The sequence below is a fragment of the Hibiscus syriacus genome, unplaced genomic scaffold, assembly GCF_006381635.1.
Source record: "Hibiscus syriacus cultivar Baekdansim isolate YM2019G1 unplaced genomic scaffold, ASM638163v2 tig00000778_pilon, whole genome shotgun sequence".
NCBI lineage: Eukaryota > Viridiplantae > Streptophyta > Magnoliopsida > Malvales > Malvaceae > Hibiscus > Hibiscus syriacus.
The window spans coordinates 790,147-861,363 of NW_024061825.1; the positions used below are offsets into that span (position 1 = coordinate 790,147).

The 71,217-nt window shown below is 34.5% G+C and overlaps 7 protein-coding genes and 2 pseudogenes across 9 annotated transcripts in view; 3 read left to right on the plus strand and 6 right to left on the minus strand.

Annotated features, from left to right (window-relative positions):
* LOC120218696 (putative receptor like protein 25) overlaps window positions 1-1,251 on the minus strand; it is a 4,271-nt gene extending 3,020 nt beyond the window's left edge. Inside the window, exons 1-2 of the mRNA XM_039215598.1 lie at window positions 437-1,251; window positions 210-336 (exon numbers count right to left, since the gene is read on the minus strand). Coding sequence (XP_039071529.1) covers window positions 210-336; window positions 437-1,251 — 942 coding nt within the window. The remainder of the gene's footprint in view (window positions 1-209; window positions 337-436) is intronic.
* LOC120219349 (receptor-like protein 9DC1) lies at window positions 267-3,349 on the minus strand. 2 transcript variants are annotated; one of them, XR_005525295.1, is made up of 5 exons: window positions 2,238-3,349; window positions 1,334-1,616; window positions 1,251-1,299; window positions 382-782; window positions 267-289 (listed from the first exon to the last, which is right to left on the minus strand). XR_005525295.1 is itself a non-coding variant. In XM_039216172.1 (4 exons), exons 1-3 carry the CDS (start codon window positions 3,328-3,330, stop codon window positions 1,254-1,256), a joined length of 1,422 nt encoding a protein of 473 aa, XP_039072103.1. In that variant the 5' UTR covers window positions 3,331-3,349; the 3' UTR covers window positions 370-782; window positions 1,251-1,253. The 2 variants fall into 2 exon arrangements, 1 of the variants encoding a protein (XP_039072103.1); XM_039216172.1 differs by lacking the exon at window positions 267-289 and having other exon boundaries at window positions 370-782.
* A 6,641-nt stretch (window positions 3,350-9,990) lies between these two features.
* Window positions 9,991-21,791, minus strand: LOC120114162 (DNA repair protein RAD50). The gene is made up of 27 exons (XM_039135159.1): window positions 21,471-21,791; window positions 21,287-21,373; window positions 20,861-21,028; window positions 20,557-20,732; window positions 19,577-19,691; window positions 18,457-18,685; window positions 18,145-18,323; window positions 17,883-18,053; window positions 17,540-17,644; window positions 17,346-17,453; window positions 17,026-17,237; window positions 16,821-16,913; window positions 15,754-15,881; window positions 14,939-15,053; window positions 14,696-14,825; window positions 14,240-14,449; window positions 13,096-13,307; window positions 12,755-12,956; window positions 12,252-12,421; window positions 11,852-12,176; window positions 11,374-11,499; window positions 11,234-11,286; window positions 10,872-11,022; window positions 10,727-10,789; window positions 10,485-10,618; window positions 10,272-10,400; window positions 9,991-10,174 (listed from the first exon to the last, which is right to left on the minus strand). Exons 1-27 carry the CDS (start codon window positions 21,591-21,593, stop codon window positions 10,135-10,137), a joined length of 3,954 nt encoding a protein of 1,317 aa, XP_038991090.1. The 5' UTR covers window positions 21,594-21,791; the 3' UTR covers window positions 9,991-10,134.
* A 16,957-nt stretch (window positions 21,792-38,748) lies between these two features.
* LOC120114173 (nipped-B-like protein B) lies at window positions 38,749-43,802 on the plus strand. The gene is made up of 4 exons (XM_039135168.1): window positions 38,749-38,947; window positions 39,264-40,200; window positions 41,544-42,609; window positions 42,849-43,802. The coding sequence occupies exons 2-4, from the start codon at window positions 40,123-40,125 to the stop codon at window positions 43,319-43,321; spliced, it is 1,617 nt and encodes a 538-aa protein (XP_038991099.1). The 5' UTR covers window positions 38,749-38,947; window positions 39,264-40,122; the 3' UTR covers window positions 43,322-43,802.
* An 898-nt stretch (window positions 43,803-44,700) lies between these two features.
* On the minus strand, window positions 44,701-47,236 carry LOC120114185 (chaperone protein dnaJ 20, chloroplastic-like). The gene is made up of 2 exons (XM_039135176.1): window positions 46,703-47,236; window positions 44,701-45,047 (listed from the first exon to the last, which is right to left on the minus strand). Exons 1-2 carry the CDS (start codon window positions 47,120-47,122, stop codon window positions 44,910-44,912), a joined length of 558 nt encoding a protein of 185 aa, XP_038991107.1. The 5' UTR covers window positions 47,123-47,236; the 3' UTR covers window positions 44,701-44,909.
* Window positions 47,237-50,459: 3,223 nt separating this feature from the next.
* Window positions 50,460-51,565, minus strand: LOC120114205. Of its 2 annotated transcripts, none has more exons than XM_039135184.1 (3): window positions 51,294-51,565; window positions 50,927-51,001; window positions 50,460-50,760 (listed from the first exon to the last, which is right to left on the minus strand). In XM_039135184.1, exons 1-3 carry the CDS (start codon window positions 51,448-51,450, stop codon window positions 50,663-50,665), a joined length of 330 nt encoding a protein of 109 aa, XP_038991115.1. In that variant the 5' UTR covers window positions 51,451-51,565; the 3' UTR covers window positions 50,460-50,662. The 2 variants fall into 2 exon arrangements, with proteins under 2 accessions (XP_038991115.1, XP_038991119.1); XM_039135188.1 differs by having other exon boundaries at window positions 50,460-50,755; window positions 51,294-51,560.
* On the minus strand, window positions 51,566-55,994 carry LOC120114196 (annotated as a pseudogene).
* Window positions 55,995-60,311: 4,317 nt separating this feature from the next.
* LOC120114216 lies at window positions 60,312-65,132 on the plus strand (annotated as a pseudogene).
* Window positions 65,133-67,663: 2,531 nt separating this feature from the next.
* LOC120218704 (receptor-like protein 9DC1) lies at window positions 67,664-69,600 on the plus strand. The gene has a single exon (XM_039215609.1). It carries the CDS (start codon window positions 67,675-67,677, stop codon window positions 69,598-69,600), a length of 1,926 nt encoding a protein of 641 aa, XP_039071540.1. The 5' UTR covers window positions 67,664-67,674.
* Window positions 69,601-71,217: the final 1,617 nt, after the last annotated feature.

Below are 71,217 nucleotides of genomic sequence, written 5' to 3' on the forward strand. Positions count from 1 at the left end.
GGCAGTTTAAACTCAAAGAACTATGAAGTGAACACGGAAAAAAGACAGCTTTTGCAAACAAGAAAATGGAAAAGAAACCCTGAAAATAAAACAACACACATCGTCTCACAAACGTAGCTGATGCACATAAAACCTAGTTTACAAGAACAGAAACTGATACGATCAAATTAAACGATGCAACGTATCTTCCAACAACACAGAAAATGAACCCAGAAAACAAGCTCTTTCTGGCCAAATCTTTCCAGCAGCAAGCAACGGTGCATCTTCCCCCCATCTTCAGTTCCAACCGCTATATATGAACAATTGGCAGTGAAAAGAATAAGCATAATTTCTAGACTACAAAATCAACGAGAAAGTAATAGATAGTTAAAAAAAACGCACCTTGGAATTTTTCATTCAGTGGATGTTTGTTTTTCCTTGAATTCTACGAACCCACCTTGTAACAATCCTTTGCAGATCTCTGTCCACGATTCTCACCAACCACCATGGCCTTCCGGTGGTGAACACAATGTAGGCTGTGCTTATTCCTACCACTACTCCACTTCCGTATCCCATCATTACAAGTTTCCAAAACAAACTCACTGCTGAACCACCATCTTCCTTCGACTTCGGTGCAGGCGGCTTCGGTCCCGGGACATTGCCGCATTGCTTTGTCACGGGGAAGCCACACAATCCCAAGTTTCCGGTGTAGGAATCATTCTCAAAGGTGTTGAATTGTTTTCCATTGGGGATGTGTCCCACGAGATTGTTGTGCGACAAGTTTAACACTTCAAGAAACGTCAGGTCTGTCAACTGGGATGGAATCTCACCGCTGAGCTTGTTTGATGAAAGATCCAACGATTGAAGTGCTACTAATTTCCCCAACGACGGTGGGATATGACCGATGAATCCATTGTGAGACAGGTTGAGCACTTGAGTTTCACAAAGCTCTCCAATTGAGTTGGGGATTTCTCCAACGAATCGATTGTTTGAAAAATCAATGGCAGTGTAAAACTCCAGAGCTCTTACTAACTGTAGCTCCATCTCTAATTTTTTTGACGTTAGATTCACAGAAGCCACACCATCTTCCATGCGTGAAAAATACACCTCCTTGTTTGTTGCATGCTTGAGAGCATCCAGATTTTGGAAGAAAATCGAAGGCAACGGACCCGTTAAATCATTGCTAGATAGATCAACAATCTTCAATGATTCAAAAGATGGTTTAACATGTTCTGAAACGTTCAAGGGACCATGAAAACCGTTGGATCGCATGATTAAAACTTGCAGCATTGGAAGAACACCCAACCAGTGGGGAAAGGTGTCGCTTAGCTTATTATTTGCAACATCTAAAAATGTCAAGGCAGTACATTTGATCAAGGATCGTGGCAATGACCCTTCCAATTGGTTGTCGTTAAGGGAAAGAACTTGCAAATCGTTTTCATGAACGCAAAAGTCAGGGATTTTGCCGGTCAAGCTATTCGTTTGTAGGTTTATGGTTGAGATGTAAGAGCTTGAATTTCCGACACAAGCCGGAATGGTTCCTGTCAAGTAATTTCTAGACAAGTCAAGAACATAAAGTGAACTCAAATTACAAATTGGAGGGATTTCTCCTGTCAATTTGTTTTCAGAAATCGATAGTATTTCCAATGAGGATGGCAGATCAAAGGGAAGATGGCCTTGGAGTTGGTTGGAACGTAGATCGAGGATTTCAAGATTCTTCCCTCGAAATTGCTCGAAACCAGTCAACAAGTTGTGAGAAAGATTTAAAAAGCGCAATCGTTCCCAACCCTCTGTTTCCCACTTTAAAATTGAACCTTGAATTTTGTTATTGGAGAGATCAAGTTGTGTCAAGCTTGTTGCTGATCGTAAAACATTCGGGAACCGCTCAACGTTGCAAGAGGACATGGATAAAGTTCGGAGCTTTTGAAAAGTAGAGTTAACACCGTTGTCACAACTCCATGATAGCAACTTGTTATTTGAAAGATCAAGCTCTTCGAGACTTTTCAGTTTGGATAGCTCATCTAACTTGATGACACCACTGAAATTATTTGATGAAAGATCAAGATCGACAAGATTTACAAGACCAAAGAAGAAACTTGGTATTTCACCTTGTATGTCATTATGATCCAAATAAACATGTTGGACTGAATTAGGCTCTTGAATCTGATCGGGAAGAGCGGTGAACCGATTTTGGCTGAGGTCTAAAAATGGCAGAGTGAAAAGCCAAGATGGAATTGCAGCACTGAGCAAGTTATCATGTAATCCCAAATCTTCTAGACGCTGAAGGCCGCTGACATGAGTCGGAAGGGGACCTTGTATCCTATTCGATGATAAATCTAAAGAAGTTAGGTGTGTGAGGTTGAACAAAGACGAGGGAAGTTCACCACTAAAATTACAATTAGAGAAATCCATAAAAGTAAGTCTGCGGAGGTTTCCAAAAGCATCTGGAATTTGGCTTTCGAAATGGTTGAATTCGAAAATCAAAGAGGTGATTTTTGTGAGGTTACCAAGAGATGCAGGAATTGAGCCTCTAAACTGATTAAACGAAAGGTCCAACAACCACAGAGGACTAATCCAATTGGACTTGGGGAGATAACCCGTCAAAGAGTTACCACCAAGATCAAGATACTCTAGGTACCCAAGCTGGAATATTTCAATAGGGAATTCCCCTTGTAACTGACAACCATGGAGATCCAGTTGCTTTAGAGATGAAGAAATGTTTAAAAAGGATGTAGGAACAACAACATCGGACATGTCTACATCCACAAGGGCAAGATTCTCTAATTTAGACAAGTTCCGCGTAAGCATACCGAAACTGTGGTCATCAAATTTCAAGTAATTATTCCAGGAATGATCAAGTGAAATCAGTTTCGATAGAGAAGTAATATCCGATGCAGCTAAATATAAGAAGTAATTACCAGAAAGATTAAGATGTGTTAGACTCACTAACTGGCTCAACCCAGACGAACCCAAAGAACCATCGAGACTGTTGTAGGCGAGGTTGAGTCGTTGGAGTCCTTGGAGGCGGAAGAGAGTGGTGTTTGGAGAAAGAGAGCCAACAAGCTTAGAGCAACTAAGGTCCAGGCTAATCACCTGACCAGTTGCCTTATTACAGGTGACACCATACCATGTGCAACAATCTGTGCTTTCATTCCAAGACTTTGTTTTGGGATAAGAAGTGCCATCACATGATTCAGAATGATCATCAATGGACAAAGTGTTTTTGAATCGGATTAAAGCCGAGCTGTCAGCTGGTGGACACAAAGGAGTTGGATAAAGAGAAGAGGAAGACAAACCAAGAGAAGAATGGACAAGGGAAAGAAAGAACAGTAAGAGAATAAACTTTCCCATGCGATCTATTAGAAGATGGGTTGAGAGATGCTATATGAGGGTGGATTCCTGGGGGGATATATTTATATCCTTTCATGTTAACTGTCACGTAAATAATTAGGGTAAACTATGTATTTAATACCTAAACAATCAATTTTAGTCTGTTTAAGTATCTACACTTTCAAAATTTTCAAAATCATACATAATGTTTAGTTTTTATTTCATTTTAGTATCCTACCGTTAAAAACTTAACAGACGGGTTGATGAGACATAGCTCCGGTGGACAGAAGATCAATCCAAACGGTGGATCACGAGAGAATGACGAGTCGATCAACATAGTTCAATTTCAGGCCCATCGAACGGTTGTCGACGAAGATCAAATGATGAAGAAATCGAAGAGTCTATCATCAATTTGAGGAGATTGAGGTATTTTCCGGTGAAACAGAGATCAGAATCACGTTCAAGGGGTCGAAAAGATACGGGCTAAAAAGTTTGGACTTAATCGGTTGATGAACGCAACGGTCGACTACTGTAGACGCAACGACCAGTGAGCCCGTCCGTTATGTTTTTAACGACATGGTACTAAAATAAAACAAAAACTAAACATGAAATATGACTTTGAAAAAATTAAAATATTAGATACTAAAATGAATAAAAACTGATCGTTTAGATACTAAATACATAATTTATCTTAAATACTTTATTATCGGTAAGTTTCGGATTTACGTCCTTAATAGACACTAATGGAAAAGTGTGGTATCACTTCATTAAGTCTTCGTCAACCATACTGACATAAAGATGGACTTGAAATATACGTTACAAAATTAAAATTAATTCTTTTAAGCCCCTAAACTTTAACTATTTAATCATTTTAACTCTCAATTTTTTATATTTATTCTTTTTAATTCAAAATATTTTTCCAATTTAACTAAAAGTAACAGAATAATAATTTTGTTAAGTCGATGCCAACTATTTTATTTATCTTAAAATGTTGACTTTAGTTATTTTCTATTTTGCCACTTCATATAAAATTTTAAAAATAATTATTTTTGAACTCTTTATAATATATATATATATATTATGATTCTATTTAAATTTTATACATTAATATAAATTTTAATATATTTGTACTAAAACAGTATGAAAGGAACATAAAAAATTAATTTCAATCTGCTAATTTCAAATTTAATCGAGATTTGATATAATTATTATATGTCGTGAGACTTAAAAAAAGTACATAATATAATTTTGGGTAAAGAACGTAGCTAGTCCCCTGATTATAGGGTACTGATTTATTAAATCCTTCGAATATTAAAAGTTACAAAATGATCCTTCAACTATAGAGTGTTTCTTTGTTGAGCCATTCAACTATTAAAAGTTACAAAATGATCACCTGACTATTAATTATATTCCAAGCTCGTTCTTTTTCGTTAAAATTTGAATGATATTCTAAACTGATATGATCCCGGTTATGTGTTCCGAGTCATATACGATGTTGCCCGATCGTGATTCTAGTAAGAACTTCGCAGTGCTTTGATTGAAGACTGAAAATGTACAAACAATGTTATAAGAAGGGAAATATGTATATATAAATATGTGTATGAAAGTAATGGAAATGATAGAATGAAGTTGAAGTGGATTGTAAATGAAAGAAGTGTGGTGGTGATAGTGGTTGAATGGATGTAATGAAAATGGTGAAGGATGTTTGCGGTTGGCGTGGAGAATGATAGTAATTCATTGAATGGATTGTGACCCACTAGCTATAGTAGAGCTAGGAACCAACGCTATAACAAGATGAAATGGATGAAGGCTTCAAGACCGACAAGAAACCGATAGAGTTCTAATCCAAGAACTAAATGAAAGCAATCTTTCAAAGTATTTTCATAAATCAAATTGTGTCTCTACAAATGATCCCAAAGGTGCCTATTTATAGTATTTCTAAGAAGAATATGAAAAGACTCAAAAGATGATAACATTCTCATCAATTTAGCAATAAAATGCACTTGAATGCTATGTCTTCTTATCTTCAAAGTTGAATGAATATTATAGATCATTTTGGGGATGAATCTAAACAATTTGAAGCTGAATTTGGCCTTAATTTCGTCCAAGGGGTGGAAGACTCTTGGGCTGCCTTGCTTTGCTTGCAAATGGAAGAAAAGAGGTTAAATGAAGTCATAGGATGAATGTGGACATCCTACATGTCCAAATCAGCTTGTCTCTCCTTTTTAGTTGTGTTTTGATCTTCGATGGACACATTTGTGAACAAGAATGTCGTTCGATCATTCGCTCCAATTTCTTTGAGATTGGGTCGAGATGCTTTTGAAACAAACTCCTTATCTCTTGTGTCGTGGCTTGCATTTGCAAGTTTGGTGCACCACCATCATTTTGGGCATCACCTCCTGAAATATGAGAATTGTCTCTAGAAGTACGAGACATGATTAGTAATAAAAAATGAAAAATAGACCTCACCAATACACTCCAAGGAAAGTATCTCCTCTCGTGTTTCACTCGGGATGGCTTTTACCCTTAATGCACACTCTTGACTTTTACCGCTCTTGCTTTCCTTTAAAGTTCTTGTGGAACTCCCTCGAGGTTTACAAGGTGTCTCGTAGACTTCGGCTAAAAGAATTGGGGCTTGGTTGGAAAAATGATGTGAGTAAAGAAAGAATTGGCTACAAGAAAGAACGAAGATGAGAATAGGCAATGAAATCGTAAAAATAAATAAAAGAAACGATGAAACGAATACGAAACCTTCTTAATTATTTTTTTCAAAGATGACAAAGATTGCTCTCGCCCTCTTTAAATTTTTTCTTTTATTTCATTTTTTTAGATTTTTTTAGATTTTTTTATTTTTTTACTAACCCGGGAGAGAGAAAATGAAATGATACGCTTACTGAATCAGCTAGCTCTGATACCAAATGATATGATCCCGGTTATGTGTTCCGAGTCATATACGATGTTGCCCGATCGTGATTCTAGTAAGAACTTCGCAGTGCTTTGATTGAAGACTGAAAATATACAAACAATGTTATAAGAAGGGAAATATGTATATATAAATATGTGTATGAAAGTAATGGAAATGATAGAATGAAGTTGAAGTGGATTGTAAATGAAAGAAGTGTGGTGGTGATAGTGGTTGAATGGATGTAATGAAAATGGTGAAGGATGTTTGCGGTTGGCGTGGAGAATGATAGTAATTCAAAGGATGGATTGTGACCCTCTAACTATATATGAGTTAGGAACCAACAATATAATAAAGATGGAATCGAAGTGATAGAGGGTGGAACGTGACCCACTAGCTATAGTAGAGCTAGGAACCAACGCTATAACAAGATGAAATGGATGAAGGCTTCAAGACCGACAAGAAACCGATAGAGTTCTAATCCAAGAACTAAAATGAAAGCAATCTTTCAAAGTATTTTCATAAATCAAATTGTGTCTCTACAAATGATCCCAAAGGTGCCTATTTATAGTATTTCTAAGAAGAATATGAAAAGACTCAAAAGATGATAACATTCTCATCAATTTAGCAATAAAATGCACTTGAATGCTATGTCTTCTTATCTTCAAAGTTGAATGAATATTATAGATCATTTTGGGGATGAATCTAAACAATTTGAAGCTGAATTTGGCCTTAATTTCGTCCAAGGGGTGGAAGACTCTTGGGCTGCCTTGCTTTGCTTGCAAATGGAAGAAAAGAGGTTAAATGAAGTCATAGGATGAATGTGGACATCCTACATGTCCAAATCAGCTTGTCTCTTCAAATTCCTTGCTTGTTTTATCACTTAATTTGGTGGTTAAATGAAATAATAACAACCTTCATTGCTTGTTCCCTTGAAGAATATGATCAGCCTTCAAAAGATGATAAAGGCCTTGAATACTAAGTTTTGAATGATGGTTATTGCATGTCCCCTTGCTTGAACATGAATGGCCTTCAATGAGTGATAACATCAACCTTGAATTCCTTGAATTGGTGAATTAATATGGCCATCAATTGCTTGTCTCTTGTTAGAAGATGAAAGGACTCTTCCTTAGCTCAAACTCATCCAAATCATCCTTGTATAAAATTCCCGTAATGAAAATTCCAGCCTGCACTGTCTTCAGTAAATCAATCATATCTCAAGCTCCCGATATCGGATTGAGGTGATTCAAAAGGCATTGGAAAGCTAAGAGATAGAGAAATAATTTCCAATTGATTTTTGGACCCAAAAACTTCTGTATCGAATCCAGAATTAGAATACATTCTGACTGATATTCTTGCATCTGTTGAGACTGTTCAACTTCCCTTTTGCACCTAAACACAAAGATAAACTTTATTCAATCAACTAAATGCATGAATGAAGTAGTTTATTAAATAAATAGATGCATAAATGAACTACTTCCCTAAATGAAATACATGCTTAAATGCAATACATGCTTTAATGAACAACATACTTATTAAATGCAATGAATGTCATGCAACTAATAAAACTCATGCAAATTCATGCAATGGATGATATCATATGATAAGAATATCCTAAGAGGTAAATAAAAACATATGATAAAATATAGTGCATAAATGAGAAGGTATAGGATGAAGTAAGGTAGAACTCCCTTTGAATCAGCCTTGGTGAAATTCAATGATTTAATCAGATCAAGACAAAAGTTAGGTCTGATTGGGATCACATCATAAACTGAACATTAACTTGTTGACTGCAATATAATAAAATTTGATCATAAAATCTCAAATTACTATCATATCTCAGTCATCATATTAACATCCAACTTAAAATAATTACTAATTTTTTAATGGAAAAGGACGAGTCTGAAACATAATGAATATTCGGGTGATCATTTTGTAACTTTTAATAGTAGAGAGACTTAATAAAGCAATACCCTCTAATCAAGGGATCATTTGCGTTCTTTTCCCTATAATTTTTCTTTTGACCGTAAAGCATATAACTTTTAAGTCTTCTCAAAATATATGGAAGAAAAATAGTGAAGTCATGGTCTTTGTTCCCATTTATTTGTTGCAATTACTCTTTATGAAGGGAAATGCCTCATGATTGACTAAAAGAAAAAGAGAGACTAAAATTATGTATTTTATTTAAAATTAAAATTGTATACTTTTTAGTGAAGCATGTAAATTCTTTTTAATCTAATAAAATATTTAAATTATAATTTATAATTATTTAAAATTTTAATGTTATTTTCATTGTCACACTGACATAATATAATAAAAATATCATTTGATATTACTAAAAAGAGTCGTATGATAAAAATTTGAATTTTTTTAATAAATTCAGAAAAAGAACTAAAATTTTGTTCATAATCTAAAAATTGAAATTTTATGGTTTTTTATTGTTTTATGTGAGTCATGTTAGTCTACTTTTGTTAGTTTTCATCATTTTTCATGACGGGTGGTCAAACTGAAATCAAAACGTAAAATAAGTGTGATTTAAAAAAATTGAGATACTAAAATAAAACCGTGTGAATAGTTAGATTACTAAATACGTAATTTACCGAAAGATATAATATGAGTATGATTGCACCATGTAAGCCATGCATCATCTTGGAGTGTAAACCAAGAAACAAAACACACTAGAAGAAATTTTATTCTTACAATAAAATTATTTATCGCTAAAAATATTAAATGTGTCACGATATATTTATCTCGACGAATTTTAACGAAATTTCTTATGGTAACAGTTAAAGTAAATTGCTTCATTTGGATAATTAATTGATGAACCAGATGCAACAAACAAAACTGAAGCTGCATCAATGGCAACTTTTATGATTTTATCTCCCACACAGCCCCAATACCTTGTTCCAAACCCATATGCTCTTCTTGATTTTTCTTGAATGATAGACCATACCATTCACATTTCCCCCAGAACTTTCCCACCACCCAAACAAAACTCCTACCACAAATCATGTGATAAATTGCAGTAAAAAGAAACGACTAAACCATCCGAATGCACGGTTTTCGACATCGAAGATCGAACACTCTCTCGAGCTCAGTCCTCAGTACCTATAATGAGGATGCTTGTATGGACCCTCAATCGGGACACTAATGTAGTCAGCTTGATCCTTGGTGAGCTTGGTGAGTTTAGCTCCAAGCTTCCCTAGGTGAAGTACCGCGACTTTCTCGTCGAGGTGCTTCGGCAATACGTAGACCTTCTTCCCATATTTGCCGGTCGCCTTCTCCTTCCACAGCTCAAGCTGAACATATCCTTGTTCGTATTCGTTTAAGAAATCTAATCAATTGTTTACTTTATAAAAAATTTAAAATATAAATTCTTTGTTCTCACTAAATATCATAAATATAAATATTAGACTAACAAATTAATTAATCTTAATTTGAGTAATAATTCTCAAATTTGATTCGGATACTAAATGGATACAAATTTTAAAAGTAGATTTACGATTTCGAATGAGGCGATGGGAAGATTAAGGTCAAATGAGAACTTAGTTTTGGGTGATTATCTTTAATATGCATCTCAATCATAGCCATTGTTTGCCTTAATACTCAAGTAATCTGTTTAACCCTAACTGCAATTTTATTATTTTTCGAATTATGAAACGGGTTAACGGGTCAGTTTGGACCCGGTTGATTCGAGTTTAGGTAAGAACTTTTGGATATAACAAACAACAAACAAACACAACACTTAACATTCACGATTTTTGTGACAATTCTCTCTATTCTTCAATGAATTGTGCTACTGCATTTATAAACTTTACACGCGTAACAAACAAGTCTCACTTCGGTTTCTGGAGGCAGCATCCGTCGCATGCTGCCTCAATCTCGGCACTCGGTGATGTATCGGAAAAACCCGTTGAAAGAATTCAATCAAAGATTTCCTGGGCTTCAATTATACTATGCTGACTGAAAAAATGAGAGCCGGAAATGATCTTAATCAGATGCTACAGAGAAAAATGAGTAAAGAAACTTCAAAAAAAAGTAAATAAATGATAAGCCTTACAGATCATCTTTGGTGACCCGATAATATCTCTCTGCATGTTGCCGTTGACCGATCAGTTGAGCAAAACGTTCGTCGTGAGTGATTACTATGAGCTGAAAATTCTCCTGGCCCTTTCTGTCCTCCATGATTCTGGACAAAGAGGAAAGGAATGATTGATTAAAAGCCGCTACTACTTCGAATAAATACGAGAAGGATAGACAGAAGTGCTCGTACCTAAGGAGAGCTGCTGCCAGACTCTCGGCATTCGGGCCATCCAAATTTGTGGTTGGTTCGTCTAGTGCTAAGATTCCACAGTTGAGGCAAAACGTCTCGGCTAAAGCCAACCGTATGATTAGAGAAGCAAGGACCTGAAACAAACAGTATGTTCCATGCAGTTTCATTTCCTCGTCGATGGTAGATAAAGTAATCAACAGAGTACTACTCATTTTCCCATACCACATTCGGTGATCACTCACCTTTTGACCTGCACTACATCGTCCTCTCATTTCAAGCTCCGCATCACCAGTTTGCATAAGAACCTGTTTTGAGGGGGGGGGGGGAATAAGTGATGACAAATGAAATTTAGAGGGGGAAAAACAAAAAATAGATAGAAGGCCTTACCTTATAGCTGTAAGAACGAGCTCCAGCACCTTGAGAATCCGAATGAATGCTAATATAATCTATATCTTGCCCTCTGTATGTTTGCTGCCACAATTCTCTTATAATTTTGTTTATTTCCTCCATTTTCATAGAATGGAAGCGCATGAGTGCTCTACAAAGGTTTCGAAAAGAAAACATGGTTATTTAAAAACGAGAAGTCAATAACAGATTTTGTATTTATACTTAACGGATGATTCACAGTTCTCTAGCCTGTTAGCAATTAAAGGACCATTCTATAACAGTTTCGGAAAGAATTCATAATCTAAATTGCTAGATGAGCATGAAATTTAAAAGAAGACCTGAAAAATGGGTAAATCACATACTTGTCAAGTGCATTGTAGTATCTGTCCAGGTCCTTGTTTGCCATCTCAGTTGTCTGCCACAGCCACAAAGCATGCAGGTTAATAACATAATAAAACAAGTAATAACAGTAAAATCCTGCATAAATTAAAATAGTTTCTACCTTAAGCTGGATTAGCTGATCAAAGTACCGCTTGTCAATGTCCTTGTATTGCGCTTGTTTAAGATCAGCCTTGTCCTTCGAAATATTATTCTGGTAAACGGAAATTGTTCCTCGGCATCTGTTGAGCTGTAGTGAAAGAGAAGCATCTTACAACTCTTAGACAGATACATTGAACACCTTTTAAAAAGAGCTTAATAATAATAGACAGAATGGTGAAGCAAACACATACATACAAAACTTAATATTAAAAAGGCTCAACACGTGAGCGGCAATAACGCATGAAGAGACACACAACAAAAAAGCACTACCCATCTTCCACACATTGAATCAATATGGGGTATGGGTAAAAGAACTGTAGGTCCATATCAACCCAACAAGGAGAAAATGATGGCCCGCTAGTGATAGACAAGAGGCTATCTGTGAATGAACATAATTGAAAAGGTTAACATGCAGAGATGCCAGTAAGAATCATACATACCTCTGAAAGAAGTCGCTCCCTTTCTTCAGAGACTTTTCGGAGTTCACCTTCAAATTTGGAAATACCTCCAATCTCCATTATTCTCTCTTGCAGTAACTCAATTTCATGAGTAAGCACATCTACATCAGCTTTTATTTTCCTGTAATTCAAGTTATCCTCAATATTACGTCTTAGTTGATCTTGATTACGCATCAAGTCTTTGCTTTTGTTTAGCTCAGCCAATGTTTCCTGTTTCTTAGCATCACAGCTGAGAAGTTGAGATTCCATCAAAGACTTCTGTTCTTGCAGTTCCTTTAGTTTCTCCCCCTTCTTTAAATCATAATACCTGTAGGCAAAAAACTTCCATTAGAATTCAATGGCACTTACGAGAAAACTTAAATTCCATGGTTCAGAAATATACGCTTTAATCTTTCTGTTAATTTCATAGAGTTCTTCAGCTTCATGCCGATATGAGCGTCGAAGTTCCTGCTGCTGCTCATATTCCTCGTCGAGTTTTACTTTCAAGCAATCATAGTCATTCAATAATGATTCCTTCTCCTTAACTGCCGAGTTGAGAGCCTGTGCTAAATGCTGAAAGGTCCAAGAACAATGCATTAAAAGAAAGGTTGAAAGTAAATCACATTAGCAACTTAAAAGTAAAGGGTTTATAAACAGAACCAATTATCACATTAAGAAGTATCATGGCTAATAATTTTAGAGATACATTAGCATGGCATCAGTCAAGGTATAAATTATTTCAACTTGATTGAAGAGACCGAGTACACACAACATAATAGTAGACTAGCAGCCAATCAGAGAGAAAATCTGTTAATATCTTATGAGAGCAAGCATACAGATACTAGCACAGAATATAATTCCAAGTTAAAGTAAACAATTAGATTAGTATCTTATCAGATTACCAACCTTCTCCTCAAGATCAAGTTGGCGTCTCTCCTCAGACATGTTCTCTATCTCTTCTTCTGCCTTTTTAAAATCACGCAATGTGTTAGCGACCTCCACTTTTTTCTCCCTTGCATCATGCCAACGCACCTGAATGCTTTGCAAATCCTTCTCCATGTACCTCTGTTCTGCTCTTAAGTCCTCCACAGCATTATATAAAGCATCCCTGATTGCAAAGAGAAGAAAAGTTGTTAAATACCGATGAGAAAATCAATATTATCTCTACAAAACTTTTATGCTTAAAACAGATGATTACAAGCTTATCAACTCCCTATATTTGGGTTGGATAAAAAAATGGCAGCTACCTTCTGCTTTGCAAATTGTTTAGCTCCAATTGGATCTCTTCCACAGTTCTAGAACCACCTTGCCCTCCAATGTCAAACTTACATTCCAAATGTTCAACTTCTGCTATCAAACCCCGAATTTCTTGAAAGAGCCTGTCAGCAGTTTCAACAGGTCCCATCAAAGTCTCAATAGCATCTTTGTCTGTCTTTACTTGGGCTAAAACACTTAACACCTATAAGAACAACAACAATAGTTGAAAAATAATGCATTGCTAAAACTAAATAATCATCATAAAAGGTTCTTTGATATTTTTAAATTTATACCATAACAAACATAGTCGGTAATTATTTTAAAATGCAAATTCAATAATTGCTTCTTTGGCGACTGGCATATACATACTGAAACTTAGGGAACATAGGAAAGAGAAAAAAATCAAGGCGTGATGAAAGAAGAATACTCTTTTAGATTGAAAGGCCGATTTAAAAAGCTTCATCTGAACTACATTTTCACTGGGATGAAAATCATCATACCTTCACAGGCAATTATAACAACTTTCATAGTTTAGACTTACATCATCTCATCCCTTCTTGTTCTATCCCAAAGTGAATATAGCAACTTCTAATGATAAGGACTAACAAATAATTATGAATGGTCTTCAGATAAAGTTGCTAATTATTTTAACTAGGGAAACTAGATAATCTAATCCTAAAAGAATTATTTCCCACTAAGTTATTTTTCATGAGGAAACATAGTACACTGAGGAAAATGTCTTCTGTAAGTTTTTTCAGAAATATATTACTGACCTCAGAAATACTTGGAATCAAGCCTGGTTGCACTAGTAGGACCACAGATCATATGCTTACAAATAAACAATTACAAATCACATCAATACAGCATCTAAAATGGGAAATTAATCTCCAAGGAATTTTATTGTGTTCTTTTTTCCTGCTCAGGACATATTTCTCTTCGCAACATGCCAGGAATAAAAATGTGCATAACCAGTATGACAATCCACAACAATCACGTGTAATGCTACCTCACCCTCCCAATAAAACATAGGCTGAACAGACAATGTTGATATATAGCCATTCTTTTATTTTTATCTTTAACAATAAATCGTAACAGTACTCATATAAAATCATATCTAGTGAAACAGATGCATACATCATAATGAGCTTGAGACTTTTGATCCAGCTCTTCAGTTAGTTCGTGCAAAGTTTTCTCAGCAAGAGGAATTGTCTCCTTTACAGTTTTATTATATTCCTCATAAACCATTCGAAGCTTGTCCAACTGCTGAAAGTAAGACTCGGCATTTGATGATTCCACAGCCAACACTTTCATATGTTCAGCTGAACTAGCTGCCTTGACTCTTTGCTGTAGTTTACAAGAAAATAAAACAGAATTTAGACCTTTATGCTAACCGAACCAATAGATTTTGATATCAGGGAATGCCCCTGAAAGTTAACTGAAAAATACTAAGAGGTCAGAGAGCGGTAAGGCTCTGGAAGTCCCAAGTGCAGATATCCTTATCCCCAATGTACACAAGTTTACCAATAAATACATAAGAAAGAGAAGATCAACGAAAAGCTTCAAGAGAACCTATAAATCACAATTCACAACCTTCTTAACAAATTCATCTTCTTCTTCAGCAGAAAAAGGACGCTCACAGCAGGGGCAAATATGATGAGCACGGGCAACTCTTTCAAATGGATCAAACATTTGCCTCATGCCATCTGCAATGTTGTATTTGCTGGAGGAAATGATCCAGTTATATTTCAAGCATGGCTAAAATAAATGGAACACTGAAAATGAATATATCCGTACATAACAGAATATTGCCTCTAAAAAGTCAAGAGCAAGAACCTTTTATGGACATCTTTTTTCTCCTGTGCAGTCTCCAGGACTTTTAGGTAGGAATCAATGGTAAAAGATTGTTTCTCCAAAGAATTTAGTCTGGCTTCAAGAAATCTCTTCCTAGCTGAATTTAAGTGACAAAAGAAAACACAAGAAAAACTAATATGAGTAAATTGATCTTAAGCTCTTTTGAAGCCAAAAGCTATGATCGTGGACTCTTTTAGCAGTAATCAACTCCTGATTTAGGGAGGATGGCATCACAGGAATATTTATTAAATTACTTAATTTTTGGTAGATTTTCAGTTTCCAAATTTCCAGGAATGGACCTTAGTCACTTCCCTAAGGCTTATCTTTCTATAGTGAATTTTCCTACTTGAACAATGTATAGCTTATAAAACTTCGGTGTGCTCCTAACCATAACAATTTTAAGAATCCAAGCCCAAGCATGACAAGTTTGAATTCACTTGATATTACCCCAAGGATCTTATTACTATTTTTCGTAAGTGCAAAATTTGCTATAGACTATTTCCTCATTCTCTCCCAACTGCTACACTGTATGTTAAACTGATGATACTGTCAAGAGTGATACTCATATACTTGTCACATCATATTTTGCAGCTACTTTTTTCCTTCAATTCCAACTATGCTTTGAGATAAAAGCACAATTCATTTAAACCCTAAGTTAACTACCAGATTTAACATGAATGTTAAATCTCCACTGTAGTTAACCTGCATATTAGAATCCTCAACACTATATAAAAATTACAAGAAGAACATAGGAACCATTAAGCACTATGAATATAAAAGGCATGAGAGCTACTTACAGTCCATTTCTTTCTTATATTTGGATAGGTTATTATTAATATCATCTATTTTCATCTGCAACATATTTACTTCCTTCTCAGCTTCACTGGATTTTGTGCTCAAGTCATCATACTCCATTTGAACAGCCCTGCGGTGGGAATTGCTCAAATTTTAGACAAAATTACGTACAAGTATGAGAAAGAAATATTAAAGTTACAAGTACCTAAATATACGATGCCAAAGAATAGTTTATATGACAGGAACTTAAAGTATTGAAAACAGTAATAAGTTTCAATAGAAACCAAATTAGAATATTTCAGAACAAATTGAAGCCAAATTCCCCAAGGAAAACCGATGATTACAAATATCACCTAAATATGTTAGCAGAAGAAACTAAATGATGATATTATAAAGACACATCTTTCAACTGATTGATTGTTGAGCCAATGCCTAGGCATCAAGTCATCCCTCCTTATTTAACCCACTTTTTCTAATTAAAAAGAAAAAACAATCCAATTGTAATACCATGTAAATATATCCATATATAGCATAAGTGCAAATAATTATATATGGCATACATTAACGACTTTATGATGAATTTATCATGCACACATTTGTTCAATATTATGTCCATGTTTGACTTTGCATGAAATTGTATTAATTTTTTTTTTACCTAAATGATGTTTTTCCTTATTTCAATTTATCTTCGTGTCAAAATCTTACCCAAAAAATAACTATATACTCATTAATTTATAAGCAATATACAATATATATATATTAGTGTATCAGGGAAGTTCTGTCTAAAAATCAGAATCAAATGAATGACCCATTGAAATAATGGAAGTGGATATAGTCATTCCATTTTAGTGTGATACTATTGATCTCGTTGAAGTAAGATCATCACCAGCTAGTGTTACCAAGGTAATAACAACTTATCACGGGAGAGAACTCTATAACCCTGGTTATCACTCTTGATAATCATTAATACCAACAGCACCCTCTATCCACACCCCTTCTCCAAAAATAAAAATCCTTTATAATAGCATGGCATGTTGAAGAATGAGTCAAGTAGTTTTGTTCAACTAACCTTAAAGCCTGGGTAACTTCCCTTTTCAGATCTTTGTCAGGAGGAACCCTCCCTTTTAGCACTACTCTAATCCTGTCTTTGTACTCTTCAATTCTTGAAAACAATAATAAAGCCATCAGCTTCAACACAAAAATAAATAGAAGGAAAAGGCCCCAAAACAAATTATAATGAGGCTGATGAAAATTGAAAGGTAAAGCAGATTTACATCTTTTTTTGCTGTTTCTTCTTATCCTCCAATTCTCTCTTTTTTATAGATAGCTCCATTCTCTCTTTGGCATCATTAGCAGCAAGGTTTCTCTCATGACCAAGTACCTTAATCTTTTGATCTATGGCAAACACCTCCTGCTGCTTTTGTTGTATGATTTCATCGTGGTTTCGTTCATCAAGTTGTTTTTTCTTTCTGTCCATCTCAACTTGCTGCCAACAACAAAAGAAAGGATCATTAATTTCCATTTTGTTAATCAAGATTCATTAGGAAGAGAATTTTGGATCCCAAGCAATGCCATTGAGCAGGGCTATACTTACCATATTCTTTTCTCTTTCATCAAGGAGAGAAAGATTGACATCCGAAATTTGAATTTCAAGAGAATCACGATTACTTTTTGTCTCTTCCAAACGTTTCAAAACAGAACACTGAAATGTATCACATGTAAATGCTCAAAAAAAAGAGGATAAAGGTAGCTGGTAATTAAGTTACATAAGTTTTCTCAAAGACAGACTTTGATTTCTGATTTTGCCTTCTTCTGAGCCTCAGCAATGTTGCAACGCTCACTGGCACCCAGGTAGCAATCCCATGCAGTCTTTAGCTTCAGGTCATTTGATTGCTGAAATTATGGGAAGTGATGTTCAGAATAACACTGATATCAAAGCCATATTGACATTTGTGAAAGGATAATCTCAGAAGTTAAAATGCATTGATAAATAATATGGTGTGCATTATACAAAAATTGATCTCTGTATGTTGCGCATCATACAAAATTTGATCTTTGTAACAGAGAAATAATAACTGCACACATATAGGTAGAAAGAAGATGGATTAGTTCATAAAAACACAAAAATCACCTTTTTCTCATCCAAATCTTTATTGAGCTCCATTAACCTCGCTTCTATTTGGCTCATGAGGTTCAAAGCAACTTCATCACTAAAGGGGCTATTAGGAGTAGATCCTAAATTGAGTCGTGCAAACAATCGTTCAATGGCAGAATCTCTGTCTTTTTTTGACATCACAAGGGTCTGCAAAAGAAAAGGAGTTAAACATAAAAAATTCACAAAATAAGATGCTCATGATTTACTTTTTAAAAGATCTCCTGTCTTTTTGTAACACCTCAGCATCCCTTTGAAGCTTGCCAATCTCCTCAGTACACTTATTTAATTTACGCCGATAAGCAGAGCTCTCTTCATCCAAATCCTGCTGGTTACGCCCCATTTTCTGAATTTTATTATCCAATAACATAATCCTCTCATCAAACTTGGTTTTCCATTCCATCAACTCTTCATCAGTATCTAACAAGTAACAACGCAATACAAGAAATAATACATAACAAATCAGTGATTCCTTAAATGCAGGATTTACATAGCTCCCTCAGAGACAAAAAGATAAAATAAGAATCCCGCTTCAACTATTGAATTGACAAACCTTCATTTTCCTCAGCAAGAGCTGCATATTGTCTTTGCTGTTCCTTGAACAAAGTGCTCCTTTCGGCAGTCTTTGTTGATTTTTGGTCCTCTAGCTTCCGCAGATCCTTCAGGGTTAACTCGGCATTATGAATCTTAGCATCCAGGTCATCAATGTTTTTCTCCAAGACTTGCATTTGGCTTTTCAATGATTCTGTTTTTTCTTGGTTCTGGGAAATGCTTTCTCGAAGCTGTATGAAGAACCATATCAAGAAAATTGTTTTCAAATTGAGGTTCATAAGATGTTGAATGTTACGGTAATAATAAACTCTAAACCCTACTGTTAATTGTATGGATTGGCGTCCCTCAAACATACAGCTATTAGATTAGCTCCAAAATTTGCAATAACTACGTTTTCCCCTCAACTTTACTGGCCTTCCCAACAACAGAAAGGTTCACCCACTTCTACATAGATTATTGTTCTACACATTCATGAGACACATTCAAGAAGAGAAATCTAGGTTTCAGAAACACAAGAGGAAAGTGTAATGTCAACATATTTATTTGCATTCTCACCAGGATAGAACTTTAGCTTCAGCACAGTTAAAACAGAGAGAGAGAGAGAGAGAACTAGAATGCTAAAACAATAGGCAAACATGCATGAAGATGCAGGGTTATAAAATCAAGAATGCCAGCCAAAAAGCCTAAATCTAAACATTAAAAACAGAAAACCTTTTCTGCAAACCAGAACCTAACATACACTGAGATCGTCTTCAATCAGATTCCTTCTTTTTTATCCCTCTTCCGGAATTTCTAGTAGATTATATCACTTGAGGACAAAGATCCTTTGTGTTTTCACTAAAATAAAATCGAACCCTTGACACCCCTACAGTTTTTGTTAACAAATTTGAACAGCATCATTAGAAACCAGTAAAACACAATGACTTGTTGGATGATAGAACAGTGCAAGTCTTTTATGTGGCTTATGCCATGTAGACCACAAGAGCTTTATAATCCTATTTACAACAACAGAGGAACAACACTAATTCAGAATAAATCATAAACAAATATTAAATTTGAGGAAGTAGAAACAAGATTAAAATCAATGAAAAAGAAAATAAACAAAAGAACAATACATCCACCTTATATGCAGCATCTTTCAAGGTCTGTAAGTGCTCCAGTTTTAGCTTGTAAGACTTTATCTCTTGAGCCTGATCCTTGTGAAGTTTTTTTATGACCTCCAAAGCTTTTGTATATCTGTTAACAGGCAGTCATTAGCAAAAGAATATCCTAAAACAATCAAGATGAGCAAATTGACCTTTTTTTGTGGATAAAATAAATCAGAAAATTGAATATCATAGTGAGAAACTGTACAAGTGCTTCACGAAAGTAAAACAAAACCATGCAAGGAATCCACCATGCTTTACTAAAAGCTAGTAGGTGTAAGAGACATTAAACAATATCCATATTTGATGTTTCAAGCATATAAACACTTGATCCTACAAAATAGAAAAATAAAAATAAATGTGAAGATTATGAGTCAATCCTTCAAAGATTGTGCATTTTCCTTAGAATATTAGATGAAAAATCTCAACTTGCAGCCAAGAGTTCAAGTAGAAAAGTACAATGTTAGTAAGAGTTCTTGCTTCAGAATGCTTCTGATAGACTTCCTTAGCAAACCTTTCCAAGAACCATTTTCGAACTTGAATGAATCATAAAATGAGCTGAAATCCATATGATTCAAGCCTAACCTTTCTCTTCTATGGTTATTGCTATTTATAGGCATTGAAACTTTCAACCAACTAAAACAAGAAGGCTTTTGAAATAAGTATATAAGCGATTTACAGACCGCATGCAGGAAGTATATTACTTTCTAGGACCACGAATATATAAAGAGAGTACAAGAGATGAGACAAAACAACTCTTTGATTCTTGGCTTATAACTTGGAGGCAAAAAATGTGAATACAATGACTTTTGAAAAGAATGGTGTTTCTGAACACATAAAAAAATTCAAAAACATGGCAGCACCCATAGTTGCACAAACAACGGGTAAATGGTAGTACACAACTAATTTCAATATTGCGAGGGAATGGTTTTGTTATAGGGGAAAAAACAGCATACCTAGTAGCTGAGAATATATCATCAAACTTCTTTTTCAAAGTCGAAGGATCTTGTAAAGGCCAATTGGCCTCATCTTGGTGAACAAAAATCACATTCTCTAGGATAGCTTTTGAGACACCCATCAAAGCTGGGATTTCTCGGTCCATGTCAGCACATCTGTAGCTGAGGCAAACTTTCTGCAGTTAACAAACAAACAAGAAAAATTAAAAGGACAACCAGAGGATTCATGCAAATTAATGTAATCTGCACAAGGAGATTGATTAAAGCAACAAGTAGGATCGGCCAAAAGAATGTTTTATATAACCTCTCCAGTGTGAGGATTTAGCGTCTGAAGAACACTCTCGATTGCTTTATACTCCATCTTAGAAGCCTTCTGTGTCAATTGGAATGACCTTATACAGACCACATCTTTTCCCGCTGCTGTCTTAAACCGGAGCTTAATTTGACCTTTTGTCTCCGTCTCCCCTGCAACCTACACACAAGTATACACACCCCTATAATAAATTATCCCATCCAAGTATTTAAATTACAAGTTTAAAATGCTAAACATAGTTTCCTCATACTCAATTTGATTTCTACATGTTCTTCCATTACTTACATTTCATTTCCTAAAAGATGCACAAAGCAAAATCAAACTCCACTGTAGATGAGCATATCGCTGATGCTTAACATAATGGAACATATTTCTTAGCATGAAAACCAAATTTTTAATCCAAGTGAAGAAGGGTACCTTAGGATCATGAATGAAACTATGGCCGGACCTTGCATTTGGAGGCAACTCCCCGGTGCAAGAAAGCTTCAAACACTCTATAATCGTCTGCAACCCCCACCCACCAAAAACCATAGAACCCATTGAAGAGAAGTGTACAAAAAAACAATATATTAAAACGAAAAAGGAAGTGAGGAATGATTACAGTTTTGCCAGCGCCATTGTGTCCAACGATTAGGGTTAGGGGTTTAAAGAAGGCGATGACATTTTTGTTTTCCGGATCGAAGCTCCGGATTCCTTTTATGAGCATTTTATCCACCGTGCTCATCTTCTCTGTTCGGGGTTTATCAAATTCTGGGTTTGTGGTTTAGTTCACTGACGATTAAACAAGCTCGTGAAAGCTGCTAAAAAGAAAGGAAGGTTCACGCAAAACAAAACATGGGTTATGATTATAGCGGGAAGGTTTACTTAAGCAGAAGAGAATACTAGAAATAAATAGTCCGAATCATTGTAGGGATTGAAAGGAAGCAAAATAAGAGGGAAATGGGGAAGGTGGATTCATTATTTTTTACTGTTCTTAAGAAGCTGGTGGAAAGACCGGACCGGACCGGGTTTATTTGAATATATTCTAGGGTAAACTTCCCTCAAGGTCACTAAACTATTTAATAATACTATTTTTACCAATCAACTAAATATTTTATCAATTAAGTCACTAAATTATCAATTTGGTTTCAATCAAACCACTAACAGTTAGGGGTGTCCATTAATCAGTTAAAACTGATCAAACCACCGAACCAAAAAAATTTTGGTTAATCAGTCAATTAGTTTTATATTCGATCGATTAACGATTAATAATTTTTTTAAGGTTTGATTATTAGTTAATTAGATTCAAAATCGATTAATTAACAAAAAAAATTAAATATTTAATATATTATTTATACTATTTATATATTACTTAGCTTTTGGAGTGTTAAAATTTCGATTTTAATCGAATTAACCTACTAAATCAACCGAATTAACTGAAAATATTAAATATTAAATATATTGTATATATTATTTAAAATTCTGGTTAATTCAATTAACTGACGAATTAATCAAACTTTGTTCGATTCGATTAAAAAAATTTTGAAAATTTTCGATTTGATTCATGGTTAAAGGTGAAAAATTTTCAATTAATGATTTTTGACCAATTCGATTTTGTTAGTTAACCGAACCAATCAGTTGGACACCCCTATTGATACATTGTGTCCTCATTATTTTCACATTTTATAAATATAATTAAGAAATATAAACAAGAAATATCATTTATAACTACATTGTATCTAACATCACTCGATGTATCAATCGAGAAAGGGTCATATGGGCCCAATGGGGGCTTCACTTAGGCCTTGTCCCCTTCCTAGGTTACTAGCGTGTTGCCTAAGAACAAAACCCGAAATATTTATATTTTGGAACTCGATGCGTTCGGGAAGTTTTTCCGTACGGCCGCTTAATTTAAAGTTAAAAAATGCAACTGAAAATGTTTAAAGAAATATAATATTTTCGTGCAATTTAAAATGTTAATCTTTTAACATTTTCGGTTGAGTATAACTTAAAATGTTAGAAAAATTAAAATTTTCGATTTGAACTTATAATATTTTCGGTTATCAATTGAAAAATTATGGAGAGGATGTGCAATCGGAGAATATTAAAAATATAACATTTCAAGTTATGCTCAACCAGAAACTTTATACTTTTTTAATATTTTCGATTACGTCTTTCCTTAAACTTAAACTAGACTATAGTCCCTCGCATAGCTTTAAAAATACATAAAATTATATTTGTATTAATTATGCACATAAAATTTTCAAAATATATTTATATTAGTTATGTATGTGTATAATTTTTTTAAAGTGATTTAATATATATGTGTTATGTTCATTCATTACTTATTTTATTAAAATAAAATAAATATAAATCATAAAAAAATGAAAATAAAGAGTTTAAATTAAACAACAATAAACAATGCTAAATGAAATGTCTAAAATATTTTCTTATTATCAATAATAGTTGATTTATAGGATAAGACGTTAAATATTTTAAATAAGAGTTAAAATTTAAATTAATAAATTTTTTAAATAATAAGGATTTATTATTTTTTAAAATTAAGATAAATTTGAAGTAAAACAGAACAATTTAATATGTGATCAAAATAGAAATAAAACGGAATAATAAGTGTGATTTTAAAGAGGAAAAAATAGTGAGTGACCATAACATAAACTCGAAAATAGGTGAGTGACCAAATCAGGTAGTTTACCCAAAGATTTAACGATGTAGGACTCTTAAACACTATTGCTTGCTCTCGTTGGTTCCAGAACCCTAGACATGCACAAAGTCGGATAAAAAATTGATCCGGTTTGGATAAAAATCGATCCAATTTTTTTACCTAGACAAAAAATCAGATTTAAAAAAATCGGTTCGGATCCTAACCAGTTTGGAGGGTCGGATGGTGTAATCGGTTTAGGTTTTTAAAAAACTGGTTTTTAAAAAAAATCGGATATAAAAAAACCGGTGGTGGTAAAATGGTGATTTTTTTAGAAAAAAACGGTCACAAATGTAACATCTCAATTTAGGGGCTAAATTTTAAGAAATTATAAAATGGTGAATTTAATTGATATTTTGAAAGAAACGGTGGATTAAATTGTAAAGTTTTAAAGTTGACAAACCGTTTTATAAAGTGTAGAAAATTCAGTGGCTAAACTCAAGGTTTACCCATTTTTATTATGAGATGAATTATAAACCCCCTCTCTAGGTTCTCATTTTTCTAGTTTTTCCTTCTCCAACAACCCTCCTTTCAACTCCGATCTACTCGTCGTCCGACCTCCGATCGACAAGCCGAAACCACCATCGTGTTCGTTGTCTACCGAGGAACAAAACCCCTCAAACGTTTCGTCGTGAATCATCGCCGTTCGTCGTTAATTTGAGTCGGAAGTATTGTCGGTAATAACTCGATTTCAGTTGGTTTTTCATCGATTCACGACGATCCGATGATCCGTTTACGACACCTCCCGCACCATCGTGTTCCTTGCATCGTTCCGAGTCCGCCGGTGTCATCCTTGGTCTCCGTCAACGGCGGCGCGTGAGGAGGTGAAGCGGTCAAAGTTTCTGATTTGTTGAAATCGAGCTCTCCGCCGTTCAAAATTGTGAACTGAGCTTTGTAAGTATCTCGAAATCGCTCAAAATATTTTTTAGTAATTTTTCTGGGAATTTAGCACTGTTCACGCACCGCCACTGCGTGTGGAGAAGAAAAAAATGACCGATTTGACCGGTTTTGGAGCTATTTTGACCGGTTTCGACCTGACCCGTTTACCCGACCCGTTAACCATTGACCGGTATTGACAAAAGTTGACCAAAACTTTGACTGGCTTTGATCGGACATTAAACGACCTTTGACTTTGACCGAGTATACCTATCCTGACATTTTTCGACGTTCCAAATCCAATTCCGCTGTCCGTTTTTCGAAATTTGAACTCGAATACCTTGAAATTTCCAGTCAAACCCGTTGACTTTGATTTTGACCGAAATTTCCAAATTTTCGAAAAGTCATATTTTATGCTTTCGACGTCTTGAATCTGAATCTGAAGTCCGTTTCGCCAAATTCGAACCCGATAAGCTGTTTTTCACTGATTTATCACCCGATTCGATCCGTTTATCGCAATTAAGCTCCGTTTTTTTATATAATTTATGTTGATATGTATCTGAGGAATTATTGGAAGTTGAATTGAAGATCAAAGGCATTCCAATGGAATTTTTATGGTCGATCAATATTGCACGAAAATCGAGGTAATACTTTACTACCTCTTTATGCTTTATGGTCGATAACTGAATTCGGATCGAATGATTAATATAAGAGATTGAGGGAATGTTAGAATTAAATTACAAGTTGTGTGATTTATGATAAAGAAATCAATCATAGATTTGTAACTTATATTTTAAAGGTTAAATGTTAAAGGTACTTGGATGGGAAATTATGAGAATACTCTGGTAGGGTAAAATTACGAAAATACCCTTATGTTTGAGGATAACAAGGATTGTCCCTAAAAGTTGGTTAATAACTCTGAAAAGACATATTGATCCGATATAATTACAGATGTGCATAAGAAATGCTAGTTTTGCTTAGAAAATTTGGATAATTGATTTTTAACCCTAAAAAGGTTTGTATAAGATATTATAAGTCTGTTAAGGAATCATTTCGAGATCAAAGAATGTTCAAGAAAGCAATTAACCATTGGATCTCTAAAGTATAATTATTTTCGTTAAGAGTTAATACCAAAATTATCTGATTAAAAAATTACAAAAATACCCTTGAGAGGTAAAAATAGTCCAAGTTGACTCTGAATGAGGAAGTAACATGAGAATTTGTTTTAAACCGATAAATTACTGATTTGATTGTTGAGATCTAATTTTTGTATGGAAAATTCTGATAATCTGTTAGTAATATTTGAGAAGGCCTTTAACTTGGAAATCTCTGACTTGAGTAAGTACGTGAAGAATAATAATTTATCGATGGTGATATTTTGTCAGAATAGTTCAAAGGGACTGACATAAATGATAAGTTTGAATTAAATAATAAGACCGAACGGAAGGAAATGATTGAAATATTCTAGAATTGTAAAATGGCCAAAATACCTTTTGAATGGAAATGACTCAAGAATGTCACCAAGCTCAGGAATGAATGGATATACTCAAGCTTTGAAATGAATAGAAAAACGTTGAGCACCAAAATGACCAAAATGACCTAGAATAAGTAAATGTCTTGGATTAATTAAGAAATCCAAATAAACATGGATGTTGTGCTACCAGTAAAAGTTGTGGAACGCAGCTTAAGTGATCAACCAACGTTAGTGCTATATCATTACCTGAATGATATAAGTACCACTCGAATGTTTGTTCATCTTCTCAAATTTGGATCGATGATAATTTTGGAAGTACTTGGCTCAGCTCAACTCTAGAGCGCATACAATATTAATAAGTGGGTATTCGTTAGTCAAATCAACCACGAATACCAGAATGACTTTATTATATGAATAAATTGAACTGAAATGAAGTACAACGTGTATTTGAAATTCAGAAACGTCTGAATTATTCTGGAAAACTTTAAAGTAATCGGGATAGACTTGCTTACTAAATGAACTAAGTAACATCAATGACTGAGGATTAAATAGGTGATTAGATGAGTTTGGAAACACTGTTGAACTTACATGATGAATTGTCCTTATGGGTTATGAGCCATGGATCAAGTACGTCCATATTTCCTGATATTGTTGAAACGTGGAAATGAAATAAAGACCGTTGGAAGATTTATTCAGTGATGGCTATGGGGATGATCTATGGATCTGCATTATGGTATTAAAGAGTGAATACACTGGAATGATAATGAATTGACTTGTTGACATGCATCAGTTTGGGAGTTGAATAACTTGAGTTGTTTGATAATATGATCGATAGTCGTAGATTGTAAATGACTTGAATCTTCGATTCTATATTTTCATCTAAAATCACTTCGGTCATGTTGGAAAACGCAAGTAACGCAGAAGGAAAAGATTCTGAATACCTCATTTGGTTCAATTGGGCTGAAATTCTATGAATTCAAAGTATATTCCTGAATACCCCTGATTGTTTGGGTAATGGAATCACTCGCAGTAAATCTGAATTTAGAATTATTATGTATAAAGGTTCCTGAACGTTTTCCTGATGCATATAGAAACTTAGTGGAATTCTAAAAGTATCAATCTTAAATGTCTGATTGGATCGGTTAGAAATCGATTCTCTTCAATAAGATCTTATTATTGGGATCCGATCAAATTGCACAAGTTCATGTTATCCATATTGAAAACTACAAAATGCATCTGAAAAATAATTGGATTCTCTAGTGTGTTCCTTATATTTTGAAAAATTGTTTTATTGTTTTAACATGTGGTACACTGAAATCTATGGTTACTGTTTTATGGATGCACCGACTTAACGGTGATGGCTTATGGATTTGTATCATTGTACAAATCTGTACAAAAACTCCCAACGGCTAGTTTTTAAAACCTCAGACCGGATTTTTTTTGGATAAAAACTGGTTTTTTATTCGGGTTTTTTCAAATCGGTTTTAATCCGGTAAAAAAATCGATCGTCCAATTTTTTCCCAAACCGGTTATATTATCCATTTTTAAATATCCGATCCGGTTTTAAAAAAACCGATTTTTCCCAAATCCAGTTTCAGATATTTTTTACACAAAATCGGATATTAGAATTTTTTATACACCTCTCCAAAACCCCTAAACCTCCCAAACTATATATCATCCTTGTTACCCACATGTTTTAGTGACATGAACACCTTACGTTTAATGCAGGGATGGGGTATTTTGTAACTAAAATCAAAGAAAAGATAAAAGTTTAAATTAAATTAAAATAAGTTAAGGATTTAACTAGATAGCTACTTTTTTGAATTAATCATTTACGTTCGATTTATTGATTAATTTAAATTGAGTATTGTAAAGGCGGTGGAGACCATTCAAATCCAGTTTGCTTTATTCGCAAATATCAGGGTTCAAAACCCTGACCTTACTTAAGAAATATGGTGTCTCACCCTACTAAACAAACTGATTGTTGGTAAAATAAATATATGCATTTTAATTTTTATCAAATTTAAATATTATCAGACATTATTAAGAATTTAGTATTCTGCATGAACCAAATTATTTTCGTGATTGAAGGAATGATTATTATTTCTAGAGGTCTCAAGTTCAAGCACCAGAGACCGTAGGGTATTTGAGCGTTCATTATTGTTGAGTTAATCGATCGACGGAATAGGAACAAGAGGGGGGTGAATTGGTAATTAAAAAATTTCGTGGAAGCTTTTGCAGAAAAATTGAAAGTAATTGCACAGCGATTTACAGTGGTTCGACTTTCTCAAACAAAGTCTACGTCCACTACCTTAGCTATCCACACTAAGGATTTTCCAACAAATTCACTAATTTGTTCTTTCTTTTGAGGCCAAAGAGATAACCTTACAAAATCCCTCAAGAGTATACCCCAACTCTTGAGAACATTCTTTTTCCCAAAGAGAAGATTACAAATTTGCAAACTTACAAGAAAACCTCACAAGGTAAGATGTTTGCACAATTCTAGAACAAGAAAAGAACACTCAAAGATAATTACAAATGAGCACAAATTGTGTTCTTGAAAGCAAAATGAATATTGAAAGGAAAATTGGCTTGATTTGCACTAACTTGGTGTTTGATGCTTTCTCTCTTGTTTCTCTATAATTTCTTGTTGATCAAGGGCTTCAGAACTTGTTTAAATATACCTTGAATCTCTTCTGAACGTTGGGGATGATTAGTGAAGATCATATAGCCGTTTTAGTGTGAAAACAATTAATAAAACAGTTTGGAGCGTGGGGGGAATCGGTACCCCCTATGGGGAATCAGTTCTCTAAGTGTAAAATTCAAATATTTCGACCGTTGAACAGGGGGGAATCGATACCCCCTATGGGGGAATCGGTTCCCTCCGAGCATTCTGGAAATCTCGGAGCCAAACCATTCAGGGGGAATCGGTACCCCCTTGGGGGGGAATCGGTTCCCTTTGAGCAATCTGGAATTTTTGGCTTTGAAATGGTTCGAAATACTTTGAAAGATTATTTTGAAATTGTTTTAAGATTAAAACTTAATTTTACACTTAAGTAAGGATTAAAATGATTTTTGAAATATTTTGAGTAATGTTTTGATATTCGAATAATTATATCGAATATACTTAGAAAATCATTTTGGAAAATCTTAAAATTCATTTAACTTAATTTGTTATATCGAAATATCAAAATGTTTTCAACAATCTCCCCCTTTTTGATATAACAAAACATTTTAGTAATTTTAAGATTTTGAAATTACTCCCCCTTACTTTAACACTTCTCCTATTTATCATTTTAAAAAACACACTTAAAACACACTTCTCCTCCTTTTTGTTAAATCAAAAAGATTCAAATAAACGTGAAAAATATTAAGCCAATTGATTAGGTATATGTATGCATAAGCTGCTAAGATCACAATTAAGAGAAACGTTAGCCATTAGTTCCGTAATCAATATTCATAAATAATGTGATATGGTAAAATTGGTCATATTACTAATAATGATGTAAATGATGCAAAAATAAATAAAGCACACTAAACATATAAGTTCAAACCATCCATAAATCCAAACAAATTCACAATCCTCAAATTCAAACATCCCAAAATATTCAAAATGTTAAAACAATAAGTTTGGAAAACAAAGTAAAACATTTAATCATATATCCAGATTAGGAGGAGGAAAACGAGCTCGCATAGCGGCCATTTCGTTAGTGAGGTCATTAATACGTGCGTTGGTTGCTTCATTATTTGCACGCATTTCCCGAAGAATTTCTAATTGTTGAGCTCCCATTGTGGATAAATGGGACTCTATAGAAATAAAGCGTGAATCCATGGTCGCATATCGGTAATCAAATGTCTCCATAAAAGATTGAAAATATGGAGGCATTTGAGTCGATTGTTGTGCTTGCTCTTCGAGCTGCTCCTCGGCCTGCTCAGGTTCAGCTTCAGCTTCATCGATGTCTCGCATTAGTTGCTCAAGCTCGAGATCTTCGTCAGCTTCGGGTGGAGCTTGTGAAGAACTAGCTCCCGGAGTAGTTGCAAAAGATCAAACCCATTCCCCGGTTTCCTTATCCTTAATCCATCCCGCTCTCGTTAAGGAAAGAAGGTTAATTTGTTTCTTAAGAGGAAAAACGGCATCTAGACCGACTCTAAGCCCAGCTTTGGAAAACAGATTACTCAAAATACAACCGTAAACGAAGAGATGAACATAGTTTTTTATTATGAACAAGATTTACAGTTTCAACAATTTCAGCAAAAATAATCTGAGGTAGGTTGATTTTAATATTGTTTTCGAAACAATGTAACCACCAAAGATCTAAGGCTCTAAGAGTAGAATAACGACCTCCAGATGGTCGAAACCACCAAGAAATCATTAGATGAAGAAAACGTTCATGAAGGTCTAGGACACTTGCACTATCCCTTCTTTTATAACGAGATCCTAAAACCTGTTTTTCATTTGAAATCCCTCCATTATCTAATCCGAATGTATTGGCTATGTAAGCCGAGTCAATATATAAGAATTGTCCTAGAAGGTAGGAACGAATTCCTATGGTTTCGGTTTCAGTTTGGTCTTTAACACAAACGGCATTAGAATAGAAAATACGAACAAGTTGATGGTAAACGATGGGTTCAAGGTCAAAGAGTTTATCAAATTTCCACTCTTGTAAAAGAGGAAGATATTTAAAATTGATAGCTAACATAGCTTGACGAGAAGGAATACGTTCTTCCCGGATTTTGTAAGAGTCGAAATATTGATAATACCAAAAACGATGATTTCTAGGACCAGGATGATTGAAACACGAATTTTGGATAGTCAAATTAGGATCAATAGGATTAGGATTAGAAATTGGAATAGGTGGAGGATTTGGAGGTGGATTTGGTTGTCGGTGTGAACGACTAGATGAAGACCTAGCACGTTTAGGATTAGACATGGTGAAGGAAATCGGAATAGATTGGATAACCTGCAATTTTAAAATCAAATGTATGCAATTTAATTAATCCCAAAACTCAATTGAGTCCTCAATATTTCAAGGTTCTCTAAATCAATCCTAATGGGCAAAGTTTTTGAAAAACTTTTGAAAAATATGGTTTTGAGAAATAATATATGTATAGTTTTCATAACAACAACATAATTTAATCAAAACACAATGATTTGAAAAACAACAAATTTTTTTTTTAATTTCGAAAATTTAAAAATTTTGAAAAATTCTTGTGTTTTTGATGAAATTAGTTGTAACATCTAGTTTCTAATCACTAAACAATCAATGTCCGATCACTATTTCAACCTAGAACTAATTAAAACTAATCCTATGTTCAAAAACAATGAAGTAGAGAGTTTAGAAAAATTTACCTTGAAAGATGAAGATTGAGGGGATTTAGATGTTGTTTGCACGATTTTAATGATGATTGCAAGTTTCGGAGATGATATTTGAAGTGATTTCCGATTAAAATCAATGATTTGAGGCAAGAATGGAGATTTGAGTGTTTGAGGGAGAGAAACGGTGGAATAGGTTTTGGGGTTTTGGGTGTTCTTGCCCGATTTTAACAGAACCCCAGGGGGTATTGATTCCCCTGTGGGGAGAATCGGTTCCCCTTCAAAGGGGGAATCGGTTGCCTCATGGGGGGATCGATTCCCTATGCACCAAAATGCTAAAATTCGACTTTTAAGCACATAAAATGCTAAATTAATCTTCTATAGTGGTATAGGCAACTCATATATTGAAAAATAATTATGTTCAAACAATTAAATTAATCTTTAAACATTATTTGAACATAAAATTAATTTTCACTAAGAATCATAAACTCCCCCTAACTAATAGCAAGAATGCAATCAAAAATTATTATTATAAGCATTTTTCAGTATTTATTAAAAGTGCTAAATTATTTTAAACACTAAGTGAAGATAGGTTAGTTAAACCTAATTCTCTTCTAAGTGTCCAAAACTTTTCCTTGTCTAAGGGTTTTGTAAAGATATCCTCTAATTGATGCAAAGTATCAACATATTCTAGAACTACATCTTCCTTAGTGACATGGTCTCTAATTAAGTGATGTCTTATTTCAATGTGCTTAGTTCTAGAGTGTTGGATGGGATTTTTAGTGAGACAAATAGCATTAGTATTGTCACACTTGATAGGAATGGTACCTACTTCAATTCCATAATCAAAAAGTTGTTGTTTCATCCATAAAACTTGTGCACAACAACTACCGGCTGAAATGTATTACGCTTCAGTGGTAGATAATGCAACACAATTTTGCTTATTTGAAAACCAAGAAATCAGCATATTTCCAAGGAATTGACAATTACCGGAGGTGCTTTTCCTATCTAATTTGCATCCTCCATAATCTGCATCAGAAAAAGCATGCAAGCTAAAGCTAGAGTCTCTAGGATACCAAAGTCCTAAACTAGGAGTGTCCTTAAGGTATCTAAAGATTCTCTTAACAGCTAGTAAATGTGATTCCTTAGGACATTATTAAAATCTAGCACATAAGCAAACACTAAACATAATGTCCGGTCTACTTGCAGTTAGATAAAGCAAAGAGCCAATCATTGACCTATATAATTTAACATCTACACATTTACCTCCTTCATCTAAGTCAAGCTTTGTTGAAGAGCTCATTGGAGTGTCATGAGGTTTCCCATTTTCCAGTCCAAACTTCTTGAGCATATCTTTGACGTACTTAGCTTGATTAATGAAGATGCCATCTTTTCTTTGCTTGATTTGGAGTCCCAAGAAAAATGAGAGCTCCCCCATCATGCTCATCTCGAACTCACTTTGCATTAGCTTAGAAAATTCTTGGCAAAGAACATCATTAGTAGAACCAAATATTATATCATCAACATAACTTTGAACTACTAATAAATCTTTACCTTTTCTCTTTAAAAACAATGTAGTGTCAACATTTCCTTTTGAAAAACCTTTTTCAATTAAAAAATTTGACAATCTTTCATACCAAGCTCTAGGAGCTTGTTTTAAACCATAAAGAGCTTTTGTCAATTTTAAAACATGATCCGGAAAATTTGAATCTTCAAAACCTGGAGGTTGTTCCACATACATTTCTTCCTTTATAAAACCATTTAAAAATGCACTTTTAACATCCATTTGATATAATTTAAATTCATTGAAACATGCAAATGCTAATAACATTCTAATTGCTTCCATCCTAGCTACGGGAGCGTATGTTTCATCATAGTCTATGCATTCTTCTTGAGTATAGCCTTGAGCAACAAGTCTAGCCTTGTTCCTCACTATATTACCACTTTCATCAAGTTTATTTCTAAAAACCCATCTAGTACCTACAGTAGATTTATTACTAGGCCTTTCAACTAATGTACATACTTTACTTCTCTCAAATTGATTTAATTCTTCTTGCATAGCCATAATCCAATGTTCATCTTTTAATGTTTCTTTGATGTTCTTAGGCTCTATGCATGAAATAAATGCAACATAATTACAGATATTTCTAAGAGAAGATTGAGTAGTTACCCCTTTTGATAGATCACCTATAATTTCACCATCCTTGACATAGTTGTACTCTCTTGGAAAAGATACTTCCCTTTCTTCAATGGTTGGATTCTCGAGGGGATCATGAGTTTCCTCATCTTTTGTTTCTTCCTTTGATGATGATTCTCCAACGTCATGTCTAACGTCATTTGCTTGTACAATACCTACACCATCATTAACAGAAGAATCCTTCCTCGGAAGGGGATTATCATCGAAAACAACATGTATAGACTCTTCTACAACTAAAGTTCTTTTATTAATACACGATAAGCTTTAGAATTTAAGGAATAACCCAGAAAAATTCCTTCATCACTTTTAGCATCAAATTTGCCAAGGTTTTCTTTACCGTTGTTTAAAACAAAACATTTACATCCAAAAGGATGAAAATAGCTAATGTTAGGTTTTTTATTTTTGAGAATTTCATATGGAGTTTTCTTTAAAATTGGCCTAATCATTACTCGATTTACAACATAACAAGCGGTATTTGTGGCTTCCGCCCAAACATATTTTGGCAAATTATTTTCACAAAGCATGGTTCTAGCCATTTCTTCTAAAGTTCGATTTTTCCTCTCAACAACTCCATTTTGTTGAGGGGTTCTAGGTGCTGAAAAATTATGGCTAATACCATTAGAATTACAAAACTCAATAAATCCAAGATTTTCAAATTCAGTTCCATGATCACTCCTAACACTAGTTATAGAGTAACCTTTTTCATTTTGGATTATTTTTGAAAATGTGATGAAATGCTCTAATGCTTCATCTTTAGTACTTAAGAATAGAACCCAAGTGTATCTAGAATAGTCATCTACCAAGACAAATGCATATTGTTTTCCTCCCAAGCTAGTAGTTCTAGTTGGCCCAAAAAGATCTAAATGGATCAGTTGTAATACTCTACTAGTTGATACATCATTAATAGATTTAAAAGAAACTCGTTTTTGTTTTCCTTTAGCACAAGCATCACAGATTTTATCATTATCAAATTTAAGCTTAGGCAACCCTCTTACTAAGTCTCATTGAATTAACCGTTGCAAAACACTCATACTAGCATGACCTAGTCTCCTATGCCATAACCAACTATCATGCTCATCCTTAGCAACTAGGCATAAATTAGTCATATCAATAGAATCTAAATGCACCATGTAAATGTTTCCTATTCTATGACCAACAAGCATAATCTGATTAGATGCAATGTCAATGACTTTACAACCATTAATTTCAAATAAGACATTGAATCCTTTATCGCATAATTGACTAATACTCAATAGATTATACTTTAATCCATTCACATATAAAACATTCTTAATTTGTATGGAAGAGGTATTACCTATTGTACCAATACCTTCAATGTGACCTTTTGAATTGTCTCCAAAAGTCACTTCTCCTCCATTTTTGGCGTTAAGCTCAATGAACCGGCTTTTGTCTCCGGTCATATGTCTTGATGAGCATCCACTATCAAGGTACCATGAATTTGAATTTGTTTCCCGTGCCTTGTAGCAATGCTCCTTTTCCTACAAACATAGATTAATTTTTGATTTTTGGTACCCAAATTCTTTTGGGTCCATATTCATTAGTTTCCAAAATCCTAGTCCCCTTAGGTATCCATTTGTGTAGGATATTTTTATCTTTAGTAGTAATGAGTTCTTTAGGAACCCACATACTTCTAATGATTTTTCCATTAGAGGTTTTTTGGGGACCTCTATGATTGTAGTTTCTAAAACTTTTTCTAACAAAGTTGGATTTTGAATTTCCACCTTTTTCAAAATGTTTTGTTCCAACTTTATCAAAAGAAGTTTTAAGATCATCAATTTTCTTTTGATGATCATCATTGATCTTTGAAAGTAAATTTTGACAATCTAAATTTTTCTTTTCAAACTCTTCTAGTTTGATTTGCAAATCTTTGATTTTACTTTCAAGATCGTTGTTGGTTTTGGATATGAGTTTGTTTTCATTTTTCAATTTTGAAACATCATTTTTATATTTTAAAAATAATTTCTCATAATCCGAAACCAACCCATTGTACTCCTCAAATAACTCATCATAAGATAAATTATCAAAATCGGATGAGTTAGAGGTTACCTTAGAATCTTCCCCGAATGTCATCAAGCACAAGTTTGCTACTTCTTGTTCCTCTTCATCGGAACTTTCTTCATCGCTCCATGTAGCCACATGAGCCTTGTGCTTATTCTTTGATTGACCCTTTTTCTTCAATTGTGGGCAATCATATTTGACATGCCCCGGCTTTTTGCATTCATAGCAAATGATTGGGTCCTTCTCTTTTGGTTCATTTTTGAGGCCTTCGTTTCGTTTGAATTTTCTTCCTTGGTAAGGTCTCATCATTTTTCTGAACCGTTTGGCAAACAATGCCATTTCCTCGTCATCATCATCATTATTAGAATCACTCTCATCTTTTGTGGATTTGAGAGCAACTGCAATATTTTTCTTCTTCTCCTTTTCCTTGGGTTTCTCTTCAACTTTATCAAGGTCCACCTCATCTTCAAGCATCATCTCATGAGTGAGGAGTGAACCGATAAGTTCTTCAAGAGTTAAGGACGATAGGTCCTTAGACTCGATGATTGCCGTCTTCTTTGATTGCCATGATTTTGGAAGGGAGTAGACTAACTTCCTCACAAACTTTTCATTTGAGATGATCTCTCCATATGATTTGAGACCATTGACAATCGTTGAAAATCTATCCGTCATAGCTTTGATGTCTTCATTTGGTTTCATCCTGAAATTTTCATAGCTATGCGTTAGAATACTAATTTTTGATTTCTTTACCTCATTTGTACCTTCATGTGTGACTTGAAGCTTGTCCCATATTTCTTTGGCGGTTGTACACGATGAAACTCTTCCGTATTCATCTGGTCCAAGAGCACAAAAAATATTATGGATGGCTTTGGAGTTGAGCTGGAACATTCTTGTCTCTCATTCACTCCACAACCTTGGATGAGTGAGAGGTTTGATGTATCCTTCTTCTACAGCATTCCATGCTCCCATGTCACTTGCTTGAATGAAGTACATCATTCTATTCTTCCAATAGGCACAGTTAGCTCCATTGAAGAAAGGAGGCTTATTGACGGGCATCGAATGGAGACCGGAGTCGAAGTTTGAAGCGGAGGCCATTGATGACTTTAATAATTGATATAACTCTTCCCGAATCGACTCAAGAGACGATTAAACCTTCAAATGAGTTAGGCTCTGATACCAATTGTTGAGTTAATCGATCGACGGAATCGGCCAAGAGGGGGGTGAATTGGCAATTAAAAAATTTCGTGGAAGCTTTTGCAGAAAAATTGAAAGTAATTGCACAGCGATTTACAGTGGTTCGACTTTCTCAAACAAAGTCTACGTCCACTACCTTAGCTATCCACACTAAGGATTTTCCAACAAATTCACTAATTTGTTCTTTCTTTTGAGGCCAAAGAGATAACCTTACAAAATCCCTCAAGAGTATACCCCAACTCTTGAGAACACTCTTTTTCCCAAAGAGAAGATTACAAATTTGCAAACTTACAAGAAAACCTCACAAGGTAAGATGTTTGCACAATTCTAGAACAAGAAAAGAACACTCAAAGATAATTACAAATGAGCACAAATGGTGTTCTTGAAAGCAAAATGAATATTGAAAGGAAAATTGGCTTGATTTGTACAAACTTGGTGTTTGATGCTTTCTCTCTTGTTTCTCTATAATTTCTTGTTGATCAAGGGCTTCAGAACTTGTTTAAATACACATTGAATCTCTTCTGAACATTGGGGATGATTACTGAAGATCATATAGCCGTTTTAGTGTGAAAACAATTAATAAAACAGTTTGGAGCGTGGGGGAATCGGTACCCCCTATGGGGAATCGGTTCCCTAAGTGTAAAATTCAAATATTTCGACTGTTGAACAGGGGGGAATCGGTTCTCTCCGAGCATTCTGGAAATCTCGGAGCCAAACCATTCAGGGGGGAATCGGTACCCCCTTGGGGGGGGGAATCGCTTCCCTCTGAGCAATCTGGAATTTTTGGCTTTGAAATGGTTCGAAATACTTTGAAAGATTATTTTGAAATTGTTTTAAGATTAAAACTTAATTTTACACTTAAGTAAGGATTAAAATGATTTTTGAAATATTTTGAGTAATGTTTTGATATTCGAATAATTATATCGAATATACTTAGAAAATCATTTTGGAAAATCTTAAAATTCATTTAACTTAATTTGTTATATTGAAATATCAAAATGTTTTCAACAATTATCAATCATTAAGAGTATTTAGTACATATACTACCACTTATGAGTACCCTAGATTAATAAAAAAAAATTATTCCAATACTATGAAACACTATATTTTTAACATATTCTAGTGGATACTGTAATAAACACTTTAGTTAAAAAAATATTTTCTTTACCCTTTGCATGAATAACTTTAGTTCAACCTCCTTGGCTCCTCGTTTTTAATGCTCGGATGTTGCAAAAGGAGTTCACCGCAGCCAGGAACCACACTCTAGGGCGAACAGGTAGAAGGTCCCCCCTCCCGATAAGACTGATTCATGTTTCAGAGGCTCGTTGGTTACCCTCGATCCTGGTTATGTCAAAATCAATGTCGAAGGAACTTTTGACCCTCAGCGCCGGTTGGCTACCATTGGTATTATTTCATGGGATTCTGCAGGCGGAGGTATGGCTATGGCGCCTTCCCTTTGCATTGAGGCGGGTCTGGCTGAGATCCATGCTATAATTGTTGGATTGAAATTTGCTCAGGAGAACCATTGGCAACAAGTTATTTTTTAGACTGATTTGACAACGATGACTAATGGATTAACTCTTGACATGGTAAACCTGTCCACTTTCTGCTTTCACACATCTTAAAGCTCGTTTCATCTTAATGCATTGTTCAAAGTTGTATTTATCCCACGTTCATGTAATAAGGTGGCCCATGACTTAACTACATGAGCCTTTTGAACTGGGAATGCGTTGTTCTTTGACTCGATTTATCTCGAGATTATTATTTCTGTTGTAATTAATGATATTGATTATGGGCAATAAATCTCGTGGGCACTCTTTTCCCTTACGAGCGTTGGAAGGAATTTTTAATGAGATATTTTTTCTGAAAAGAAAATAGAGAAAAAAAGTTTACGATACGAGTTTTGCAATTTATTTGGGCCTTTTAGGCTTTTTTTGGACCTTTATTTATTTATTTATTTATTTATTTTAATTTTTAATTTTGTTTGGATCTGATTTTCTCCTCTCTCTCGCGTGCATGTCCCTCAACAAAAACCAATTAGGCTTTTCTTCTAACAAAGAAGAGCTCTCTCTCTCTCTCTCTCTCAAAGTACCCAACATTTCAATACCAAAAAAAAAAACCAAATAAAACAAGAAAAAAAATCATAAAACAGGTAGAAAAAAAAAACTGGGATTAAACCTTTGCTTACTTCCGCTGCTTATCTCTTTAATCTTTGATTTTATAATCTAATATTTTTATTAATTTGAGAGAAAAAAGAAAGAAACGATATTGTTCCTTCCTATAATGCCCAATTTGTTTCGGGCTAGGTAATAATCTATCTAGTCTTCCCGATTACCATCGAATTTTGTTTTATTTCGAAAACTGATTTCGGGTTCTTTTGTTTATCGGTCACGCTTTGAATCGAAGCTTTCTTTTTTGGCTTTTGATCGATACCCATTTACTCTTATGGTACTCAGAAGTCTTTAAGTTTCTATTTTGAAAAACTTTTTTAGGGCTTATTTTTCTTTTTATTCAATCGTTGGATAAAATTGGGGTTTTCTTAAAGTTTTCTATTTTTGTATAATGGGTGCTTGGTGTTTGCTCAGTTGGAGTTTTTGTTTGATTGTATATTTTTCTTTCTAGGTTTTTCATCCGGATCAACGGATTGGGGGAATTTCCCGAATTGGGAACTGATTAGGGTTCTGCTCAGAGTATGAATGAGCTCAACCTCTCGTTTTTTGCAGTATCGGATTGAGGAGCTATTTCTCTCGAGCTTTGGTTTTTAAACAGATTGTTAAGGGAAATGGTGATTGGAAAGCTTTTGGATATGGAAGAAGATTGCTTTCGTGATTAATTGCGTAGATTGTGATTCAAAAGCTTGAGGATTTAGTTGGTTTAGACAAAAGTGTGTTTGGGTTTTTAGTGATATTTTTATGTGGTTGATCTCAGTTGGTGGATGATTTTGGCATTGGGTTGTTTTGTTGGGAGAAGAAGTTGATGATTCTTTATCGTGCTGCAAACAGCAAAGCGTGTTAGATTTTACTGGACTATTTTGTTTCTTAAAATACCCATTTGGTTTATGATAGATTTTGAGCTAGAATTCTTGATCAGAAGAGCATTTCTTTAAGTTATATTTCTATTTTGGGGCATTGTTGAAGTAGCTTAGGGTAAGATAAGAGTAGGCTTAGCAGTGATTGGAGACTTTGCTGTGGTGATTTTGTCATTCGAAGTGATTTGTTTAGTGTTAGATAGTTGAATTGGGGTTACATTTGAGGTTAGGGAGATTAAAGAGCTTGGTGGATTTAGGAACTCTTTTGAGCTATCGAGAGTGACAGGGAGTTCATGGGGGAACATTGAAGCTGGAAATGTATGCAGGGATATGGTGCATGGATAGGAGCATAGTTACTTCTTGTTCCCTTTACGGAACATTGCTACTGGAAGATAATCCAAGTGTTTTTGCGTTCGGAAGGCATTATCGTTTAGTGTTCTAAACTTCTGTGAAATGTCGCGTTGCTTTCCTTTCCCACCACCAGGATATGAAAAGAAGGCTAGGACTGATGATGTGAACTTGCTAAATAAGGTTAACACCATTTGCTTGTATTCTGCACCATTATTATGGTAGAATCAGCACACATCAGTATCATGACGAGAACAAATTCCTTGATATCTGAATTGGATTTGAGCTTGTGCTGTTCTGTTTTTATTTCCATGCAATGTTAAATTCTTTATAAAGTTTTTTGTCGTCTTCTCTGAAAATGTATTTTATGTATGCATAATCTTCTGTGACTACTTTTACTGAGAATTCAGTAATGCCATGCCTTGCTGAATGAAGCATGTATATAGTTTCATGTATTAGGTTGATAGGTTGTATATCATGAACATATCATTTAGGAATGGAGCCTTTATTTGAAATGAAATCTAAATGGAGCCTTATTGAAACGGTAGACTGGCATTGGTGGTGCTAATTTATTTACTCCCCATTAGGCGCTAGTTGTTATGCTTATGACTGAATGAACATCTCAATTGTTATTTCAATCTTATATGGTCTATATGAAAATGTCATGAATCATGATGATACATTTAATTCATGGAACAAAATTTTGCCAATACATTGTCGAATGAAAGATTAACTCGGGTTAATATCTCTCACCTTTTCTTTCCCCTCACTAGAGATCAGCTTCTACTAACTGATGTTTGACTTGCTCTATGGATCACACAAGAAAGAATTTTAATCTTTTTCTTCAGGATTTAGCGGATTTTTCAATCATCATTCTTAATGTGTTACTTTTACTTCTGTTCTTACTGAGGATGATGTTCTTGTTTTCAACCTTTGATAAGTGATGTCATCAGTGTGTAATCAAGCTTGGCCTAGGGTTTAGCTTCCCTCCACTAATTTTGTGCCCTTACTATTCAGTGCAAGTTACATCTCCATTTGCAAGCATGATTTTCATAATTCTTGAATGGCGCCCCCCACATTTGGCTGATTATGATTAATATATTGAGAAGTAATGGATGAAAAAATATTGGATAGAATATCAACCACGTCTCCTATTGGTTCGAGTATAAAGTTATTAACTAATTAAGAACACAAGCATTTACTTGGTGTCTGTTTTTACTATATCTGGAAGAATCGGTTTCTTCCTGAGTTTTGACATTCTTAATATCTGTTAGAATAGTTGACTCCATATGCACTTATGCTTGACATTCTTAAGATGGCTGTTAATGTTTTATCATATACCTTTAATTCTCACTGTCATAACCTTGATATATGATCGGCATGTAATATGTAGACCAAGTTATTTCCGTAGGTATCTTTATATCTGCACTGAAGATCTGTCTGGTAGTTTCGGATTTATGTTAATATTTTCTTTTGCATTTGATTTATTAATCTATATTTTGAAAATCTAAATTCTCAATTTTCAGGAGAAACAAGAAGAGAAGAGTCATAAGAAGGAGAAGAGGGACAAAGACAAGGGTAAGGAGGAGAAGAAGAAAGAAAAGAAAGAAAAAAAGGCTAAAGATAGAAGCGATGGAAAGCAAAGGGATAAGGATAAGAAAGACAAAAAGGAAAAAGACAGAGATAAAAAGAAGGAAAAGGGCCGAGATAAAGAAAAAGAAAAGGACAGAAGTAATAACTCCGAGGAAAAGAAATTTTCTGGTCATTCCGATGGTCAGAATGGGGAGAAAATCTCAGATGAGAAGAAACTTCCCGGAAAATCTGAAGGTCACAGTGGGGAGAAGTTTATCCAGAAAGAGAAGGATAGGGATAAAGATCGAAGCAGTTTGTCAGGTGAGAAGAAACTTGCTGGGCACATTTCAGGTTATAATGGAGAGAAGATTGGGCAGAATAGTCATTTGGCTGAAGATTTCCGGGATTATATATTTGTGCAGGAGTTGGCGGGGAGGGTCAGAGATGAAGGTGCAGGAGCTAGATGCGAATTGGTGGATAAGTTTACGGGCAGTGGACGGAAAAAGGATGAGGGAATGGTCAGTTTTGTGGCTAAGACTGCTAATAAATTGGCTGAAGAGAAGGAAAAGACCAAGAAAAGTGATGATAGGAAGTTCGATGTGCAAGGAATCATGGAGGAAACGAGAGCTGGTGGGAATGCTATGGTTTCGAATGTTTCTGCTGCAGATAAAGCTAGAGTTGAAGGGATCCCCAAACAAGTGGACAATATTGCTGAGAGGCGTGGGGAAGGGAAAGAAAAATGCAAAGAAAAAGGAGATGATAAAATCAGGGATAGGCGCAGGGATAAACACAGAGAGAAGAAAAGTCACAGGAAAGATAAGGATAGAGACAAAGCGAAGAAGGAGAAAGGTGAACATAGGAATTTGGACTTGGATAACTTAAATGGAAGCAAAAGAGATGACCCTCTGAGTACCATCAGTCTGAAAACGTTGCATCCTTCTAAGGAGGGAAACAAGGATGTCGTTGCTGAGGAAAATCTCCGAAAGCGGAAGGACTTGGAGAAAAACGGATTTTTTCATGGTGAGTTTTATACCATGATTGTATATACAATCCCGCTGATCACTTGAAAACATTTTTGGTGTTACTTTAGGTAGGTGATCACTTGAAACTTTGGTGCCTTTTATCTGTTAGAAAACCTGTGAACAAAATCGTGCTATTGCATTCATGGCTAAAATTTATCGATTTTTTTCTTAGAAGGGGACAGTTTGAAAGATCTATAACGGTGACAAGTACTGCTTTCTATTTTGTTTTTCTTGCAGTTGATGATGTTAGACCCAATAAGTTGCCCAAAATTTCTTGCTCTCAACTGTTGAGAAAGACACTGGAGTCTCGTCAAGCTCCCATTCCACTTACTTTAGATAGCAAGGGACCAGGAACCACTCCTAAAGTCGAGAATAAAGAATGCAAGGTGAATGGCATTGTTGAAGCTCAGTTGTCATCCGTCTCCCCAGCAAAGCATTTATCAAGTGCACAAACTAGTCAAATCGATGAAGTTTCTACCAAACCACCACATCCGGATTCTAAGTATTTGAGCCAGGTACTTACCGTGCCCAAAATGGAAGAATGGTCTGATTTTGATGAGCAATTGTGGTTATTTCAGAATACCGAATCTCAATCAAAGAAACCCAAGGTGGGATTTTCGGAGATTGACGAGCCACCACAAGTATGGGCAGAGGCTCTGCAGATAGATTCGGTTGATGTTTACGCTCTTCCATACGTTATTCCATATTGATTATCTTTATTAGTGGGCACATGGTTAACCTTCCTACACTGCAGCTGGGTTTTGCCCTTTGGGGCTGGGTTCTTTGTTTTTTCTATTCAGCGTTCTTTTGTTGTCGATCTCGAGTGTTGCAGTGAATGCTTTCAAACGACTGGCTGCCAAACTGATCTGTCTCGGCAACCATCACTCGGCCTCTTATCATGCCATTCCACCGCCTGGACGTGTAAGCTGCGTATTTGCATCCTGGCCCGAGAGACTACTAATTCATTCAATTCACACGAAGCGATGAAAGCACAACCGAACAAGGGTGCCTTAGGAAAAAGGTAATTTATAAGCATGTGCATTCTTATTCGAATTGCTTAAAGCTGATACGCTCTTTCTAATTGAGATTGTGAGAGAAACTAGCTGTGGGGTCTTTGCAATTCCACTGCAATTTTGATTTGTTACATAGAACTCTTATATTTAGAATAAAATGTAAGATAGGGGGAAAAGAAAGTAGTGGTATTCATTCATTCATTCACCTCTCCTGTTGCTTCTATGTTGCTTCGACTCTTCGTGCATGGATACGAGGATGTCTTTCAAAGATCTTTCGTATATATAATCACGGTCGGATACCCGTGGTCTAAGAAACAGCAGGTTGATTCGATCGGAAATCTCTCGTTCAACTCGTTCGACTTTGATGTTTAAAAGAAAGCAACCCTTTTTGTAAAACCATTTTATTATAAGCTCAAACTGAAAGTAAAAAATAACCAATTTTTAACCTTTATGCCACCTATAATCTTTCTGATGTTTCTTCAATATTGTCCACTCCTCTGAATTTTCGAATTAATTTTTTAATTATATAATTATTTTATTAATTTAATAAAACTACAATTAGTAATATATATTTTTTAATAAAAAAGCTCTTTTCCATTTAATTTTAATGAAAAATATTAAGTGGTTTAGAAACATTTTTAAATTAATTATTGTGGTACACTTTAATACCTCAGTAGTCCTTGTGGCATAATTTAGTCCCTAAAACAAAATTGTTAACTTTTGAATTGCTTGTTGACATGGACCAATAACCAACTCAAAAAGTGTATTATTTTAAAATGAATTTGTATATTCATTAAAAATATTAAATGAAATCATTAAACAAATAATTTAATTAATCAAATATTTCAAAAGCTACTTTGACAAAAGCTGTCAATTTAGGATTCAATTTGACCCAAAAACAGGTTCAGGAGCCAAATTAACAAAAGTTATCACTTTCAAGGATCAACTTGACCCCTCAAAAAGTTAAGGACCAATTCGATAAAAGTTACAAAATTCAAAGGACAATTTGTGTATTAAACCTTTAAAAAAGTGGCTTAAGACCGGAATATATATGAAAACAAAGAAAAAAAACTAACACAAGTCAAACTTTAATAGATTTATGTACAATATTGAAAGCCAAGTAGTGGAATTTGGTTCTCAGATTAGCATTGAAAGTCCTATCTTTGAGCAATGATGATCAAATCACCATATATAAAGAGAGTGGAGTGATACATATATATACACACACAAAAGAAATATTTTGTATACATTTGAGGTTAAAAAGGGATGTTTTGTTTATAGTTCTTTAGACAATTCTTCCCTTTGCCTGCGCATTCGAGCTCCCCATGACATGTTCCCTCCGGCATCCCTGTTCATGCTTCTTCTCTTCAGCTCCGATAGCTGAGATTCCCATTGGTTTCTCCACCCTTCGATCTTCTAGATCCTGGTTATGAAGTGAGTGTAAGAATTTAAAGCAAACAGAAGACCTGAAAGCAGGAACAGACTCTAGACTCTCAACAGATTAAGCATATTTCTCAAGAACAAGCTATGACAGGCTCAAAATCGAAAAGACAAAAGCAATCCTAAAGTAAAAGGTTCATGAAGATCATAATAAAAGCTAAAGATTTAGCATTACTTAGTCAGAACAGGTAAATCCTATTTGCAAGGACAATAACAACAAATGCAACGATCACATCCGACTAGTATGGAACTAGTATCAATGTAAAGGGAAATGTTTGAACATGGTGAATCAACAAACAATTTAAAAGTACAAAAGCGAAGATCGATGACTAATTAACCATCTCTATCATTTGCAAAGAAAACAAGCAAAATCTAGAGTCCCCATATTCGATAGCATACACAGGAAAACTCCAGATTAAAAGTTCTAACTACTAATAAAAAAAGTCCAATGGATAGAGTCGATTGCTTATTATTCCCTGTACCGGTAACCACACAGCTCAGCGACTCATACCAGTCTTAGACTCGAAACATATGATGTACACATTAAAGACTAAAAGTGAAGACAAGAAAGGTTCATCTGAGTTGCAGAAAAATTGTTTCCCAGAAACAATTTCATCGTTTACTTGTGTATCTTTCACAAGAAATAACTGTCAACGAAAAATTAACCCTTTTTTTTGTGCATGTTTGTCAAAATGTCTAGCACTTATGAAAATCATAAGACATCTTCCCGAAGCTGAAGCAAATAAAAAAAGGCAGGATCCCCTACATGTAGGGACCGGTCTCTTCTCCGGATCAACACAAAAAGGATCAACCTTTTAAGAGTAGGATCAATCATTACACATAGATACAAATTCAGAAGGAAAAAAGAAACAAAAACGGAAATTATTTCACACAAGATGATTCAAGCGACAGAAAATATCAATTTCCACATGAAAAATGAGTCAGTTTTTCAAAAATCAATCTCATCATAAACAAACAGAAAGTCAAAAGATGAAGTAGTCAGTCTACACTTTCATATCCTTTAAGCTTAGCCATAATACCAGAGATGGACCCAAGGGGGCGGGCCAGTAGCACTGAAAATTTAAAATTCCTATATATTTTAAATTTTCTCTGTATTTTCAGTTGAAAATCTATTTTTAACCCTAAAATTTTAGATGTTCAACCCCAAGAATTTTAGAAGTTCAAGTTTGCCTCCTGCCATTAACATAAAATCCTACATACCCTACATAATACTAACAGCCAAGCTTTACTTCTATGTTAGTAACTTTACATTTTAACCTAATATTATCCTTGAAAACCCTTGTATTTACAATCTAACCACTACACAGAATTAAGCACGCATCATAATCAACAGTCAAAATAAACTAGATTTCAACTGGAATATAACTTGAGAACTTCGTCAAAGCATCAATTCAGTCCCCCAAATAGACATCCAAATGATTAAAATTCTAGAAATTCCAACTTAAAAAGTTAAGAAAGTTCAAATCTTGAAGAAAGAAAGGGTTGGAAATTCCTATAAAAGACAGAATAAATAAAACCCAGATATAGAGCACTTACCAAAAAAGGCAAAAAAAAGTCTAAAAACAAAAACCCAAAGCTAATATTAATCCATAAATAGAAAGAGGAAAGATCAAATACCTCATCGTGTTGATAACGCCGTCTACCAGAGAAAGCAAGGTGAAGCCCAAAAGCCAAATCCTTATCATACACAGCTCTCCTCCTCGGATCCGACAAAGTCTCATAAGCTTCCTGGACCCGAATAAACCGCTCCGTATTCTCCTCGACCCGATCCGGCGGCGACACGTCCGGGTGGTACTTCCTAGCCAGTTGCTTATACGCCTGCTTTATCTCCAGCAAAGTACCCGTCTCCGATATCCCCAACAGCTCATAAAAACTCACCTCCTTCCTCGCTTCGTCGATCTTCGCCCTGATTTTGAGCGACCCAAATTTTATCCGGGCCGGATGGACGGTTCTGGGTAACCGGAGGAAGGAAGTTTCCGGCGAAAAGAAACGGGCGTCTGTACCGGGCAACGCCGCCAATCCATAACCACAACGCATCGTGGGAAGAATTGGAAACGATTTCGTTGCTAATTACAAGTGGGAATTGTTTTGCAAAGAAATGAGAGAAAATTAAGAGGCAAAAATAGAAAGAAAAAGAAGGGTGAAAATTGAGTGTGCGGAGAGAGAAGAAAGGCTCTAAGAAAAGGGGATTAGGAAGGGAAAGTGATATTTGTTTAGGGATGAAAACGAGAAGGAATTTATTTGGAGGGATCTGGACACGTGTCATTTCCGAATTTGATTGAAAGTTTGAAACCTAATATTATTAATAATTATGGTTTTGGTACGATTTACTAATTTTACAATATTTTTGGATTTAAATTAATTTATTATCTATTTATTATTCAAAATCTATTATTTCAAAAAAAAAGTGTAAATGAAGTTCGTTTAATCATGTACGAATTAAATGGCTTTCGGGATAAAAGAATTGTTGTTATTTCTTCAGAACTTGATTTTGAGAGCAAAAAAGTTAATGATATAAACATTTAATGTTAAAAGATTGAGAGTTATCTTTACACATATAAAATTTATTTTATTTTAAATACTTATATATATATATATATTAATTTTTTGGTAAAATTAATAGTATCTGATTTTCTAATCGATTAATTCAAATTGTGTACTGTAGAGACAAGACGACCCTCTTAACTCAATTTACTTTATTGACAAATACAAATATTCAAACTTTCAAGTTTATTTAAGAAATCTAATGTCTCGTTCCACAAGACCAACAAATTTGTTGGTATTGATTTTTAATTTAATCATATAATATTTGCAATATTTATTAAAATTTTAATTAATATCACAAACTTACTTAACTTTCACTTAGTTAAAAAATCAATTTTCTCAATTAATAATAAATATCATAACAAGTGTGTTTATTTTTCCTATATTTTTTTAAATGAAATGATTAAAAAAAATTAATGAATAGAAATATATATATATATATATATATATATATATATATATATATATATATATATAACTTTATACCTTTCGAACTACAAAATCTAGAAATAATTAGATTTTATCATTATTATTAATATAGTCATAAGTTTACTCAATTTTATTCTCATTTTCATTCACTTTGATCTTATCTTTTTGCCACGTGTTCTTTATGCATGTCCAAATCTACACGACATGCCACGTCAGCTGCATATCATGGGCGGCTTATAGTTCCAAGTGGACTTCTTGTTCAAAGATTCATAGATTTTGTGAGTTGGTTAATCCTATTATATGTTTTTAAATTACGATTTTGTTTTAAATTAATTTATAAACTTTTTTTTAAATTTAGTTTTATCTTTAGATTATAATTTTTATTTAATATAATGTGGCATAAATAATAATCATTAACATAAATCAATAATTTACATAACAATATTAATGATTATAAGGCATTTAATAATTTTTTTAACGATTTTTATAACATAAAACATCATTGCATATAGCAATAATTTAAAGATAAAATTTAAATATATAGAAAATTAAAGACCAACTTAAAATAAATATCATTTTGAAAAACATGTGATTCGATTAATTTAATTTATTCCTTAAAATAACATATATCGAATGTCAAAATCGACAATTGGTAAATATGAAATGGGAATAATTTAAGAGATTCAATGAGAATAATTTAAGAGATTTGAGACTGAAAGAATAAGAAAGTGACATTATCATATAAACAATTCATATAAAGAAAGACTTTTTTGGAGTAAACTTAGAATCTAGAATGGCATTAAGTTTTAAATATTTTTTTTTAAATAATTAAGGATAAACTACACATTTAGTAACTAAACTATAATTTTGATCCGATTTAATACCTAAACTTTCATTTTTTTCCCTCAAAAACATACCCAACGTTTAATTTTCTTTTCATTTTAGTACCTACCATTAAAGCTTAACATATTTAGTACCTAAGCTATAAATTTTATTTCATTTTAATACCTAAACTTCTAATTTTTTCAAAACTTAACATTAAATTTTGAAAGATGTGCTAGAGTGAAACAAAACTAAAATTTTTAACGGTGGGTACTAAGATGAAATAAAACTAAATTTTAGGTATTATTTTTAAAAATTAAAATTTAAGTACTAAAATGAACCAAGATTAATAGTTTAGATAATATATGTGTAACTTACCCAACAATTAAAAAAATATATAATATTTTATACGATATTATATTATTGAACACACTCAAACCCAAATATATTAATACATATCGCAACAAACAGAATTATCCGAACTACAATTCAATTATTTTTTTTAAATTTCTTTAATAACCAACATTTTTAACATCTACTAGCATACAACATAATTAAAATGTGAATCTCAACTAAATGTTAAACAGCCGATATTTTAAATAAAATGTTTTTCAAATGATAGAATTATTCTATTACATATGTGTTCCCAAAACTTGAACTTCATTAATTTAAGGGTAAACTATACACTTAGTACCTAAACTATCAGCTTTGATATGTTTTACTATATAAACTTTCAAGTTTTTTAAAATTATACCAAACAGTTAGATTTTGTTTTATTTTAATACCCACCATTAAAAACTTAAACGCCTTTAATACCTACAATATCAATTTCAGCCCAATGAAATAAAAACTAAACTAGGTAGGGTTTTGAAAAAAATAAAAGTGTAAGTATTAAAACGGACCAAAATTGATAGGTTAGGCACAAATGCATAATTTACCCTAAATTCAAACTACAAGTAATAAGAAAACTACCAATTGATAAAGCAAATTAGAAGACAATATACTATGAAGTACAGCTTGGAATCCAAATGTAGCCAGCTCATTACCCATTCCTTATAGGATTGGGGAATTAGGGTCGAGATTCAAGTTGGGAAGACACCAAAATTATCTTAAAAGCAAACATCATTTTAAGTCTTTGATGTTTGCTTGTCTATATATCCGCATCCGACACATTATCCGTATCCGACTCATTCACATACCCAAATTCGAATGGATATTTTCTACGGGTTGACCCTCCAAAAACGTGAACATGCTTCAAAAATATTCCAAACACACTATATCCTAGGTATGGAAATTTAAACACACTCATATCAGATACATATGGATATCCGACACTCACACATGAATCCAAGTAACATAGTGCTGCATGCTAACTCGACCATTTCCAGAGGTTTCATACCAAATCCGTGCTCTTATACCACCAAATCCATGCATCCTAGAAAGAAAAAAAGGGGGGGGAAGGGGAAAAACTAGGAAAAATGGGAAAAAAGGAAAATCGAAGACGAAAAACGGGGTGAGTTTTTGGCAATGCCATTACAGTCCAAATGGAAATCAACAACCAGAGCAGAACGTCAAACTATCTACCAATTACTTCAGCCAACAAAAGTTCATTGAAGAACTAAAAGCTAAAGCCCAAAGGAAAGACCACGGCCAGAGTATTAATATCTAGGGTACAAATGCAAGCAAATCTAACTTAACAACTACTATCATACGAAGGACTCTGCCAAGCAGTGTCATGAAAGATTACCTGTGAAAAAACTATGAAATAATTTTTTAAAGTGATCAACCGATCTGTGCTAGGGGGCTCAAAAATAGACGCTGTTCATCCTCGCCGAGTCTGGTTACACAGGACCTTAAAGTAGCTTTGGAAAATAACTTTCCTTGAAATGAGGAAAAGAGAAAAAAAGAAAAAAAATACAAGCGAAGTGAAAGATAGAACCAAGCTTTAACACAGCAGTCACCTTATATGACAAATCAACACTAAAGGAATTTATGAAAAATATAAATTTTATAGCACTAGCTCTCTGCCACAAAGCAACTGCATACCTTCAAATAGATAAAGTAAAAACCAACCCGCCAAACTGATCACTGATAGGTCCAACAGGAACACCTTGTAAAAACCTGCATGAGTTGGATATAACAGGCCGTCTAGACCATGAAAGACATAAAAGTGGACCAATGATCAAGCATATCAATCAAAGGCCAAGAGTTGTACATTCAAGACAGCTAGAAAACAGGTGACTGGAAGAAAATAAAGAACAGCATGTTTGGAATCTAAACAAGGATGTACGCTTGCTGACACGTACACAAACATAAATAGAGGTAGAGAGGATAAATCTAAACCAGGCCGCAAACGTTCAAATAAATACTTAATAAATTACAGTTCAGCAGTAGAGATAATGGTCCAACATACATCTAGCAGTAAAGAAGCTTGCAACAAACATTGCATGGTTGATTGCAGAAGAAAGCAGAACACTGCTTGAATTGCTTTCCATTGTAAATGTGAGCTCAAAGACTTCAATGTCAATCTGTTCCACATGCCTGCAAAGGATAAAAGAGCACAATGGCATACATTTATGAAGAAACAACAAATGTCTGAAAAATCCAAGCACGAAAAGAAACACTGAGCAATGTCTTAAGTGAACTGTTGTCCATATGGGAGCCAAAGCTCTCGTTAAACTTAGATAACTTGTTCATATCTGAACAAGTTTGGATTGAACAAAGGCCAAACTGGAGACCGAGCACTCAGACAACTTGGAACAGCTAAGGTTCAGTAGCAGGCAAAGCCCACAGCTCATTTCTGCTGAGGAGAAATTGAATGATCTTCTGATCCTGCAAAGAATGTATAAGAGTTGCTATTAGTCATCAACTGTATATCTTTATTAGTGTTATTTCATTTTCGGTGATTTGCTACATTACCATTACTATCAAGTCACTGCTTACGACCTGATCTTTCAAGTTCGTTTGCTCATTTGCATTCAATCTGCTATCTGGAGAGAGTTCTTTATCACTGCCAAACTTTGGCAAATATTTGCTTTTCAGTTCCTGATCATCATGTACTGAAACTTTTGAGTCATAAGTCTCATATTTTGAAACCAAAATCCTGTCATCCCCTGTATTTTATAAATCATCCACAATGTAAGTAAGCAGCTCATTACCATATTCAATCTTTCTTATTGTTTTACCAAAATGTGAACTTTTATTGTTACCATCAAAACATTACTTACCTTCAGCTGACTTTGACCTAGATCGCCTTCTTGGCCTTGAATCATTGTCTTCAGAACTTATAGGAGAAGATCTGCTTCCTCTAGCAGGCATAGCTTCAGCAGATAATAAATGTTTTTTGTCATGACGTTTTGATCTTTCATCTATTTTATCAGCAGAAAGATGTTTGCCCTCGGTAGACCTTGACCTGGAATGCCTTCGGTGTTTTGATCTATTTTCATCAGAATTTCGGGAGGACCGCTTGCTTCCTCTGTGATGCTTGCCATCAGCAGATCTTGACCTTGACCGCTTTCTATCACAATGCTTGCCATCAGCAGATCTCGACCTTGACCGCTTTCTATCGCGATGCTTGCCATCAGCAGATCTCGACCGCTTTCTATCCTGATGCTTGCCATCAGCAGATCTCGACCTCGACCGCCTTCTATCCCGATGCTTAGATTTCTTATCACTACTTCTTTCACTCCTCTCTTTGGCATAATGCCTACCTTCAGCAGATCCTGATCGGGACCGCCTTGTTTCACTATGTCTCAATTCATCTTTTTTCACTTCATCAATTTTACTGTTTGAGTGAACCCTGTCTTCTACAGAAACTGATCTGGACCGCCTTCTGTGTTTTGAATTGTTTTCATCTGCAGAAGACCCCCTCCTTTGATGTCTACCTTCCGAAGATAATGACCTGGATCGCCTTCTACTGCTGTGTGTTGTTTTTTCATCTAGGATTTCATTCTTTTGTTGTCCGAATCAGCAGAGTTTGATCTAGAGCGCTTTCTATATTTCAATCTTCTTTCATCATCAGTCTTTGGGGATGACCTATTTCTTCTCTGATGCCCTGGTGATGTTGAACCAGGACGGGAAGATTTCCTAAGCCTAGGTGAACTTTCTCTGCTCTGTTTCGGGGAGTCTGAATCTACAGGAGGTGATTTTCTATTTCGAGGACTGGCACTCCTGTTTCTCCTCGAAATAGATGAATGGCTATCGCGCGATCTCTCTGCATCTCGTCTGCTACGCCTGTCATTGTCATCCCTATCTCTATAAGTACGTCGTTCACTTTCATATCTTGAAGGATGGTGAGCCCGCACAGGTGATCGGGACCTACAGTCACGTCGGAAACGAAGCAGAGGTGAATAAGAGCGAGACCTCCTTCTTCGCCTATAACTGATTGGTGATCTTGACTTGGACCTTGACCTTCTCCTATAAATAATTGGTGATCTTGACTTGGATCTTGATCTTCTCCGGTAACTAAGGGGTGATTTTGATTTGGATCTTGACCTTGCACGGGAAGTGGATGGTGACCTATAAACAGGAGTTATGAATCAGTAGAACTCAAATCTATTATTAAGGTTTGAAGTCTAACTTACAAACAAACAAGAGAAGACACTGATCACTTTTTGTTCCTAATATGTAAAATATCATCTTAAAACAACACCAAGATTTGCAAACATGAGAAAATCGTTGCAAACAGATAACTGTTGCACTGTTCTGCTCAGGATAAAGTAAACTTAAGGGAGAATGCAAGTAACTGTATTATTTAACAATATGGAAGCAAAGCCTAAATTAAAATTAAGCCTTAATAAAAAAAACATGCATGCAAGGAAATAGACTTGTCCTGATGAGGAGAAATACCTAGATTTACTCTTGGTTTCCTTCTCTTCTGTAACAAGCCCATCGGCTTTTAGCTTCTTACTTATTTCTGCAGCTCTAGCTGCAGCTAACTCTGTTGCAGACTTCATGCTTGCAGCTCGGTTAGCTGCCTGCTGAGCAGTCAATGTCTGTTGCATAAGCAAAGCCTGTTGGAATTGCATCTGTTGCATGGCAACAGCTTGCTGCATCATCAAAGGCAGAGATGAAGAAGTCACTGATGATATAGCTGGTTTTGGAGGAAGAGTTTTGGCCATCTCCACATTTAATGGTCGACCACCAATATCCATATTGTTCAATGCCAATGCAGCTGTTGCTTCCTCTGGTTTTGAATATTCTATGTAAGCAAAATGCTTTGAGTCAGTGATTGTACACTCAACAACTGTACCACAGAAGCTAAAAAGCTGCTTCAACTGCTCCACAGTGAGAAGTGGGTTAAGATTGCTAACTTGTAAGGTTTTTTTCAATGAATCACCCTTTGCAGCTTTGTCAGTAGAATCTGAAAAGCAGCAGTAACTGTTAGGTTGGGCATTCAACTGAAATAAATAGGAAATAGAAAAAAAATTAAAGAAAAAGAAGTGGAAAACAAGATAGTATAAAGGTACCAGATGAATCTTTCGTTGACTGAGCTTGTGCCACCTGCGCAGCATGAGCTTGAAGGGCCTGAGCAGCAACATAGCCTGCGCTGCAGCCATTGCAGCTGCGGAAGGTGCCATAGGAACCTGACTGAGAGTTCCCATACTGGTTGTTGCTGCCAAAGCAGTCATCAGCAAATTGTGGGGAGGATGGTTCAATTTGCAGTCATTTTTGGCACAATGGCCATTGAGGTATTCTCGACAAACTTCACCAAGAGATGCCCCCATTCCTGGCAAAATAGCACCACCTGAAGCACCAGATACGATGCCTGGGATCATTCCCAACAAGCCAGGGAAAGCTCCAGAAACAGATCCCGTATAGTTGGGCATGTTGGGCATTGTTTGATTTACAAGGTTTGGATATGCGGATGCAGGAGCCACCCCTAGTACAGCTCCAGTAGAAGCACCTGCAATACAATAAATTCAACATCTGCACCATGAGCACTAAGGATGCAGTCATAAGCTATGCCCAAAACTGAAGTCACACATATCAACAATAAGCAAGAACAGATTCAAAATAAAGTTAGATGGCAGTGAGCAAAATTATATGAAGGTGAGTCACATCAAGAACTTTTCGCATTCCAATTTGTGAGCCTTCTTCGCACAGAACAAGGAAAATAATAATACGAGTAGACTGAAATTCATATGAAAAGAAACAGTTACTCCAAACATTTGAGGACAAAGAAATTAACATTCACCAGGACAATCAAATAAAATTAACAAATATAGAAAAATTTACATGACAAGTAACAACAAAAGATACAATAAAAATGAATAGACATAGATTTAACAATGTTACCTGCACTGAAGAACACAGGGAATGGGCTACCCATGATGGGTTTCCCATTGCATTCAATGTTCACCATATAGTTCCCTCTCTTGGGAACCACATAAGTCACAGTGTAAGTCCCATCTCCCATATACTTCACAATGCCCTCCTGATCTGATCCCCCAACACCAACACCTGGCGAAACTTTCACCTGAATCTGCGCACCCCCACTCTGTACTTTCCTCCCATCTGCATCCTTCGTCACCACCATAAACGAGGATGCCGCACAGGCGGTGCCACCCGCTATTCCTGTCCCCGCTGCCATGCATTTGGCAGGATCCACAGGTCCAATTGGCTTGTCCACCAAGTCACTGGTCTCGTCCTCGGACTCACTATCCGATGAAGCTGCCACCACATCCTTGTTACGGCTCTTATCAAAATCTTTAAATGTGGCTTCAAAAGCCGCTTTGGCAGCTGCAGCTTTTTCTGCCTCACTTTTCAGCTTGGCTTCTTCAGCTTGTTTCATCCATATAGGCTTCGCGCCGGAAGCCAAGCTTCTATCCGCCATCAAATTACAAAATCTAAAATTTTAAAAGTAAAAAAAACGATAAAATCATCAATCATTCAAAATCCAAAATCCAACAGAGAAATATTCCAGATCAAATTAAAATATTGAAAAATAAATAAATCGATCGAATGTACTCCAATAAACCTAGAGACTCCATAACTAAAAGATACACCCATTTCAACTTACGATTCCGATGCAACGCCAGAAAGAGAACCTACCGAATTGGTAAAGCAACCTTAAATTCGAAGCTAAAAAGGGGGGAAGTAAATTAAGCATTTGATATTCTACTTTTCGTGATTCAATAACTTTTGGAGTCCATCGGGCTATGTTTGGATGCAAAGAAAAATAAGGAAAGGGGGAGAAAATATAAGGGAAAAGCACGTTACCTTATGCTGTTAGTTTCGAATCCGGCGGCTAAATCGGGCGGAAAACGACTAGATGAATATATATAGGGCAGATAGCGATGCGACGGGGAAAACCAGGATTCAATTATAAAACTTTTTAAATAATTAAAATGTCAAACTCCTTTATTAGCCCATGCACTATACTTAATTTACGAATTTAATTTATATATTCAAATTTGATATTTTTAGTTCTATAATTTTAAAATTTTAAAATTTTGATCCTTACACAAATAAGTGTCACAAAATCTGTTAAATCAGGACTTAAATTTGAACAAAACCTAAATTGAGAAATTGTTTTTTATTACAAAAATAAAGACTTAATAGATAAAATGGCCCTTAAATTATACTCAATTCACATTTTAACTCTTTTTCTTTATTTGATCAAATGTTATTGACAAATGTCGTTTTACTCGTCAAATAAATTCCTTTTATTAAATAAAAATAAACATGAAATAGAGTAGTATAGAGAAGAAAAGGGTCGATCCGTAAGGACATAGAAATTCCTGATGTTGAATTGCGTTGATTTTAATCTAAGTAATTGTAACTGAAGGTAAATAAAGTGGGGGTGATTTGATAGAATGAAAGGAAAAAAAATAAAGAAAATAGAAAGAATAAAAATAAAAGTTTAGAAAAACCAATTAATATAAAACAGCTTCGAGCTTTGTTTTGATTCAATTCATTTTGATTATCGAAATGGATTTTATTCTGCAGGTTACAATGTACAATGCACAACCCATTGCAACTTGTTTTTCTCTTTGGTAACTGATCTTTGCAAGTCAACCTCTGAAATTCGATCCTTGAATGGATTAACTGTGACTATCGCCGCTAGAACAAGTCAGATTAAGTTTTGGAAAACCCGACTCGGATTATGTTATCTCATTGAGAATCGAGTCCGATCTCAGTTTCCCTTAGTGGACCGCCGCTAAATGTGTTTACAGGTAGTCGAATATGCCACATGTCGATCCTTCCTCCAAACTTTTAAATCAGAACAACATCCAGACCAACGTCAACTTTTTAATTTGAAAACGTTTTGATTTTTAAAGGAAAGACCGAATGCTAATCCTAGTTTATAGAAAACTAAGGATGTAACCCGAAGGGTACTAAGTACTTTTCGATTCTCACATTTAAAATTGAGTCATGCTATCTCTCAGCTAAATAAGAAAATTAGCTAAACATAATAGAAATCATGCTTAACATATTTTATAAAAGCAGTAAAAACTAAAGCAAAGGAAAGCGAAAAAGAAAATGGAAGCTTTTATAAAAGTAAAAACAAAATAAGAAATGTAAATTCAAGATATTTAAATCATAGCCGTATTTATAGGTTTCTAAATCTCTAAAATAACAAATAAATTTAAATGCAAAAATAATCTTACAGATAAATCCAAATGTTTAAATTCATACTTAAAACTAGATTTCCTAAAAGATCTCATCGGATTGTACTTACTAGGTTGTTTCCATAATCTTCCTGGTGCTGTTTGGATATTCTAAAAATTGTCACCTCAGAATGCGTCGTGCCCAGTGTCGTGCTCATGTATTTGACCGCTATCGGATAATAAAAAAAATACGAAAAATTCCCTTTCACTGTTGGTTTCTGAAAAGTAAGTCTCTGCACGAAAATAAACACAAACAAAACTCAAATCAATAGTGATAAATTATTAGCATGGGAAAATTAACAAGTAAATAGAGTCAATCTAGAACACTCATCAAATTCCCCCTCACTTATCTCATGTTTGTCCTCAAACATGTTTTAATCAAACAAGTTAAAACTCAATTTACTTTCCTCCGCCTCGTCTTTTATCAAAGCAAGCGATACAAGTCAAGTTCACAATAATTATTCAATTTAAGATATCAATAAATTAGAAAGCATAAGTTGGATCAAGCTAAACAGAAGCATAACTCAACACCTCATAAGGGTTCATTCAATTTACTCAATGTATTTTTGGGTGCAAGAACGCTCAAAGTCAGAACCAAACATAATAATTCCATGGAAATCTAAGAAGGCAAACAATTTCTCCATCATCTAGTGAAGCAGAATATCGAGCAACGGCTACTGTCACGTGTGAATTACAATGGCTACAATTTCTCCCCACTGATTTAAATATTTCTTCCATATCTGTAAATTTTTATAGTGATAATCTCTCGGCTATTCGCATTGCAGAAAATCCAGTTCAACATGAGCGTACTAAACATGTAGAGATTAATTGTCATCCGTTCAGACAAAAGCTACAACAGGGTGTCATTGTCTTATTATCTGTCTCATCTCAAAATCAGTTAGCCGATTGTATTACCAATACTCTATCTGCATCTTCTCTTCAATGGTCTATTGTCAAATTGGGTATTCAAAATTCGTATGGCCCAACTTGAGGGGGGCTAACAGAACGTATAGGTTGGTTGGTTAGTTGACAGATTATAGAAGCTGGTTAGTTAGGAGAAAGTTAGTTGCAGTTGATGTAAGCTATGTGTATAAATAAGTAAGCGTAGGTGGTGTTGGTTCATGTAATATGGGATTAGTTTGGTTGGCCAGTAATCCTATTCCCCGGTAATTTTTATTCCCAACAGTGATATTTTGGGGTATATTACCGGGAATGTGATTATCTCATTCCCTTAGGTATTATTGGATTATCGGCGTTTTGGACTAAAATGCCCTTAATTTTTTTCTTCAAAAATATCATTCTTATGTCGTTGAATAATAAAAATTATACGAAGGTTAAATTACAAATTTATCCTTAACTATTTAGATTTACAAAAAACCCATAATTAGAATTTTATATGAAGTTCAGGGGTTAAAATAAAATTTACCCTTTCATTAAACTTATTTATCTTTTCAATTTTGTAAAAAAATTATATAAGTTTTATGAATTTAAAATTTTTAAAGAAAATATATAAATTAATTATAGTAATAGTATAGTAGAATTCAACTTGTTAAAAAAATAAATATATAATAAGGACAAATTGATAAAATATACATTCCAATAATTTTTTATTCCTTTAACCAAACACTATCTGTCTCATCTCAAAATCAGTTAGCCGATTGTATTACCAATACTCTATCTGCATCTTCTCTTCAATGGTCTATTGTCAAATTGGGTATTCAAAATTATATAAGTTTTATGAATTTAAAATTTTTAAAGAAAATATATAAATTAATTATAGTAATAGTATAGTAGAATTCAACTTGTTAAAAAAATAAATATATAATAAGGACAATTTGATAAAATATACATTCCAATAATTTTTTATTCCTTTAACCAAACACTGTAATCTTACATTCCTACTAAACGAACCAAACACAAAATACAACATTTCCAGTAATCTTATTCCCGCCGGTGATCTTATTATCGCTGGTAATCTTACATTCCGTGAACCAAACACACCCTAAGTGTAAAAGATCATATTTGTGAAATAATAACAAAAATCTTTTCTCAAGCTTTACAAAGCTTAATAGTTGTATCGTTTATACCACTAAACTTTTAATTTTATCAATTATAACACTGAACTTTAATTTTCGTTTCAATTATATTATTAGGCCGTTAAATCGTTAACAATCGGATCAAAACAACATCATTTTGATGAGGTGTCTTCGTCGATAACCATCACTCATGTCATCGTACCGTTATTGATTTAGCAGTTTAGTTGTATAATTGAAACGAAAACCCAAAGTTCAGTGCTATAATTGGTAGATAGAAAGTTTAATAGTATAAGCGATACAACACATAAAGTTAGATGATATTGATGTGGTTTACCCATAAAAATATATACATATTTGTATAGATGAGTTTAAATTTTGGCATGTATCAACTTCTATTGACCGAAAGTTTTTTTTTATATTTTTTAACATAGTTGGTAAAGAGGGTCACGAGTGTTGGCAAAGTATACTTTAAGGGTCTTATTTGATAAAAAAAAAACTTTAAAAGCTATAATAGGAATATAAAAATAGTTTAAGGGCCATTTTACCTATTAAGCCAAAAATAAAATGAGCCATGTATAGTAAAATGATGAAAACCAGGGACTAAAAGCAAAATAATAGAGACTATCGCGGGATTCATAAAGGATATACTACTAGTTTGTTTCTCCAACGATTGTGTAACCAAGTACGAACTTCGCTTATTTAAAAATATTTTTTTTTTAAATTACGTAATTAATTTTTATTTTTCTCATCAATTCTTGATTCGTATTATGGGCATGGATTTGTAGTTATTTTGTCTATTTTTAAGTGTTATTTTGATTTGATTTGGGTTTAGGTATATCCGGATTGAAAATCTTGGCCCTGCGCAAGGAGATTAACTCTTTTGGGTTAAGAATGATCAAAGGAATGTCATCGGACAATATTCATGGCCTCGTTTTGGCTGTTTCATCGAGCATTTTCATTGGATCTAGCTTTATTATCAAGAAACAGGGTTTGCAGAAAGCTGGGGCATCAGGACGAAGAGCCGGTCTCTTTCTTGCTTTCTCTTGATTCTTGTTGATTTAATTTGTTAGAACATTTGAATTAGAGTTTAATATCTAGTGTTTTTTGTTTATGGATGCTTGAATTTTGATACTAGGGCAAGGTGGACACTCCTATTTGTATGAACCTTGGTGGTGGGCGGGAATGATTACCAGTAAGTATAACCATCCACTTCAATCTGTTAGTTTCTTATAGTTCTATTTCTTTGTTCTGTCATTTTAATTATGAGGTTTAATGATGGATTGTAAATTTTAAACTATAATGGATGAGAATTAGTTGGAATTTTGAAGCAATGAAGTTTTGATATTAAGGAGATCCTTAGTATTTAGGATAACTTGTTAATGGTGGTATGGTTAATTTCTCTATGGATTTCATAGTATCTAAATTTGGAGAAGGTCATCTCTGTATATTAACATTTGAATATGGGTCAAGCACAAAACCGTACTTCAAGAAAAACACAAATATACTTAATATAGGCAAAGAAATACTTTGTTGCTGCCCTTACTGGAGCAGCAAAAGGTAGATGTTCAGATCAATCCCTGCAATCAATCTTTTCTGTTTTAGCTACAATACTATCTGGACTGTTTACTTTTAAGTAACAATATCTGGCACTTGTGTTCAACACTAATTTTAAATATAAATGTGTGTATGATCACTTGAAAAAACTTAACAGATAAGGTGTACTAATATATATATCCAACACTTATCTTCAACTCCAAGTAATATGCATCTCGTCCTTTCAAGACCATAACCAAATTGAAGGAAAAGAAACTGTTTACTTTTAGATAAGTTCTGAAGTGAAGTAGAATGGGAGAATTTATGTGTTATGTTTGAGTTTTACTGTCAACATTTTTCTTGAAAGATGCAAGAAAGAGAAATGTAAGAATAAACTTCGTGTGCAATGCGCCAATGACATTGAGCAATAGTGAGCCAAAGGAGATGCATTGTATTAGTTTGTTATGATTATATTACTCAGATTTATCGATAGTGTTGAATATGAGCATATGCCTAAGATAAGTATTTTGAAGGATTCTATCCCCATACCACTATATAGATATGTCTTGGACAAGAGTGTCAAACATAGATAAAAAGAATGGCATTACCTCAGTGGCGGATCTAGAAATTTAAGAATGGGGTCCAAAATTTTAATTTTCTTTTTTTAAAAATAATGGGTATGTAAATTTTTTTCTTTTTTCTTTACCACATTAAACTAAATTTAACCATTTTTCCAAAATAATGGGGATGCACTTGGCCCGTATGCAGGCTTAGTGCATCCTCCACTGCATTAGCTATGTTCTTTTTATGCTGCATGTTTACCCTAACATTTTTTCCCTTACCACCATCACCATGCATTTTTTCTACTGCGACTTAATGTCAAGAAACTCCTGATGTTATTGTTTTGAGTTATGTTAATGTGCTTTACTTTTACAGTGATAGTTGGGGAGATAGCTAATTTCGCTGCTTATGCCTATGCTCCTGCAATTCTTGTAACACCATTAGGAGCCTTAAGTATTATTTTCAGGTATGGATCAGGTTCCATCTTTGTTAGTTAAAATATGAGATTTATTTAACAACCTAGTTCCATTCATGTTCATACAAGGACAAATGTTTAGAAGCTTACATCTTTCTATGTTGTTTTGCCTCATTTTTTTATTGAAGTATTTTTTCCGACACAAATTCTGATATGGGTATGGGGATACGACCTTCTAATATATATGTAAAATTATAGATAATGCTCATATTAAACTTTCACAGGGGTTCGAGTAACATAGCGTGTTTATATCTATGTATGGGCTCGGCTTGTTTGACTAATTTTATGAGGTAAACCTTATTATGCAGTGCAGTGCTAGCTCATTTTATTTTGAAGGAGAAGTTACACATCTTTGGTATGCTTGGATGTGCTCTTTGTGTTGTTGGCTCTACAACCATTGTCTTACATGCTCCAAGGGAAAGAAATATCGAATCTGTCAAACAAGTATGGCAGCTTGCAACAGAGCCGGGTATGTGAGAACTTTCCAATCTAGTTACTTATACATTAAAGAATTTATGTTGCTCGGGGATTTTCATTTTTCTCAAGTATTCATATCCGATACCTATATTCATCTAATATATGCATTTTTACGTTGGCAGGCTTTATTGTATACTTTTGGGTCATTTTGGTTGTTGTAGCAGTGATTATTTTTCGATATGTCCCACGCTATGGTCAAACCCATTTGATAGTTTACATTGGAATCTGCTCTCTTATGGGGTCGCTCACGGTCTGTTGATTACTTTCAAGACTTCTTCTTTTATTTTGATTTTAGTTGACCTCATCCAGCATATTCACGGATATTCGAACGGGAATATTTTGTACAAAGATACTTTAAACGTATGAAAACTTTAGGGGAAAATTAATATATCTTCATCAAATATATCCATATTCATTATTCGATACTCACTAGAATCTAAGTAACATGGATTTTAAACATGGCTTTAACAACACTTCTTGTAAACCTTTTTTCTCTTTTCATTCTCATAGGTAATGGGTGTTAAAGCAGTCGGAATCGCACTGAAGCTGTCGTTTGGAGGCATGAATCAATTTAAATACTACGAAACATGGATATTCACAATAATTGTGATCTTTTGCTGTCTTCTGCAAATAACTACTTGAACAAGGTAAGTGTTGAGACTTAGATTTCAATGCATATATCATATCTATCTTGTATGATACTCTTTCCTTTTTGTCAGTTGACACAAATACTTGCATATGTTTTCCTTTTTAATAGAAATCTTTTTGGGGGTTAAATTAATCTAATATGAAGGGTATGAATAGTCGGAGTAGCTTAAGTTAATCTAATATGATCACTTGAATTGCTGATAAACAATAGATTTGGTGGACAGAGGATGAGAATTTGTGCTGTCAACCCTCCATTTACCATTGGAAATGTGTTTTACTAGTTCTAACACTAATTATTTGGAATGCATTGCAAGTTACTCATTTTTAAGTTAGTTATAGGATACAAAGACTTCAAAAAGGTTCTTTCAAATCATATTTTTCAAACTTATATTCTTAATTTACATATGCTCGTTGGCCCTAGGTTCAAGTATTGTTTTTTTCTCTTGTTGCTACTAAAAGCTTAAGGTATTTTTGCAGGCTTTGGACACCTTTAACACTGCCGTTGTATGTCCTGTTTACTATGTCATGTTCACGACATTCACCATTATTGCCAGCATGATCATGTTTAAGGCAAGTTTTCTTAAAACATTCTTATACACTCTAACTATAAATGCGTCGAGCTTTAACGGACAGATCCCTGTTTATTTTTTAGCTTGTTCATATGATTATTATTTGAACGAACTTGTTAACATCAAATGAATATTCTCGCTAGTATGTTCGATTATTTTTCATGAACATCACGAACAAGTTACATTTAGTTTATGTGAACAAACTTGAATTATATTTTGGAACTCTAAACAAACAAAAACAAACAGTTCAAACTCGGTTCATTTACAACCATAATCTTTGTTTTTGTATAGAATAATGCCTTCTTTCTTCTTTGTTTTTTGGTTAAAAAAGGATTGGGATTCACAGGGTGGACAGAGATTTCAACAGAGTTATGTGGGTTTATTACAATTCTATCAGGAACATTCCTCCTCCATAAAACCAAAGATATGGGAAAAAGTTCAAGTGCAGACTCCCTGTTTATACGTCTCCCGATCCAACGCCAACCCCCAGTTCTAGATACTCAGTCCACAGGTTTGAAATTCGAAATCGGAATCTCAGATTTCTTGTTTCAGATGTTACTTTTAGTTTCATTCAAGGAAAAACTGGAAAAACAAAGGAGAATTAGGAGTTTGTTTGATTGAGGTTTATGAATAATTAAGACATGTTTTTTTTATTTGAAATTGGTGGATGTAAAGAGATTCTACATAAGTTAAGAAAAAAACTATATTTTTTTAGTTTCCTTCTGTTTATATGCTTATTTTTGTTTTTCTCATAACACTTTTATATGTTCATAATTATTGGAGTTTTATGACTTTTTACTATAATTTATGTGTTTATTTTACTCTAAACTAGAAAATCTTTAGAAAGGAAATTCGCATTCCTTATGATATCTATGTATCTATCACAACCAACTAAGAAGATTCCAACTTTTGTACTTATAATGACTAATTCCATGCAGTGATGAAGGGTAAAAAGACGTAGATATTTGCATGCAACGCCAAAGACCAAGACTGAAACTCCAACCAATAAAATTGAGAAGTCGATTAATTAGCGAAAATTCTCCATCTTTCAATGAACTCCAACAAAGTTTCAGTGTGGAAATTTCCACTCATTGTGCCCATCAATCTGTATCAAACAGCTAAGAAATTTGGTGTACTTTTGTCATTTGAATGACTTAAACAGAGTGGTAGGGTATTATTCTCATGCAGTGAAGACCGGGAAAGAAGACTTTGGACATTTCCATGCAGTGCCAAAGGCCAAGAATATGGCCAATACATTCTAGGGGATAAAAGAAAGGCTTAGTATCAAAATAAGTGTCCAAACTATACTGTTTTTTTCTCTCGAATAGATGACTAAATTATTTTGACTTGTCCACGTGCCTAACATTACAAATGTTACCACTTGTTCGGGCCGTCAACGGTGTTAATTTTTCTATTAAGTGACACGTATCACAATCTGGTATTTTGAAATTTATTTTTGTAAGAATATTAAAATTATTATGTTTATAAAAAATCCTACTCTTAAATTATAAAATAGCCTCAAAATTCCAAAAATCCCTAAATCCTAATCTTAACCCATTGCCGTTGCTCTTTCTGGCCACAACCACTACGGCCGATGTAACCACTGCCGCCGATGTAGTCTCTGTCATCCTCCTAGTCATATGCCGCCATAGTTATTGCCGATTGGCTGTCGGAATCGCGTGGGATCGAGATTTTCATCAAAGGGTTCGCGGGTATAAAACGTCGATTCGTCATTGATCGACTGTCAATCGATCACAATTTCATAGGAGTTTGGTCGCCAGGGAGAGGGGAGGTCGGGTGGAGCTTTGTTGACAGAAAAGAGCGATGACCGGTGTGGGTTTAGGGGTTGAAATGAAGATCTTTAAAGTTTTGAGTTTATTTCAAAATTTGTGTTTTCTTTTTTTAAAAATAAATAATTTTAATTTTTTAATTTTAAATAAAATTTTATCAAATTGTGACACGTCACTTAACAGAAAAATTAACACCATTGATAGCCCGAACAAGTGGTAACGTTTGTAACATTAGGCACCGGGATGATTTAAAAAATAGTTTAGGCACTTATTCATGAAGATAGGTATAATTTAGGCATTTTTTGGTATTAAGCCTAAAGAAAACAATATATTTATAATATCATAACGATTATCAACAAATAAATAAACACAATAGAAAAAGAAGACAAAAACAAAAAAAAAAAACCAAGATTTAGATGGAAAGCCTAAAAAGGAAAAATTACATACAAAAGAGAAGAATTTCATACAAGAGGATTTTAGATAAAGAAAAACCGATATCTAACTCTTATAATTAGAATCTATTTATTGGGATATATATTTGATTACAAAATAAATTAAATAAATAAAAAATTACTTTATAAGAAAGATACTTTAATAAAGTTCTCAACTTTTATAAAGGTTAGTCTCTCTTGATCTCTCTAATCAAGATGATTGCTACCAGAGAAATGAGGTTGATGATGATTCACCAACCCTGAAACTAGAAAAACCAAACTTCAAGACATTGATCAAGAATTTGAGGAATCTCACTGAGCTCCATTTGGATGGAGTGGACATTTCATTTCAAAGTAATAAATGGTGCAAAATCACATCTTTAGTACTTTCCAAGCTTCAAGTGTTGAGTCTGTCAAACTGTGGTTTACAGGGTCCATTATGTTCTTCACTTTCCAAAGTAAACAAATAACATTATATATACAATTCAACCTAATTATATCAAATCTCGATTAAATTTGAAATTAGCAGATTGAAATTATTTTTTTATGTTCCTTTCATACTGTTTTAATACAAATATATTAAAATTTATATTAATGCATACAATTTAAATAGAATCATAATATATATATTATAAAGAATTCAAAAATAATTATTTTTAAAATTTTTATATGAAGTGGCAAAATAGAAAATAACTAACGTCAACATTTTAAGATAAATAAAATAGTTGGCACCGACTTAACAAAATTATTATTCTGTTACTTTTAGTTAAATTGAAAAAAATATTATGAATTAAAAAGAACAAATATAAAAAATTGAGAGTTAAAATGATTAAATAGCTAAAGTTTAGGGGCTTAGAATAATTAATTTTAATTTTGTAACGTATATTTCAAGTCCATCTTTATGTCAGTATGGTTGACGATGACTTAATGAAGTGATACCACACTTTTCCATTAACGTCTATTTCGGACGTAAATCCGAAACTTACCGATAATAAAGTATTTAAGATAAATTATATATTTAGTATTTAAACGATCAATTTTAGTATCTAATATTTTAATTTTTTCAAAGCATACTTCATGTTTAGTTTTTGGTTCATTTTAGTATTATGTCGTTAAAAACATAACGGACGGGCTTACTGGTCGTTGCGTCTACGGTCGTCGACCGCTGCGTTCATCAAGCGATTAAGTCCAAACTTATTAGCCCGCATCTTTTCGACCCCTTGAACGTAATTCTGATCTCTGTTTCACCGAAAATGCCTCAATCTCCTCAAATTGATGATAGACTCTTCGACTTCTTCATCATTTGATCTTCGTTGATAACCGTTCGATGGGCCTGAAATTGAACTATGTTGATTGACTCGTCATTCTCTCGTGATCCATTGTTTGGATTGATCTTCCTTCCGCCGGAGCTATGTCTCATCAGCCCGTCTGTTAAGCTTTTAACGACAATATATTAAAATGAAATAAAGACTAAACATTAGGTGTGATTTTGAAAATTTTGAAAGTGTAGATACTTAAACAGACTAAAATTGATTGTTTAGGTACTAAATACATAGTTTACCCTAATTATTTACGTGACAGTTAACATGAAAGGATATAAATATATGCCCCCATGAATCCACCCTCATATAGCATCTCTCAACCCATTTTCTAATAGATCGCATGGGAAAGTTTTTTCTCATACTGTTCCTTCTTTCCCTTGTTCATTCTTCTCTTGGTTTGTCATCCTCTTCTCTTTATCCAACTCCTCTGTGTCCACCAGCTGACAGCTCGGCTTTAATCCGATTCAAAAACACTTTGTCCATTGATGATTCTGAATCATGTGATGGCACTTCTTATCCCAAAACAAAGTCGTGGAATGAAAGCACAGATTGTTGCACATGGTATGGTGTCACCTGTAATAAGGCAACTGGTCAGGTGATTAGCCTGGACCTTAGTTGCTCTAAGCTTGTTGGCTCTCTTTCTCCAAACACCACTCTTTTCCGCCTCGAAGGACTCCAACGACTCAACCTCGCCTACAACAGACTCAATGGTTCTTTGGGTTCGTCTGGGTTGAGCCAGTTAGTGAGTCTAACACATCTTAATCTTTCTGGTAATTCCTTCTCCGGTTTAGTTCCATCGGACATTTCTTTTCTATCGAAACTGATTTCACTTGATCTTTCTGAATTATTTGGCTTGAAATTTGATGACCACAGTTTCCGTATGCTTACGCGGAACTTGTCTAAATTAGAGAATCTTGCCCTTGTGGATGTAAACATGTCCGATGTTGTTGTTCCTACATCCTTTTTAAACATGTCTTCATCTCTAAAGCAACTGGATCTCAATGGTTGTCAGTTACAAGGGGAATTCCCTATTGAAATATTCCAGCTTCGGTACCTAGAGTATCTTGATCTTAGTGATAACAATTTGACGGGTTATCTCCCCAAGTCCAATTGGAGTAGTCCTCTCTGGTTGTTGGACCTTTCGTTTAATCATTTTAGAGGCTCAATTCCTGCATCTCTTGGAAACCTCCGCAGACATACTTTTATGGATTTCTCTAATTGTAATTTTAGTGGCGAACTTCCCTCGTCTTTGTTCAACCTCACACACCTAACTTCTTTAGATTTATCATCGAATAGGATACAAGGTCCCCTTCCGACTCATGTCAGCGGCCTTCAGAGTCTAGAAGTTTTGGGATTACATGATAACTTGCTCAGTGCTGCAATTCCATCTTGGCTTTTCACTCTGCCATTTGTAGAAACTCTAGACCTCAGCCATAATAGGTTCACTGCTCTTCCCGATCAGATTCAAGAGCCTATTACAGTCCAAGATGTTTCTTTGGCTCATAATGACATACATGGTGAAATACCAAGTTTCTTCTATGGTCTTGTAAATCTTGTCGAGCTTGATATTTCATCAAATAATTTCAGTGGTGTCATCAAGTTAGATGAGCTATCCAAACTGAAGATTCTCGAAGAGCTAGATCTTTCATCAAATAATTTCAGTGGTGTCATCAAGTTAGATGAGCTATCCAAACTGAAGATTCTCGAAGAGCTAGATCTTTCATCAAATAATTTCAGTGGTGTCATCAAGTTAGATGAGCTATCCAAACTGAAGAGTCTCGAAGAGCTTGATCTTTCATCAAATAATTTCAGTGGTGTCATCAAGTTAGATGAGCTATCCAAACTGAAGAGTCTCACACATCTTGATCTTTCAAATAACAAGTTGCTATCATGGAGTTGTGACAACGTTGTTAACTCTACTTTTCAAACGCTACAATATTTATCCATGTCTTCTTGCAACGTTGAGCGGTTCCCGAATGTTTTACGATCAGCAAAAAGCTTGACACTACTTGATCTCTCCAATAACAAAATTCAAGGTTCAATTTTAAAGTGGGAAACAGAGGGTTTAGAACAATTGCTCTTTCTAAATCTTTCTCACAACTTGTTGACTGGTTTCGAGCAATTTCCAGGGAAGAATCTTGAAATCCTCGATCTACGTTCCAACCAACTCCAAGGCCATCTCCCCTTTGATCTGCCATCCTCATTGGGAAGACTATCGATTTCTGGAACAATTGACAGAGAAATCCCTCCTTCAATTTGTAATTGAGTTCACTTTATGTTCTAGACTTGTCTAGAAATTACTTGACAGGAACCATTCCGGCTTGTGTTGGAAATTCAAGCTCTTACATCTCAACCATAAACCTACAAACGAATAGCTTGAGCGGCAAAATCCCTGACTTTTGCGTTCATGACAACGATTTGCAAGTTCTTTCCCTTGACGACAACCAATTGGAAGGGCCATTGCCACGATCCTTGATCAAATGTACTTCCTTGGCATTTTTAGATGTTGCAAATAATAATCTAAGTGACACCTTTCCCCACTGGTTGGGTGTTCTTCCAAATCTGCAAGTTTTAATCATGCGATCCAACGGTTTTCATGGTCCCTTGAAACGTTTCAGAACATGTTAAACATCCTTTGAATCATTGAAGATTGTTGATCTATCTAGCAATGAATTAACGGGTCCCTTGCCTTTGATTTTCTTCCAAAATCTGGACGCTCTCAAGGATGCAACAAACATGCAGCTGAATTCTTCTATCTCAAATAGAGGAATATACTCATTACATAATCGAGACAGGGAAGATGATGTGGTTTCTGTGAATCTAACGTCAAAAAATTAGAGATGGAGCTGCAGTTAGTAAGAGCTCTGGACTTTTACACTGCCATTGATTTTTCAAACAATCGAATCGCTGGAGAAATCCCCAACTCAATTGGAGAGCTTTGTGCAACTCAAGTGCTCAACTGGTCTCACAATGGATTCATCGTCATTTCCACCGTCGTTGGGGAAATTAGTAGCACTTCAATCGTTGGATCTTTCATCAAACAAGCTCAGCGGTGAGATTCCATCCCAGTTGACAAACCTGACGTTTCTTGAAGTGTTAAACTTGTCGCACAACAGTCTCGTGGGACACGTCCCCAATGGAAACAATTCAACACCTTTGAGAATGATTCCTACACCGGAACTTGGGATGTGTGGCTTCCCATGACAAAGCAAGGCGGCAATGTCCCGGGACCGAAACAGGCTGCACGAAGTCAAAGGAAGATGGTGGTTCAGCAGTGAGTTGTTTTGGAAACTTGTAATGAGGGGATACGGAAGTGGAGTTGTGTTAGGAATAAGCACAGCCTACATTGGTGTTCACCACTGGAAGGCCATGGTGGTTGGTGAGAATCGTGGAAAGAGATCTGCAAAGGATTGTTACAAGGTGGGTTCGTAGAATCCAAGGAAAACAAAACATCCACTGAATGACAAATTCCAAGGTGCGTTTTTTTAACTATCTATTACTTATCGTTGATTTTGTAGTCTAGAAATTATGCTTATTCTTTTCCCGACCAATGTTCATATATAGCGGTTGGAACTGAAGCTGGGGGAAGATGCACCGTTGCTTGCTGTGGAAAGAATCGGCTAGAAAGAGCTTGTTTTCTGGGTTCATTCTCTGTGTTTTTGGAAGATAAGTTGCATGTTTGTTGTTCAATTGATCATATGAGTGTCTGCACTTGTAAACTATAGTATTTATGTTTTAGCTTCGTTGTGAGACGATGTGTGTTGTTTTATTCAGTGTTTCTTTTCATTTTCTTGTTTGTAAAAGCTACGTCTTTTGGTGTGTTTTCTTCGCACTTCTTGAGTTTAAAACTACATTTAATGGAAAATGAAACCATTGTCTATCT

Bases quoted from the DNA above. Each gene is read 5' to 3' on its own strand.
- LOC120114173 (XM_039135168.1), top strand. From the start codon at position 40,123: ATGTCGCGTTGCTTTCCTTTCCCACCACCAGGATATGAAAAGAAGGCT. The intron at 40,201-41,543 runs GTTAACACCATT...CTCAATTTTCAG, and splicing joins ATGTGAACTTGCTAAATAAG to GAGAAACAAGAAGAGAAGAG. The intron at 42,610-42,848 runs GTGAGTTTTATA...TTTTTCTTGCAG, and splicing joins GAAAAACGGATTTTTTCATG to TTGATGATGTTAGACCCAAT.
- LOC120114205 (XM_039135184.1), bottom strand. From the start codon at position 51,450: ATGCCATTGTGCTCTTTTATCCTTTGCAGGCATGTGGAACAGATTGAC. The intron at 51,002-51,293 runs GTATGTTGGACC...CAACTCATGCAG, and splicing joins AAGCTTCTTTACTGCTAGAT to GTTTTTACAAGGTGTTCCTG. The intron at 50,761-50,926 runs GTATGCAGTTGC...CCTCATTTCAAG, and splicing joins TTTACTTTATCTATTTGAAG to GAAAGTTATTTTCCAAAGCT.
- LOC120218704 (XM_039215609.1), top strand. From the start codon at position 67,675: ATGGGAAAGTTTTTTCTCATACTGTTCCTTCTTTCCCTTGTTCATTCT.
- LOC120219349 (XM_039216172.1), bottom strand. From the start codon at position 3,330: ATGGGAAAGTTTATTCTCTTACTGTTCTTTCTTTCCCTTGTCCATTCT. The intron at 1,617-2,237 runs ATGATAACTTGC...CATTGGAAATAC, and splicing joins TCTAGAAGATTTGGGATTAC to TATCGATTTCTGAAAACAAA. The intron at 1,300-1,333 runs ATTTTTAGATGT...AAGCTAAGCGAC, and splicing joins ATCAAATGTACTGCCTTGAC to ACCTTTCCCCACTGGTTGGG.
- LOC120114162 (XM_039135159.1), bottom strand. From the start codon at position 21,593: ATGAGCACGGTGGATAAAATGCTCATAAAAGGAATCCGGAGCTTCGAT. The intron at 17,645-17,882 runs GTGATTTTTGTG...CCATAATTTCAG, and splicing joins AAGATTTGGATGAGAAAAAG to CAATCAAATGACCTGAAGCT. The intron at 10,790-10,871 runs GTAAGGCCTTCT...CCCTCAAAACAG, and splicing joins CTCGTTCTTACAGCTATAAG to GTTCTTATGCAAACTGGTGA.
- LOC120114185 (XM_039135176.1), bottom strand. From the start codon at position 47,122: ATGCGTTGTGGTTATGGATTGGCGGCGTTGCCCGGTACAGACGCCCGT. The intron at 45,048-46,702 runs GTATTTGATCTT...CTTCATAACCAG, and splicing joins GGCGTTATCAACACGATGAG to GATCTAGAAGATCGAAGGGT.